Source organism: Lithobates pipiens, unplaced genomic scaffold (genome assembly GCF_037356315.1).
Source record: "Lithobates pipiens isolate NorthernLeopardFrog02 unplaced genomic scaffold, aLitPip1_a1.2 Scaffold_18, whole genome shotgun sequence".
Lineage (NCBI taxonomy): Eukaryota > Metazoa > Chordata > Amphibia > Anura > Ranidae > Lithobates > Lithobates pipiens.
This window is the reverse complement of record NW_027507758.1, coordinates 570,456,214-570,517,948: the sequence shown is the minus strand read 5'-3', so window position 1 is coordinate 570,517,948 and position 61,735 is coordinate 570,456,214. Positions and strand designations below refer to the sequence as shown.

Sequence of the window (61,735 nt, the reverse complement as noted above, 5' to 3'; positions counted from 1 at the left end):
TAAAACAATTTTTAAAACAATTAAATAAATAAAAAAGTTCCAACTCTTATCACTTTTTCCCACATCTTGTCCACACTATCCAACTTGTATCCACATACATTGATGGACACACACACAATAATCACATACAACCAGCCTGCAACACATGAGCAATCAACACCATGCTTTGGTCGGAACAGCTCCGCCCCATAAGGTGGAACCTAAACGACTAATTAGAACTGCCCCCTTTCCCTATTTAAACCACTCCAAACATAGTAACCCAGATGCCTGATGAAGGAGCACGCATGCTCCGAACGCGTGCAACGTAAACCACAACGAAACGTCATCGCAGTGCGCCCCTCAACATAACAACGAACGGACGAACGGACCTCCCTGACGCTGTTACACCAAGCCGTGCGACGCTGGGAACCACCGGCGCCACCGGACGAGAGATACAGCCGAACGAGTTACCGCTTCTCCTCGAGAGCCCTGCGATGCCCTCTAGATACATGATGTGCCTGAAACCTTCTGGTAGAGTGTGAGTGCATAACTTCACAAATTAAATGTCTTTGATTCAACAATACTGCACTTAGATTGGCGCTGTTTTTTCTTCTGTTTATGTCTTTTACAAGGTACCTTCTATCCTTGAACATGCTGCCTACCTGCCTGTGCTAAAGAAATCATCCCCTTTCTATGACTATTTCCACAACCAGTAACTGTGGACTATAATTTGTGATCCTGCCAGCTATCCATTACTTCTGCTGCATTTACTGACATACACAGCAAGGATTGCAAAACTCTGTGATAAGCAGACTTGACATCCCTAAATCCGCCACACCAATTTATCAACTTCAGCGGTTTTTTTCCCCCAAACCTTTTTCCCCTCCCCCATAAAAAAACCCCCTCTTTTTTCCTTCCTCACTCCCCCCATCCAGGACATATATAATCCAGCAGCGCAACGCACAAAAAAACAATTTTTTTAATAATGAGGCCCTAGTTACAACCTTTTTACATGGCCTCTCTGATAGAGTGAAGGATGAATTAGCAGGAAGATCCCTTCCTGCTGATCTGGACAGTGTCATCACCTTGTGTAACCAGATCGATATTCGCTTTCAGGAGAGGGCCCTGGAAAAAACACGCCAGCACTCCCCGTTCTTTAGGCAGCCTGAGCCTCCAGTCCCTTCTCTTCGATCCGAAGGAACACCCCCTGCCTACTGAGGAACCTATGCACTTAGGCTGGAAGTTATCTCCCGAAGAACGTGCTAGGCGCAGAACTCTGGGCCTATGCCTATATTGTGGGACCAAAGGTCATTTCCGTGACACTTGTTCTCTTCGTCCGGAAAAACGCTCAGGGCTAATACATCTGGAAGGTGGAGTATTAGACCCTGAAATATCACTTTCACCTTCTCGTCTTCTCTTTTCTGTGTTGCTTCATGTCGGTGCTTCCTCTCGTTCGGTCTCAGCACATCTGGATTCCGGAGCTGCTGCCAATTTCATGGATTGGGAAACTGCATCCTCCATGAGCCTTACCCTTTTGCCCCTTACAACGCCATTGGTGGTCTTGACGATTGATGGCACTGTTCTCCCAGGGGGCCCTATCCACTTCCAGACTCTTCCTGTTAAGATGTCAGTAGGGACACTCCACCAGGAGTGGATATCCTTCCTTGTCTTACCTAAGGCTTCATCTCCTATCATATTAGGTCTTCCTTGGTTACGGCTCCATTCTCCACACGTTGACTGGTCTGCTGGACAGATCCTGGCTTGGGGTTCCTCCTGTTCCTCTTCCTGCCTACTCAAGGGTACCCCAAAAGAGAAACTTCCTGTTGCCACCATCCCAGTATCTTCTGCTCTTCCCGCTGTATATAGCGATCTCTGGGATGTGTCCTGCAATAGTCAGACTGGTGCACTCTATGGCTCATGTGGTACTCTGGATGAGGGGCCCACCTGTGAACCTGAGTCGATCTTTCACTCCAGTTTGCATAACCATTTACCCTTGCCTGTCCCTGATCTCCCTTGGACGCACAGCCAGGCTAACTTGTCTGCAAGTTCCAGAGTTGCTATGCCCTGTGATGCGATTGAGATGGTCGCTACACCTGACAATATTATTCAGTTGGCCTCTGCACCAGTTATGCCAGTCCAGCCCATGCCCAATGAGCTTCCTGCTTCTTGTTCAGGACCTTCTGTAACCTGGCCTCTCCCTACTGCTACTATGTCCGTTCAAACCCGTTTAAGAGGCTCAATCCATCCTTTGGATAGACTGCCTCATTCAGCCAGGTGGGGTTTTCAATCTTTTTCTCAGGGTTCTCTGCATTCTGTTTGTGTTTCAGCTATCCAGCCTGACTCTTGTGACATGTTACCTTCTAAGCAACCTGACCTCGGGGATCCATTGACCCCTGCCCAGTCTGGTGGTCCTGTGCTGGATCTCCAGCTCCTCTTTAAGGGTGTGGGGGACCCTGCTCAGGCTCCTGATCTTCTCATGCCCTTACCCATTCATAAAAAGCCTTTAGTCCTCTCGTCCTCTCCCTACCTCGGTTTCGGTCTCTGAGGATAATCTAAAATACGAGGTTAGTCAAGTTTTGGATTCCCGGCTCCGTAAAGGCATTCTTCAGTACCTCGTACATTGGAAAGGGTTGGGCCCTGAGGAGAGGTCTTGGATCACTGCATCTGAGGTCTTTGCTCCTCGTCTGTTGAGGAGGTTCCATCTGCAGTTTCCCTTTAAGCCTGGACCCAGGCGGGGGAGGGGGAGGCCTCGTAAGAGGGAGGGTACTGTCATGGTTATGCAGTGATCTTCTGTTTGCTTACCTCCCCTCGTGTGTTCAGACTAAGAGGCCAGCCACTTCCACCTGGTGGTTTTTATAACCTCTCCTCTAAGCATGGCTCCACCCCAGGCCCTATCAGGGAACCTTATATTAACCTGTGCACTGCAAGCCAAGAGTGCTGATCAACCATTGTGTATTCCTTTGTGTGTTCAGCTTCCTGTTTCCTGCCGTGTGCTCTTCTGTTGTTCCGTTACCGACTTTGGCTAGTCTTTGACTATCCCTGTTTGCCTGTGATCCTGACCTTTTGGCGTATCCCTGTCTATTTCTGTCTGCTTGTGGCCCTGACCTTGGCTTTGTCCCTCACCATCCCTATCCTCCTGTTGCCTACTGTGGGTGTGAGCTGGGGGACCCTGGGGGTCGCGACCTGGAGCCAGTAGCAGCCAAGTCCATCCTCACCACTCGAGGCTCTGGTGAACACCTGCTGGCTCTTAGACTCCGCGCCCCAGGGAATCTTATGCTCTAACCCCGGTGGGACCTGTCTCCCGTCCGCAGCAGTCAGTCGTAGGGTCCACAACCTTGCGGTGCACTCCTGATCCCTACGGTGTGCATCTGTCACCTCGCCTCAAGGTGACCTGACAATGGACTTATGTTATCCCTGAGGTATTGGTTTAAGTCCCTGTCAATCCAGACGCCCAGATACTTTAATTTTCCCACTATTTTTAATTTGGGGATGTCTACACAGGTCTGGTTGCCAAGAGGATTAACCGGCAATAAGGTGGATTTTTCCCAATTGACAACCAGACCAGAAGCCCATTCAAACTCTCCGACCATTTGTATCACAGTTTTCAGTGAGGACCACTTTTAGTTCCTTGGTTTTACAGACCTGGAATAAGTATAGTGACCATCCAAGTCATATGTCCTTATCTGCATACCTTATCCAGGTCAGCAACTCTTAAGTACTGAAAAGTGTCAATGTGGCAGCCAAGGAACTAGTGATTTCAGGAGAATTGTTCCTTTAAACATACTGGTACTTGTATGATTGGTTTAGGCTGAGTGGATCAGGTTTCTTTAAAAAAAAAAAAAAGAGCAGTTGTAAAGGACAAAAAGATTTGGGCCTAAAGAGTGGCAGCTGTGGTCAAGACATTGAGAAATGTGACTGTGAATCTGGGTGAAATGGTTGTCTGTAGATAATCCACCACTGTAAAGAGGCTTACCAGACAGGTTGAACCCAGCTAGGCGTATGCCCGATGGGTCAACCAAGCTTTTGGTGCAACACACCCAAGGAAAGGTACAGCAACCACGACTTCCAATATGGGGCCACATAGTGTGATTCCGTTTTAAATGTAAAACATTTATTGAAATAATGATAAAATGGTCACTCACGTTTTGTCCTAATAAAGCATCCTCTGGGGTGCCTTATTAGGATGAAACGTCGCGACGGGCTCTGCTGATGCCACTGCGTTACTTGGTTCTATTCATATGCTTTTAATGTCTTCGCAAATGTGAGTGACCATTTTATCATTTTTTCAATAAATGTTTTACTTTTAAAACAGAATCACACTGTGGCCCCATTTTTCTCATTTTGCTATATGTCATATTGAGAGGAACCGCTTAAGAATTTCGGTCATCATACCTTTGGTGGATACCTATTGATGTCACTACTTTAACGGTTCCCTACCAGATTGGTCTATATTGGAAGTCGTGGTTGCTGTATCTTTCCTTGGGTGTGTTACACCAAAAGCTTGGTTGACCCATCAGGCATATGCCTAGCTGGGTTCAACCTGTCTGGTAAGCCTCTTTCCTTACGGTGGTGGATTATCTACAGGCAATCATTTCATCCAGATTCACAATCACATTATTCTTTGCCATATTATATGGACTATATGCACTTTATATGCACCAACACTGTTGGTTTGCTTACATTTTTCATCAGCGCTGCACTATATTACTTTATTTATTCATTTATCTACAGATTGTCTGATGTGCGGGCAGCTATCACTATTTGTATAAGTGTTTTTTTCCAGATATTTTTTTTAAAGACATTGAGAAATAACTGTTTGGTAAAGACCTTTATTTTAAAAGTTTAATAAATATACTTTACAAATATCAAAGCTTGCATTCTTACTTGTTTAGTAATACAGTTGAGAGTTGAGAGCAGAGGAGAGCGACAACCATGATTTAGACACCTACACACAAAACTGAAGATCTAAATGAATGCTGGTGAGGGAAGGGGCTTTATTATTTTTACAAGAGTAATTGAGCATCTACTAGTAAAAGTGGACCTTCATGCTTTGTGATCAGCTTGAGTATATTTGCAGGAAGGCATAAACTAGTATCCAAGACACTTGTTCAAAAATGAGGGCGGTGATTGTCAAAGTTCAAGAATTCTCAGATAGCAATATATAAGTTGTCTACAGTTCTAAACCTTCCTCCTTGTATTTAAATATGAATTCCAAGTAGGGATATTTTTACATAATTAATGTGTATGTATGTGCTATACCTGGCCATCAATAAAGCTGGATGTATGCGCTATACCTGGCCCATCAAGAAAGCTGGAAATCACTGTAAGTAGGCACTACTACATCGTTCTCCACTAGAGTATGGATCCTGCACTGAGAAGCTGCCCTGCTGCTTACTAAACACAGGTTTCTAGCTCAGCACCATTCAAAGAATTTTTTATTTTTTTTTGCATTTTCTCAATGAACTCAAAGCATTCTCTGGAAGAGGTGGAGCTTGTGATGGCATTGTCCCACTTCTCCAGCTTGTCCAATCAGAGAATGCTTTGCATTCATTAAGCCGATACAAAGTGATCTTGGAATGGTGCCCGATGCCCAGCAGGCAACCTCCTGTGTTCACAATGCAGCAAGCAACTGTTTAGCATGGTACACGTTATCCGGAAGCAAGTGGAGATCATTGGTGGTAGATGTGCCTACTACAGTGATTTCTAGCTTCTACGGGACCCCCCCTAATTCATGTATCCTGCCACCTAATCTACATGTAAAGCGCCGGACACATGAGTTTCAATGAGATTTAATTTTATTTTTTAAGAAGCACATGTTTAGAGCCTGAGGCTCTAATTGGCTTAAAAAAGGGTGGCTCTGGGAGCAGAGCACTGCACCCTGAGCCCACCCTGTTGTGTGACATTAGCAAATTAATATTTTCGAATGTCTTCCTGTTTCTTCTCCTGGGCCAATCAGGAAGCGGGTCCTGAGACCCCATTGGCTGGGAGTAGAAGTGATGGCCAGAACATGGAGGAGGGAAGCCGTAGCCGTGACCTGCACAGGGTAAGTGCAGGTTTGATGGGGGGGTCTGGTGGGCCAGAGGGCGGGGGGAGAACATGGTGCACTGTGGCGGGCTTGAACGCTGGTGGGGTGTGTTAGTGCGGGGTGATGGGCTGGAGCAACAGGGGATGTCTGCGGTCAGGTCTGTCTGCTGACCAATTGAGTGCCAAATGCCCACAGATATGGTATATCCATAGTTACAAGGGTCCAGAGCTGGGCCAATATAACTATGTAAAAATATCCATGCCTGGATTTCATCATTACAATGTCCTCACAGGTGAAATTTCCCACGTCCTAACAAGAAGTAAGGGGAAATCTTCCCAAATGGGGCAAACCAAGAACAATAAAGTACTATCAAAAACAAAATTAACTTTTTTGGCTGGAGTTTTAAAGGAGTAATTTGAGCTATTGAAGTTTACCATAGATACTTTAGAATACATTTTCATATTTAATAATGTTATTTATGTTATATTTCAGATACAGCTTTAGTAACATCATTTTATTCATTATATTTACAAAAGTGATGCATGTGCAAAATATATTATTTTCTAGGAAAATGGCAGTGTTTGCCAGTGACTGACACTTTCCAAGAAAGCCTAGTGACAGAGCTGTCTGTAGTCTTACACCAAGCTCAAGCCACAAGCATTCATTTGAGAACATACTTCTACCTTTATAGTCTTACAGCTACCTGCCAGTCATTCACAGTTGTTTCACCTACAAGAACCAATGTGGTAAACTTAGATTCTTATAACCTTCAGAGGCGTTTGAGGGCTAATTTTCCACTAGTATCATCCCAGTCCTCAGTTCATGTCTGTTTTGTGATTTCTGGGTAGACACATGTACAGCCGACTGTCACAGTTATCTCCTTCAAAACATAGATCTTATTTTCTTTCTTGAGATAATGAATTCTCCTTTTAATGGGGACGGCATTCATGTCCATCTCTTGGCCTCTGCATGTTTTGGAACATTTTACTTCCTGGATTTGGTTGGGAATTCCACCAGGGTTGGAGATGGTGCTGCAGAAACAGTGGGGAATGAAAAGAAGTTATAAAAGTTCTGGTGAGACTTGGAGATGGTGGAAGTCCAGCTATAGAAGACAATACAGTACATGTCCCAGGACAGTAAAGTATTGAAAAACGGTAGTCATAGTTGGCAGTGCCTTAGATGGATAACTGAATATAGTTTGTTGTGAAAACTTCTCTTCAGCAGGCCTGATGGCATACAAATAAATCACTAAGGTGTCCTTTTATGAAACTGAGATCAGTGGCGATCCCGAGTCTCGCTGATCTCAGGTCATTAACAGTTTATGAAACTGAGGTAATCAGCGGAGAACATGTTCTCCACTGATTATCGCAGTAGTGTGAGAATCTGTAACTGACTCTCACAGAAACGGCCAGTGTAAGAAGGTGCGATCTTGGCACCTCACTGGCGATCTGTGGCAGAATTCTCAATTTCTGATTCACCATCTCACAGGTGGAGAATCAGACAGAGAAGCGCGAAGCTGCCTCAGTATTCTGGAGAAAGCAGGAAGTCTTTTGACTTCCTTCCTTCACCCCGAGCAGCCATACAGTGAGAGCACATATTCCCTACCATTACACACCCCAAAATGAGCAGGTTAGCAATCTAAAGTGTATATATATATATATATATATATATATATATATATGTGTGTGTGTGTGTGTATATATATATATATATATATATATACAGTGGTGTGAAAAAGTGTTTGCCCCCTTCCTCATTTCCTGTTCCTTTGCATGTTTGTCACACTTAAGTGTTTCGGAACATCAAACCAATTTAAACAATAGTCAAGGACAACACAAGTAAACACAAAATGCAATTTGTAAATGAAGGTGTTTATTATTAAAGGTGAAAAAAAATCCAAACCATCATGGCCCTGTGTGAAAAAGTGATTGCCCCCTAAACCTAATAACTGGTTGGGCCACCCTTAGCAGCAACAACTGCAACCAAGCGTTTGCGATAATGTGCAATGAGGCTTTTACAGCGTCCTGGAGGAATTTTGGCCCACTCATCTTTGCAGAATTGTCCTAATTCAGTTACATTAGAGGGTTTTCGAGCATGAACGGCCTTTTTAAGGTCATACCACAACATCTCAATAGGATTCAGGTCAGGACTTTGGCTAGGTCACTCCAAAGTCTTCATTTTGTTTTTCTTCAGCCATTCGGTGGTGGACTTGCTGGTGTGTTTAGGATCATTGTCCTGCTGCAGAACCCAAGTTCGTTTCAGCTTGAGTACACGAAAAGATGGTCGGACATTCTCCTTCAGGATCTCTTGGTAGACAGCAGAATTCATAGTTCCTTTTATCACGGCAAGTCTTCCAGGTCCTGAAGCAGCAAAACAGCCCCAGACCATCACACTACCACCACCATATTTTACTGTTGGTATAATGTTCTTTTTATGAAATGCAGTGTTCCTTCTACGCCAGATATACTTGGACACACACCTTCCAAAGACTTCCACTTTTGTCTCATCGGTCCACAGAATGTTGTCCCAAAAGTCTTGGGGATCATCAAGATGTGTTGTGGAGAAATTGAGACGAGCTTTGATGTTCTTTTTGCTCAGCAGTGGTTTTCTCCTTGGAACTCTGCCATGCAGGCCATTTTTGCCCAGTCTTTACCTGATGGTGGAGGCATGAACGCTGACCTTAACTGAGGCAAGTGAGGCCTGCAGTTCCTTGGACGTTGTTGTGGGGTCTTTTGTGACCTCTTGGATGAGTCGTCGCTGCGCTCTTGGGGTAATTTTGGGCGGCCGGCCACTCCTGGGAAGGTTCACCACTGTTCCATGTCTTCGCCATTTGTGGATAATGGCTCTCACTGTGGTTCGCTGGATTCCCAAAGCTTTGAAAATGGCTTTATAACCCTTTCCAGACTGATAGATCTCAATTACTTTCTTTCTCAATTGTTCCTGAATTTCTTTGGGTCTCGGCATGATGTGTAGCTTTTAAGGATCTTCTGGTGGACCTTACTGTGTCAAGCAGCTCCTATTTAAGTGATGCCTTGATTGTTAACAGGTGTGGCAATAATCAGGCCTGGGTGTGGCTAGAGAAATTGAACTCAGGTGTGGACAACCACAGTTATAGTATGTTTTAACAAGGGGGGCAATCACTTTTTCACACAGGGCCATGATGGTTTGGATTTTTTTTCACCTTTAATAATAAACACCTTCATTTACAAATTGCATTTTGTGTTTACTTGTGTTGTCCTTGACTATTGTTTAAATTGGTTTGATGTTCCGAAACACTTAAGTGTGACAAACATGCAAAGGAACAGGAAATGAGGAAGGGGGCAAACACTTTTTCACACCACTGTACACAGGTGTTTATCAATTATGAAATATATTTTATTTTAATTTATTAATAAATATACTTGTATACTTTATTAAAATTATTTTTTAATGATTATAAATGTATTTTACATTTATATGAATGGTGTATAGCTACATTACATATGTGGATTACATTAATTTACTATACCCCATTCACATTTAAATAGGCACATGTATGATCTTTACATATTGATAAAAACAGTTTTTTAATAATTAGGTTAATGTATATCGTGTAGGGGGAATTTAACTATTATTTTATTAGTATGTTGGGGAATAATGTGTGGTGATTAGTGTTCCTTTGTATTTTACACTTCCTCATACTGTAATCCCGCTACATCACACGAGATTACAGTGAGAGGAGCCGTTCTCAGGAGTTTCCGGCGTTTGTAGATCGCTTCTCAACTCAACATGAGAAGCGATCTACAGACCATCATAAACGGGCACTCAGAGGAGAGCAATCTCCTCTGAGAATGCCTGAGAACTGAATAGCGGTATTTTGCAGCAGTTTAGAAAAAGGACACCTATGTTACATATAGGTTACTACAGGGGACATCACATATAATTAAAGCAGAGGTCTGTTTATTCAATATATTCAATAGTGGACCTTCCACCCAGGTAACATCCCTGTATTTGACCTGTAAAAAAAACCTGCATGAGATCCTGGAAATGTGAGTATTCCAAATTTAGTGAGAAGTAGCTCCGGCATGGTGTAGGAATATCTTCCCCACAAGATTTGGGAACCTCAGAGTTCCCAGGATCTCAATGGAAGGATTGGGATGTCACCCTTGCTTAGGTAATGTTTATGGAAGCCAAGTGAAAAGTTTGAATATTTTTTAACTTTTCTCCAGAGGTGTTTTTTTTTTCTCTAAAGGGGGAATGCTGAACGTTTATATTGGAGGAATGACCCACTATTTAAGCAAGTGACCCTGGTTGTTTAAATACTTTGGTTGTACCACTCTGTGTCTGTGAAGCACAGACAGTGGCCCATTGGGAATGAAGCCTTCAAACCTCAAGATGTTCCCTCCTAAATTCCAGTCTTCTATACCATTTGAAATGTCCACAATACTATACATAGAATGTAGGAAAGAAGACATTGGGGTTTATTTACGAAAAGGCAAATCCACTTTGCACTACAAGTGCAAAGTGCACTTGAAATTGCACTGAAAGTGCACTTGGAAGTGCAGTCACTGTAGATCCGAGGGGGACATGCAAGGAAAATAAAAAACAGAATTTTTCGCTTGCACATGATTGGATGATAAAATCAGCAGAGCTTCCCCTCATTTCAGATCTACCCCTCAGATTTACAGCGACTGAACTTCCAAGTGCACTTTGCACTTGTAGTGCAAAGTGGATTTGCCTTTGGTAAATAACCTCCACTATGCCACTGGGTATAATTTCTTACCTTGTTAAAAGATAGCTAAAGGCTCCTATACACTAATATAAACGTATCAAATTCAGTAACTATGTCAGGGGGCGGCCCGTCCATTAAGGGTGCATCGCACCACCCCCTTATATGACTGACTATGCATGAATCTATCCATGGCCGCCACTGCCACCCCCTATTCAGGCATCTGGCCCCTTTTCGGATGCCGGTCACCTGAATTACAGCGGGGGTTTTCTTTTGAAGCACCTGATTAGAGCCATAGGCTCTAATGGGCTTAAAAAAAAGGTGAACATGGAGCGCAGAGCATTGCTCTCAAAGTCCACCCAGATGTGTTAGAAAAGCAAATTAATATTCACTTTTCTAACACTGAACCGCTTCTCCACCAATCAGTAAGCACGGGTTTAATACCCGTCACTTGATTGGCTGAAGGCAGAGGCGCCCCTATTGGATACCTAGCAGGACGGAAGAAGAGAGAAGGGGAAAGCATGGAGGACACCAGAGCTGTCCTATAGCTCACCGCTGTCACCCGCTGCCTGAACCGCCACCTGACCCGCCACCAAGATAGGGTCAGTGCCAGGCAGACGGCGGTGCGGGGGTCACAGTAGCTGCATTTGATGGGGCACAAGTGGTTTCATATGATGGGCACAAGTGGCTGCATATAATGGGCAAAAGTGGCTGCATTTGATGGGGCACAAGTGGCGTCATATGATGGGGCACAAATGGCTGCATATGATGGGGATACATGTGACTGCATATGATGGGGATACACGTGGCTGCATATGATGGGGCACAAGAGGCTGCATATGATGGGGGCATAAGTGGCTGCATATGATGGGGCACAATGATCACATTTGATGGGCACAGTGAGGCTGCAATTGGTGGAGTTTTTTTGTAGTACTTTTCAGTTTGTTTGTGCCCCCCCCCAAAAAATTTTTGAGCACCAGCCGCCACTGAACTATGTGATGCATGAGTCTCATAAAATAAACAAAATTCTTCCTTTTCCCTAACTAATCCAAATCATCCTTCCTTTGTATCCCACATGATCCCCCTCCCAGACACTGCAGCTCTCATAGCGGGAGGGTATCCGCAAAAGAGAGAGTGCCCTCAATACAGAAAGCAGTGGCCATGTGCTGAATGACAAGTTACAGGCTGCAACATTATCTCAGTCTTCTGTGGTACAAGCATGCACATGAGGGGGATAACTCCAAATTTGGGAGCAGTGCAATATTGTTGCTACCATTTCACAGTACGCTGCATTAGGTGGACTTCACTGGCATGCTCAACATTTATTTGTGGGACTTTGCAGGGGGAACTAGAAGACTATGCACATTCTTTTTAATGAGAGGCCATAGGTCTGCTTTAAATTATTCTGTTGTTAGAAAGTTTGCACCTTTTAATACCCTGCTCATTGTGCTGGGCCTGGGCCCATAGGTACTCAAAGTATTGTGAGAACAAATGTGTATATGGCTACAATGGGGCTCTGTATATCCCAGACCAAAACTCAATGGACAGAAATGTGAAGACTGAGCAAATTCATATTTGGCATTATTTTCTAAGCAATGCAAGAACAGGACCTATAACTTAGCATACATTAAGAAAAAAAAATGTCATCTATGTATCTTAGGCATTTGCTATATGCTCTGCTCTGGTCTTTTCCCTCTACCACATTTGCCACTAAAATCAGCATCAGAATGACAGCCAATCAAATTTTACATTGATAAAGGCTGGCCTCTACAAAAGTTTGACTACTCCATATGGATCCTTCTTTTGCTTCTTGCTCTGTATTATTTAGAATAATAAGCCTTAAAAAACATAATTAGCCATCTCTCTTAGGGGGATAAACATTCAACACTTACTGGTAGTCAAAGGTGACGATGGCTCTTTCGTTTATACCTCTAGTGTCGAATACAGGTGTGTTGGGATATAGTGGATTATCTAACCGGACATTGATGCAATCTTTACATCTCTCCCCCCGTGATTTCTTCTGCTTTTGGTTGGAGGATGTAGCATTTTTCTTCTGATAGGTGAGCAGTACAAGGGTCATAATGAGCATCATCTGAAAACAGAGCCTTCAGTTAGAAAATTACATAAATCTGTCTCTCTAAGGGCTCATTTTCCCTAGGAGTGTTTGAAATTAATCATAGCATCGATGCATCGCGATTCAACCACCCACGATGTGGGATCGATGCTACAACTTGCATAATTGATTTTCTGATAATGTCATCCGTGCGCCCCTATATGCTCTGTTTCTGAGTCTAAACTGAACCGAAAGCAGCCGAAGGAGCCATGGGCATTAGCTGCGCCTCTTTTCCCAACCCCCGCTGACATCATCCCCAGCCATCTTGTGTCGCCGTGTTGAGATGGCTGCTGCGAAACACGTGGAGCGAGTGTCCCCCAACTCCCGATGAGTCATGACCCAGGCCCCAGAGCCTTCCTCCTTGGCTCATCTCACACTGTGCACAGGCTGCCTCCGTCCTCTTTACAACAGGCTGCTGTGGGAGACCCGAGATGCCAGATGGCTGTATTTGTCCTCTGTCCTCCAGTCCTCCTCATGGGCTGCTGCTGTGGGCAGCAGGACACTGACAGGAGTCAGAGACCAACAGTGAGTGCACTCATCATCATCATCATCATCATCATCATCATCATCATCATCATCATCAGGTACTTACTTTGGGAACCAACCACAATCTTATTGTAGTATAAAGAATGGGCTGTCTTCTGTGGACAGCACATCACCATCTTATCTCTTGTGGCTTAAAAAATGGACTGGGCATGTAAAGGAAAGCACCATCATTTGTGACCATGAAAAGTGGAATCATCATAGTGGTGAATCCAATCCTGTCCTTCTCTTTGTGGTATACAGGGTTGGCTGTGTGGGGCTGGGAACCTACCTACCCATGTATAGTATACTACATACATAGTCAGATGACCAGTAGTCTTTGTGCAAGGATCCAAATGTTGTGAGCTGTTATAGCTCACAACAGCTGTTATACACCCCTTTAAGTACACAACTGCCAGCAGTGGTAGTCTTTGTGCAAGGATTTGCAAGAGGAACCCACAGGAGGGTAGGTGCAGTGTCTTATGTAGATACAAAAGTTGCATACACCTAAGCCTTCCTATATAGATGTGTACTATTTAGCCCTTGTACACACAGTCGGAGATTCCGACGGAATGTGTCCGATCGGACCGTTTTGTTGGATATTCCAACTGTGTGTGGTCTACATCCGGCTGTTTCCGTCGGGGTATCTGACGGACCAAGTTTTCCAACTTGTTGGTAAAATTTTCTGACAAAATGCTCCGATCGGACATACTCCGATCATGTGTAGAGAATTCCGATCGGACAAAGTGCCACGCATGCTCAGATCAAATTCCTACACCAAAGCTATTGGCTACTAGCGTGAACGTAGTCCCGTCGTAACGAAATAACGTCATCACGTTGGATTTTCCGACAACTTTGTCCGATCGTGTGTATGCAACAGTTTCGGACAAAATCCGTCGGATCTGACGGATTTGGTTGTCGGAATCTCCAAACGTGTGTACAAGGGCTAAGACAGTAACACTGACAACAGTACTACTAGTAATAATATAACATATTATATATAATATATCTGATGCACCATTATGTGGACTGCAAATTTGCAAAATTATGAAAACATTAAAGTGACCAATGGGCATGACCATGCCATTTCAACATTAATTATGGTTTATGTATGTCATTGTTTATTGTCTTAGTGATGGATTCACATCACAGCTTGATTGATTTGAAATTGATACCCTCTTTGGTATGATTTATGGTTTTGCTCGTCACTGCCCCATACATGCAGCCATGCATTGCATGTGTGGGGCAGTAATGAGCAAAACCATAAATCATACAAAAAAAAAGTATCAATGAAGTTGTGGTGTGAATCAATCACTAAGACAATAAGAAATACATAAACCATAATTAATGAAATGGCATACATTGTCATTTGGGGGGACGTTATGGGGACATTGTCCGCAGTCTCTGTCCATCTCTTGTATCATGTCTGCAGTCTCTGACCATCTCTTATATCATGTCCGCAGTCTCTAACCCTCTCTTGTATCATGTCTGCAGTCTCTGACCCTCTTGTATCATGTCTACAGTCTCTGACCCTCTATTGTATTTTGGGGTCAGTCTGGAGCTCCTCTTTAAGTTGTCTGCTGTGTTTACACTTTGCTACAAGCAGGGAGTGTTGTCTTTTTTTTAAGAACAGATAAAATAAAAAAAAATAGAGTTCTACTGACTGCTTAAATTTTTATTTATTTTTTTCACAAGAAAAGACTGCTTGAATTTTTGGGATGAAAACCGTGTGCAGTAATCGTGATGCATCACGGATATTTGCCGAAAGACAGGCAGGCACTGCTGTCTACAGCGCATGCTGGAAAGGCTGGAATTAAAGCAAAAGATGGTCCAACAAAATACTGACATAAGGGGGTGAACCTTTTTCCAATTCAGTAATTCTGTTTTTGATTTTTTTTTTTTTCATGGTGTTATATCTTTCACTTGGCAGTTATAAATTGCACTAGTAATTACAGCTGGATTAAACAAAATGTGTGTCTTCATTTCAGGCTCCAAATCAATAAAATGTGATTATTTTAAAGAGGGTGATTCTTTTCTATGCCCTCTTTATTTCTGAAAAATGTGTGCATTTTTATATGAAACTTTTTAATATTTTGCACAAATGAAGTTTACATGAATGTTTTTGTTAAGCATTATATGCTAGCGATTGTATAGTTTATAGCACTGTATATAGCATTTTGCAATCTATATACAAATTCTTCGTGAATAAAAAAGATCCACTGGAATTACAAAGTATATGTACACTTTTTAATGGATGCATTTGCATCCAGTATGGAATGAAAATGTTTTATGTTTTCTTGTATAATATAGTGTTAGATAGGTGGCTAATTACTGTAATTTATTGAGCATTGTATTTCTGTTTTGTGCATGCTCATTGAACTCTCCGTCTCGGGGTCTTAGTAAATGTTGCTGTATTTATCAAAAGGCCAATGTTACTGGTCCTGGCTTCCTTTATAAATTCACTTGCGAACCATTCATTTTATTCACAATAATCCAATCTTTCCCTACAGAACCTGGTATATTTAAGGTTTCATGTACCGTGGCCATGGGAAAACACGTTTTGCATTTTTTCAGGGTTGGTGGTCAAAACTATGCTGAATGCGACTCTTCCGTGTTCAAGAGAAGGAGGTTGAACCTCACCTAACCCCAACAGCTCCTAAAACTCTGCTATAAGCTTCTGTGTACATGGACACATAGGCTTTTATGGAGTTGAGTTTAGGAGCTATGGCCAAAAAACGCCAAAAGTTCCTAAACTCACGTTTGGGAGCTGCCTAGTGTACAAGAAGCCTAATAGTGCTCCGTATTTGTTGAAAATACTGTAAATTGCAAATGAGCCCAGAATCCTGTTTTACGTTTGCCATCATTACGCTGCCTCCACATCCACAAATTCACATTATAACACGCGTGGCTCATGTCATAAAATCGTTGATGAATGCACAATGACAGATGTCAAATCTAGCAAACCAATGTGTTTAATTGTAAGCATTTTTTATTAACATGCCCTATTATAATGATGCATCTTTACGTTTTTTGTTTACTGGCTCTTTAAGCAAACAGCTTTGTTTTTCGAAAATGAAAAACAGACGTTGGCGTTTGTGGCTTTGACATGACAAGATAAACTACTGAAAAACTGACTCATTGTAAATTTTAATGTAAACCTGAGTAAAAACCATTTGGGGTTCTGGAGTTCTGAAATTAGCCCTGAAATGCAGTATAAAACATCAAAAGGCCAACACGGGCGGAACTATGAGTAGCAGGTACATGGTGGAGCTGTTGGGTGACTCAGATCTCCTGAACTGGAAGAGTGAGATTGAGTGTTCTATCTCTTAAAAAAAGACCCTGCTTCTGTAAATTTAAAGTGGCAGCCGAGAAGGGAGAATCTGTTCCAGGGGAACAAAATGGATTTAGGACTGAGTGCTAAGCAGGCATTATGTGGCACATGTTCCGATCAGTCTACTATGATCTGTAGGAAAAATAACAGACAACAATGGCATTGGAAATGCTGCATATCTAAAAAGAACTCAGGACCGACATATGGCATCTCTAACTGCTGACTTGTTTTTCAAGATGCTTGGTCCGGGGCTGCCATCCCTACCCTACCTGAACCAGAATACATGCTGTAAATTTATATCAGCCATCCCAATACTTGGTGAGTTGTATGCAGTGACTTTTAGCAGTGAAGTATTGATTAGGATGGCAACCCAGACGTTCAAGATACCCATGGCAGCTATCAGATTTGTTTCATGATAGACTCCCTCTAAATATTTTTTTTCTCCAAAGTATCAGGTATAGTGAAAAGCATCTTTTTGTCTTACCTGCAGTAATGGTGCCTTTCGCAGCTGCTTCATTTTCATGTATTGCAGGGACGATGTTAGAGAAGGTGTCTTCTAGAAGTGTGGCTTTATTAGTAATCCAGCTAAGCCACTCCTTTCATGTGGCTTAGTAAGACACCTCATACATGTCATTGGCCACATTCGAGGTTGGGTGCAGTTACACAGCAGCAACATGCATTCTACAAGTTTTTTCATTTTGACCTCAAAAGCTACCACATGAACAGAATAATCAGACTTGTGAACTTTCATTTCCACTACAACAGAAGGAGAAAAAAATCCAGGTGGTTAACATTTTCCTGTTGATGTACTTGCCCTATATTATGTGAGAATTTCACGAGTATTAGGTACCTGCCATGCAGTGAGCCAGGCTGAGTACCTGGCATCCTAGATTTTTTTAATGTCAACTTACACGTACTCTGGGCATGACTAGGGTATTATACATGGTGCACCATGTCTGCCCAAACCACATTTTAAATCCCAGCCTTCCCAAGAAAAAACAGACTTAAGGACCGCCGCATGGCAATGTACGTCGGTGCAATGGCACCGACAGGCACAAGCATGTACATGTACGTGCTCGCCTTCCAGCGGGTGGGGGGTTCGATCGGATCCCCTCCCGCTGGATGCGGCGGTCCGTTTCGCTGCAGGAGCGATCTGGGTTGAGGGGATGGCCGTTGGTTTCTGGCTATCACCTCTCGATCGCTCCTGGCGAATGAGAAGCTTCCTCCCACTGTGTATAGTAAACACAGGCAGGGAGGAAGTGATGTCATTCTCCTCTGGGCGGTCTTTTTGACCGGACTACGAGGAGAAGTGAAAGTAAGTGTGCACCAACACTACACTAACACGTAGGCACACACAGGCACACAAACCCTCCCGATCACCCCCCGATCCCCCCCAGTCACAGTGTCACTGATTGCAGTGATCATTTATTTACTGATCACTGCATTCAGTGTCAGTTGTGACAGTAAAAACTGTCAGGGCAGTTAGTGTTAGGTCCAGGGTAGCCCCCTACCACCCCCCAATAAAGGTTTAACCCCCTGATTGCCCCTAGAGTTAACCCTTTAACCCCCTTTTGCCAGTGTCACTAAGCGATCATTTTTCTGATCGCTGCATTAGTGTCGCTAGTGTCGCTAGGTAGCTAGTTATTTTTTAGGTTCACCGCCAGGTTTTTATAGCGCTAGGTACCCCGATATACTACCCAATAATGGTTTTAATCCCCTGATTGCCCCTAGTTAACCCTTTCACCCCCTTTTGCCAGTGTCACTAAGCGATCATTTTTCTGATCGCTGCATTAGTGTCGCTAGTGTCGCTTGGTAGCTAGTTATTTTTTTAGGTTCACCGCCAGGTTTTTATAGCGCTAGGTACCCCAATATACTAACCAATAATGGTTTTAACCCCCTGATTGCCCCTAGTTAACCCTTTCACCACCTTTTGCCAGCGTCACTAATCGATCATTTTTCTCATCGCTGCATTAGTGTCGCTATGTAGCTAGTTATTTTTTTAGGTTCACCGCCAGGTTTTTATAGCGCTAGGTACCCCGATATACTACCCAATAATGGTTTTAACCCCCTGATTGCCCCTAGTTAACCCTTTCACCCCCTTTTGCCAGTGTCACTAAGCGATCGTTTTTCTGATCGCTGCATTAGTGTCACTGGTGCCGCTAAGTAGCTAATTATTTTTTTAGGTTCACCGCCAGGTTTTTATAGCGCTAGGTACCCCCATATACTACCCAATAACGGTTTTAACCCCCTGATTGCCCCTAGTTAACCCTTTCACCCCCTTTTGCCAGTATCACTAAGCAATCATTTTTCTGATCGCTGCATTAGTGTCACTGATGCCGCTAGGCAGCTAGTTATTTTTTTAGGTTCACCGCCAGGTTTTTATAGCGCTAGGTACCCCGATATACTACCCAACAATGATTTTAACCCCCTGATTGCCCCTAGTTAACCCTTTCACCCCCTTTTGCCAGTGTCACTAAGCGATCATTTTTCTGATTGCTGCATTAGTGTCACTAGGTAGCTAGTTATTTTTGTAGGTTCACCGCCAGGTTTTTATAGCGCTAGGTACCCCCATATACTACCCAATAATGGTTTTAACCCCCTGATTGCCCCTAGTTAACCCTTTCACCACCTTTTGCCAGTGTCACTAAGCGATCATTTTTCTCATCGCTGCATTAGTGTCGCTATGTAGCTAGTTATTTTTTTAGGTTCACCGCCAGGTTTTTATAGCGCTAGGTACCCCGATATACTACCCAATAATGGTTTTAACCCCCTGATTGCCCCTAGTTAACCCTTTCACCCCCTTTTGCCAGTGTCACTAAGCGATCGTTTTTCTGATCGCTGCATTAGTGTCACTGGTGCCGCTAAGTAGCTAATTATTTTTTTAGGTTCACCGCCAGGTTTTTATAGCGCTAGGTACCCCCATATACTACCCAATAACGGTTTTAACCCCCTGATTGCCCCTAGTTAACCCTTTCACCCCCTTTTGCCAGTATCACTAAGCAATCATTTTTCTGATCGCTGCATTAGTGTCACTGATGCCGCTAGGCAGCTAGTTATTTGTTTAGGTTCACCGCCAGGTTTTTATAGCGCTAGGTACCCCGATATACTACCCAACAATGGTTTTAACCCCCTGATTGCCCCTAGTTAACCCTTTCACCCCCTTTTGCCAGTGTCACTAAGCGATCATTTTTCTGATTGCTGCATTAGTGTCACTAGGTAGCTAGTTATTTTTGTAGGTTCACCGCCAGGTTTTTATAGCGCTAGGTACCCCCATATACTACCCAATAATGGTTTTAACCCCCTGATTGCCCCTAGTTAACCCTTTCACCAGCGATCACAGTATAAGTGTCACTGGTGACGCTGGTTAGCCAGTTAGTTATTTAGGTTCCCCGTCAGGTTTATATATAGCGCCAGGGACCCCCATATACTACCTAATAAAAATTTGAACCCCTGATTGCCCCTAGTTAACCCTTTCACCAGTGATCACCGTATAAGTGTTACGGGTGACTCTGGTTAGTTTGCTTTTTATAGCATCAGGGCACCCACCATTTATTACCCAATAAAGGTTTAACCCCCTGATCACCCAGCGGGTGATATCAATTAGGTTTTAGGATCAGGGTCTGCGTCGCCCCAGGCAGCGCTAGGTTAGTGCCAGTACCGCTAACACCCACGCGCAAAGCATAAACCTCCCGTAGTGGTATAGAATCTGAACAGATCAATATCTGATCTGATCAGATCTATACTAGCGTCCCCAGCAGTTTAGGGTTCCAAAGAAACGCATTGTTAGCAGGATCAGCCCAGATACCTGCTAGCACCTGCGTTTTGCCCCTCCGCCCAGCCCACCCAAGTGCAGTATCGATCGATCACTGTCACTTACAAAACACTAAACACATAACTGCAGCAATCGCAGAGTCAGGCCTGATCCCTGTGATCGCTAACAGTTCTTTTTGGTAGCGTTTTATATTTAAATCCGGAATGCGGAGCTTGGTTTTCGGGGTCCCGTACGTGGCTAGGCTCCCAAAAAGTCCCCCACATGTGGTATCCCCGTACTCAGAAGAAGCAGCAGAATTTATTTTGGGGTGTAATTTGACTTATGCCCATAGCATGTGTGAGCAATATATCATTTAGTGGCAACTTTGTGCAAAAAAAATAAAAAATTTAATATTCCTGCAACTTGTGGCAAAATATAAAATATTTCATGGACTCAACATGCCTCTCAGTAAATAGCTTGGGGTGTCTACTTTCCAAAATGGGGTCATTTGGGGGGATTTGGTGCTATTTTGGCATTTTATGGCCTTCGAAACTGTGATAGGTAGTGAGGAGTGAAATCAAAAATGTGCACCCTTAGAAACCCTGAAGGCAGTGATTGGTTTCCGGGGTGCCATACGCAGCTAGACTCCCAAAAAGACCCACATATGTGGTATCCTCGTACTCAGGAGAAGCAGCAATATATATTTTGGGGTGCAATTCCACATATAACTATGGCATGTGTGAGCAATATATCATTTAGTGACAACTTTTTGTAAACTTTTTTTTTTTTGTGTCATTATTCAATCACTTGGGACAAAAAAAAATATTCAATTGGCTCAACATGCCCCTCAGCAATTTCCTTGGGGTGTCTTCTTTCCAAAATGGGGTAATTTGGGGGGGTTTTGTGTTATTTTGGCATTTTATGGCCTTCGAAACTGTGATAGGTAGTGAGGAGTGAAATCAAAAATTTGCACCCTTAGAAATCCTGAAGGCAGTGATTGGTTTTTGTGGTGCCGTACGCGGCTAGACTCCCAAAAATTCCCACATATGTGGTATCCCCGTACTCGGGAGAAGCAGCAGAATATATTTTGGGGTGCAATTCCACATATAACTCTGGCATGTGTGAGCAATATATCATTTAGTGACAACTTTTTGTAAACTTTTTTTTTTTTTTGTGTCATTATTCAATCACTTGGGACAAAAAATAAATAAATTCAATGGGCTCAACATGCCCCTCAGCAATTTCCTTGGGGTGTCTACTTTCCAAAATGGGGTCATTTGGGGGGGGGTTTGTACTGCCCTGCCATTTTAGCACCTCAAGAAATGAGATAGGCAGTCGTAAATTAAAAGCTGTGTAAATTCCAGAAAATGTACTCTAGTTTGTAGATGCTATAACTTTTGCGCAAACCAATAAATATACGCTTATTGACATTTTTTTTTACTAAAGACATGTGGCTGAATAAATTTTGCCCTAAATGTATGACTAAAATTGAGTTTATTCGATTTTTCTTATAACAAAATTAAAAAATATTTTTTTTTCTCAAAATTTTCTGTCTTTTTCCATTTATATCGCAAAAAATAAAAATCACAGAGGCAATCAGATACCATCAAAATAAAGCTCTATTTGTGGGAAGAAAAGGACGCAAATTTCGTTTGGGTACAACATTGCATGACCGCGCAATTACCAGTTAAAGCAGTGCAGTGCGAAATTGTAAAAAGACCTCTGGTCCTTAGGCTGAAAATTGGTCCGGGGCTGAAGTGGTTAAGGGGAACACCGCACCAAAATTAAAAAAAAAATTGCGTGGGGTCCCTCCAAAAATCCATACCAAATCCTTATCCGAGCACGCAACCTGACAGGCCACAGGAAAAGAGGGGTCATGAGAGTGGCCCCCCTCCTGAACCGTACCAGGCCACATGCCCTCAACATTGGGAGGGTGCTTTGGGGTAGGCCCCCAAAGCACCTTGTCACCGGAAGGCCCCGCCCTCCATTATATAAGAGCTGTCACCGGAACAGAAGCGTCACACAGCGGGAGACTCCCATTTAGGCAGTTCCCCTTAATATCCAAACCAGATCTAAAGAGCCTGGTATGGAATTTGGGGGGACCCCCACAATTTAAAAAAATTAAATAATTTTGGGGTTCCCTCTGTGGGGGAATCCCATGCCGTTTTTATCAATTAACTTTTATGTGTATTGCCAGGACCGACAATTCATTATAGCCGTGAGTAGTTTTAAATGACTTTTTTTCCTAGAAATTTAATTTTGCTCTCAGACTGTTCTAAACACGGGAAACATGCACCATTTTACAGGCACCCAGGTATGAAATTTAAAGGAATATTACACTTTTATGGTTTCACTTTAAGTATTATTAAAATCACTGCTCCCAAAAAAAACGGCTGTTTTTAAAACTTTTTTTGCATTGATACATGTCCCCTGGGGCAGGACCCAGGTCCCCAAACACATTTTATGACAATAACTTGCATATTAACCTTAAATAAAATTTGCATTTTGATTTCTCCCATAGACTTTTAAAGGGTATTCGGCGGCTTTCGGATTTGCTGCGAACACCCCAAATTGTTCGCTATTCGTCGAACAGGCGAACAGCCAATGTTCAAGTCAAACTCATGTTCGACCCGAACATAAAGCCCATTCCTAGTGACTATGTCTGTTTACTTGGGAAAATGCAGGCGACACGGGTTGTTTAACCACTTGCCGACCAGCGCACGGCGATGTACGTCGACAGAATGGCACGGGTAGGCAAATGGGCGTACATGTACGTCCCTTTAAATCTGCCGCCCTGCCATCGGGAGCGCGCCGCCGGCGGCGCGCTCCCGCGCTGGTCGGGACCCCCGTGAGTCCGGTCGCGGGGCCCGCGGACTCGAGCGCCACGGGCATCCCCGCGATCGTCTCACGGAGCGGCCGAATGGAGAAGTGCCATTGTAAACAACATTTCTCCATTCTGCCTAGCAACTAGTGACGCTGATCTCTGCTCCATGTGATTGGAGCAGAGATCAGTGTTCACTAAATGAAAGCCCAACCCCCCCACAGTTAGTAACACACCCCTAGGAACACTTAACCCCTACACTGCCACCCACTGGTTAACCCCTTAACTGCCAGTGTCATTTACACAGGAATCACTGCATTTATATAGCAGTGATTACTGTATAAATGACAATGGTCCCAAAAATGTGTCAAAAATGTCCGATGGGTCCCCCACAATGTCGCAGTCACAATAAAAATCGCTGATCGCCGTCATTAGTAGTAAAAAAAAAAAATAATAAAAAATTATTAATAAAAATGCTATAAAACTATCCCTATTTTGTAAACGCTATAACTTTTGCGCAAACCAATCAATAATCGCTTATTGCGATTTTTTTTACCAAAAATATGTAGAAGAATACGTATCAGCCTAAACTGAGGGAAAAAAATGTTTTTTTATATATTTTTGGGGGATATTTATTATAACAAAAAGTAAAAAATAATGCGTTTTTTTCAAAATTGTCGCTCTATTTTTGTTTATAGCGCAAAAAATAAAAACCGCAGGGGTGATCAAATACCACCAAAAGAAAGCTCTATTTGTGGGAAAAAAAGGACGTCAATTTTGTTTGGGAGCCACGTCGCACGACCGCACAATTGTCAGTTAAAGCGACGCAGTGCCGAATCGCAAAAAGTGGTCTGGTCTTTGACCAGCAAATTGGTCCGGTCTGAAAGTGGTTAAAGATACATTATACCAAAAGGCTGAAAGGGTGTGTATTAGTGCAGGTGAGAATGACTACGTATAGCGTATAGCAAAATCTCCACGTCAGAATGGTGAGACAGAATTTTATAGAGCGAGCAGAATCTCCTTCACACTGGCAAGGGGGGGGGAGAACGGATCCCAGTCCAGGACATCAGACTGTTTGAAATACTTTGTTGTATTGAGACAAAGGGCTATGTTTTCTTTGTCCGATGTGTTAGGTAGGTTCTGCTTTGCAAAAGAAATAATTTTTCATCTTTTGGTGTAATGGCATAATTTTAATTGTATGTTTGTCAGTAATGATAGGTCTATTGTTTGGAATACTTATCTCCTCTATAGGATACATTTAATACAACCTAAAATGTTTGTGTAAGTAACTGTATGTTGTGTAATAAGTATATGAGAAATAGAAATGTATGAATTGTGATTATTACCTGTGTAAGGGACAAGTAGATTGCATGAGTCTTGTAGATTGTTTAACTGACTCAAGACACAGATGTATTTGTATTAACGTAATTTTGAAATGATTTTGTAGAAAGCTTTTGGTTTGAAAATGGCTGCCGCTTATTCAGGTGGCCATGTGGCTGAGAGGGGAAAGGGCGGCCATGCATTGCTGGAAGCTAGGCAATAGCATGGAAGAGCTGTTTTGTTTTGAGATAAAAAGATCATGCATGCATTCATCGTTGTTTGTATTTCTCTTTTTTTCTGGTTCTTGTGGAAGCTGATGCCAAAGGTAGGTATATGACCTTTCCTTGGTAACAATAGTGTATGTTTGAGCTGTGTTATTTTGTGTTTTATGTAGCCTAAAGTGTGTGTCTACGGCTAAATGTTCATTCTCAATTGTGTAGTCAGTTTCTGTGGAGAAAGTTTTTGGTTTTCTAGTGAAGAAATATCGGTTTGTGCTGGTTTTGGTGGGATCAGCAACTGCATTTCAAATGTTTGTTTCACCATGTGGTCTGATTGTCCTTGGCCATTTTGCTATCTACCATGCAGCCCAGCTTTCATCTGCCATTTTCTTGTAGTCACTATGTGGCCGGGGCTTGATTTTCATTTGTGGCAACTGCCATTTCGTGTCTGCTGTGTTTTGAGTGGAATTGCTTTTGGGTCAGGTTTCTAAGTTTAGTGTGAGTAGTACAGTCTGTTCTGTGTTAAAAAGGTGATTTTGGTTTGTAGAGGCACAGTTTTGGTCTTGTTATACAGGAGAAACCGCATTTGAAGGATTTTATACTGTTTAGCCTGTAAATCATCCCAGAGTGGAAATTGCTCCAATTTCAGAGGTGAGACACCGGGTGAATTCAATCTTTTTAGGTTTAGCTATTTTTGTACTTTTTACATACTTTTCAGTAAAACTATTGCCTTTTTTGTGTTGAATTTTGGTTTTAGGTGAAATCTCTATTTTGCACTGAATTTCAATAGATAGTAAGACTAACTTTAATTGAGTTTTTGTTCTTTTAGCAGTGTGCGTTTTTTATTTTTTATTTTTAATTGTTTGGGCATTTTCTTAGGGTTTCTCAGAGGGCAATTCACCCCCCCCCCCACATTGTTTTGGGTTTTATTTCGGTCTCAAAACTGGGGGTCTTACTGCTCAGGGAAATATGGGAGTCGAGGGGGATTCCCTCCCATTTGCAATATGGGGGTTTATTCCAACCTTTCCTGGACAAAAGGTTTTTAAAATTTAAAAGTCTCCTATATGATGTTAGCCATAGATTTTTTAATGTCTTGATAGACATAATATGAAGCTATTACAGTCTTCCCCTCCCCTCCCTCTTCCTGTCCATTGATATGTCTTAGATTGTAATCTCTAACGAGCAGGGCTCTCTGATTCCCCCTTGTATTGAATTGTTTTGTAATTGTTCTGTCTGCCCCAATGTTGTAAAGCGCTGCATAAAGTGTCGGCACTATATAAATCCTGTATAATAATAATAATAATAATAATAATAATAATGTAAATAAACCAGTTAGATGGGTTTTTTAGAGCTGAACAGACAACAGGAAGTTGGTGGGAGAGGCTTGGGGTCTTTTGAAACAAGCATATGGACAAAGGGACTTGTGTTTGGAAGGACAAAATCACTTTTGGTTTTTAAATTTAATTCCAGTTTTTTTGTGAAGTTTTATACTGTAATTCAGTTTTGGGTAGAGAGTAAATGAGAGGCATCCATGTTATTGTAGTAACATCTAGGTACAGATAGAAGCCATAATATTGTTTTGAATAGTGGAGGATTTCATGGTGCTTTGTAGTTTTCTGCTTTCTGCCATCTTTGAAAGCCATGCAGCCATTTCTAGGACAGGCCATTGTACCACATAGGGGTATCCCCTTTCACTAGGTATACTCCCAACAGTTTCTTTGCAATGTCCCATACCTTTCTTTTCAAAAGTGAGATAAACTGAGGAGATTATGACTTCTTACCAATAAGTGTCTTGAGTAACACTAAGCCTCCTGCATTTTTAGAGTATTGCAATAACTCCAGTAAATTTTGACGATGAGGCTTGCTGCAATATCTGGTCAAAATAAGGATACAAGAATAACAGTATTCTCCTTCTTCTTGATAGTATAGTTTAAGATTGAATTGGTGGTACTGGGTCTAGTGGTAAACATTAAGCGGTGCTGGATAGATGACAGTTGGTCTGTTAATTAGCCATTAGAGGAATGAGGGGAAAGTCTTGGCTAATAAAATGTAAGATATAATTTAGGAGGTAAAAGATCAATTGGAGGGTCATTAGTTAATAGTCTGGTTTGATACCATTGAGTATATTGGAAACATTATACTATGGATTCGTGGGTGTCACTAGGCAGATATCAGAACATTTTTGGACCTGTGTTTAGCAATTTAAACATAAAATTCAAGATAAAATAATAAGCTGAGTGAGAATTTTTTTGGTTTCAAATTATTAAAAGGCTCCAGCTAGGATTGGAGAAAAAGTTAGGAAACCCCATGTAAAGTCTACAGGTGTTGCCAATGCAATACAAAAACTGATTACAAAAACTCTGAAAGCTATGCTCCAAAAAGACAAACAGAAGGCAAACGAGTAGCCATTGGAATTGCCTGCAGACTCCTTGAAGATGGCCCTTTTCCCATTATTGACTTACCATGCCTGGTTGGAGCTACAGTTCCTGACTAGTGATCGGATGACTAATGGGGCAAGATTTAAAAAAAAAAAAACAATTATACTCACCTAGGTGGATTCTGCATCTGTCCCTTGCCAGCTCTGCAGTGAGAACTGAGCAATCAGCATCGCTGATCGCTCAGTTCTCCTTTTTCACTCAGAGCAGAGAGCCGTGACTGTCAGTCAGTGGCTCTTTGATCACCCCTCCAGCGCTCACTGGAGTACTGAGCTGTGGAGGGGGCAGTAGGGTCAGTCGGCGGCTCTCTGCTCTTCCCTCCAGCGCTCACTGGAGTACTGAGCTGTGGAGGTGGTGGGAGGATCAATAGGTGGGAGGATCAGTGGGCGTCTCTCTGCTCTCGCCTCCAGCACTCACTGGAATACTGAGCTGTGGAGGGATGGGAGGGTCAGTGGGTGGCTCTCTGCTCTCCCCTCCAGTGCTGTCTGGAGTACTGAGCTGTGGAGGGGATGGGAGGATCAGTGGGTGGCTCTCTGCTCTCCCTTCCAGCGCTCACTGGAGTACTGAGCTGTGGAGGGGCGGAAGGGTCATTAGGCAGCTCTCCTGCTCTCCCCTCCAGCGCTCACTGTAGTACTGAGCTGTGGAGGGGGTGGGAGGATCAGTGGGTGGGAGGATCAGTGGGCAGCTCTCTACTCTCCCCTCCAGTGCTTACTGGAGTACTGAGCTGTGGAGGGGGCAGGTGGGTCAGTGGGTGGCTCTCTGCTCTTCCCTCCAGCTCTCACTGTAGTACTGAGCTGTGGAAGGGGTGGGAGGATCAGTGGGTGGCTCTCTGCTCTCCCCTCCAGCACTCTCTGGAGTACTGAGCTGTGGAGGGGGCGGGAGGATCAGTGGGTGGCTCTCTGCTTTCCCCTCCAGCGCTCACTGGAGTACTGAGCTGTGGAGTGGCGGGTGGGTCATTAGGCAGCTCTTCTGCTCTTCCCTCCAGTGCTCACTGTAGTACTGAGCTCTGGAGGGGGTGGGAGGATCAGTGGGTGAGAGGATAAGTGGGCAGCTCTCTTCTCTCCCTTAAAGCGCTCACCGGAGTACTGAGCTGTGGAGGGGGCAGGAGGGTGAGTGGGTGGCTCTCTGCTCTCCCCTCCAGCGCTCACTGTAGTACTGAGCTGTGGAGGGGGCAGATCGCTGAGAGCCTGAGCCAGGTGCCGATCCAAGCATCTGGGTAGATCCAGACTATATGGTCGTGATCTAGAGTTCACTGTCGGCTGAAAATGGGTCACAGGAGTGAAGCCTGTACACAGCAAAATTTTGTTTTAACTAAGTTAGTGTGAAAAAAGGGGGTGTACATATAAATAGGCTAAAAAGCACAATAAATATTGTTGCCCAGTGTGAATACAATGAATACATTTAAGAAATAGAACACAACAGGTTTATGGTCTAAATGAAAATGACCTGTAACCCATGAAGATATCCAAAATATCTAATGCCTGTGTGTACACAATAAATGAGTAAAACAACAAATGAACACAACGTGTATATGATCTGGAATCAAAATGACAGTCAAAAGGTCTCTCTCAGGTTCTAAAAAGTCAGTGTGAAAGCAAATCCAATTCAACAGAATGAATAGGCTGAATTGAGAACAGGAGTCCCAAATTGAACAGATGCCGATCCCAAGGTGTATGGGCACTTGAGTATGAAGACACCACCATGCTCAAAAGTAATAAAATTGGCTGGTTACCAGACCCACAAAGGTCATGGAGCATGTGTGCTGATCCACAGCTTAGGGATGCAATCCTCTGTCTACCAAATCACAGAGATTCGTGAAAGACAACAGCTCCCAGCAGACCCGGATGAATTGGTAAGTGTGAATGCTCACCGGCAGTTCATGGAATGGGTTTCTCTGTACTGTCTTACGATGGCTTGAGTGGGTCCTCGATTAACAGCTCATGATGGATAATTAAAAAATCCAGAGGAAGACTTATGCCGCGTACACAGGATCGGAACTCCAGCCAGAAAAAGACAGATGAGAGCTTTTCATCGGAAAATGCAACCGTGTGTATGCTCCATCGGAATTTAGCTGTCCGAATTTCCGCCAGCCAAAAATTGATAACATGTTCTCAATTTTCCCAACGGAAAAACTTACTATCAGAAATTCCGATCGTGTGTATGCAATTCCGAAATGGCAAAAATCACACATGCTCAGATTCAACTACGAGACAGAAGCTATTGGCTACTGGCTATTGAATTTCCTTTTTCTAGTCCCGTCGTACGTGTTGTTAGTCACCGCGTTATAAGCGATCGGAATTTGATGTGACCGTGTGTAGACAGCTTGAGCCAAATTCCATCAGAATTCCGTTGGGGAAACCATCAGAGCTTTTTCTGACGAGAATTCTGATCGTGTGTACGTGGCATAATAGTACATTATCTATTGATAAAATCTATTTATTTAAAATGCATTTGCAAAAAATGTTACAAAAAATGTGCTCCTTGATGTTATAACTGTCTCCTTCCAACGCGTTTCCTCTAAGGAGGTGTCAAATGGGATTGGAGATCTCTGACAAGGAGCACGGACCGCACTGCAGGCGGCCGTGCCATTATCATTTTTGTAACATTTTTGCAAGTGCATTTTAAATAAATTGATTTTATCAATAGATAATATACAATTGTTTTTAACTCATTTATTGTGTACATACAGGCATTAAATATTTTGTTTATCTTCATGGGTTACATGTCATTTTCATTAAGACCACACACCTGTTGATTTTAATTGCTTACATTTATTCATTGTGTTCACATTGGACAAAAATATTTATTGTGCTTTTTAGCCTATTTATATGCGCACCACCTTTTTTCACACCTACTTTTAATTTTTTTGTTCACTGTGGGAATTCCTACTTTTTACACAGAGTCAGCGCACTTTCACACAATCAATTACTCTTTATTCCTGGTATTCAGGGTATTTCAGGTGCAGCAGACAATCAATCATTTGATTTGTCAGCACTTACCTTCACCTTTATACACAGGAGTGCAGATTGAACGCATGCCTGTGATCCATAGGAGAAGTATAGCCAAAAAAACTTTGCCCATACTTCTCCTTTAATGAGGAGGAAGAGAGTAAGCATAAATGCACAGAATTAATGAAGTAGAAGCAGGGAGACTCTTGCACTGCAGGTCATTGGGTACAGCTTCCTCACCAGCAAGAAGAGCAATTTCAGAAAAATAGTGATATCACTATAAATGGCAAAAACAGCACAACAATTTTCCCTGTCATTGTTTCCTTTTAAGTAGATCCTCTAGCCTAAAGTGACTTTTCTTAGAGTGTGATCAGCTCAAATTGACATTTGCCAAAGTAGAATTACAGTGATATTTCTCAGTTGGAATGCCAAAAAGCGAAAAGTTTATTTGAAGATGGTGGTTGAACCCGCTGCCACTTCTCTAAAAGCAGAGCTCTGTGCTCTAATCATGATCTCAGGATCTCATTCATGCATGCGTCCCATGTTGTCCTATCTTACTCATATAGCGGTAAGTGCACAGTCGAGTTTACCATCCTGTCTCTCTCCCCAACAATCATATTTCTGTTAATTACCCACCCAACAAAACTCTATTGTTCAATGCCCAATTCAATATTTGGACTTGGGCTCCCTCTTCAATCCTGCATTCACCCCCCACTCCCCTTTCCCACTAACCAAGTGCAGGGAGTATGGAGAAGCAGCCTGTCCTGTGCTCTTTCTGCTCTTTACAGCACTAATCTGCTCTATCCTTTGCATAATATACAAAACATCTGTCACAATCCAACCAAACCCAACTGGGCACAGGCACCACTGCAACCACCTGTTAGATGACTGCAATACAAATATAGCTGTTAAAGTTTATCTTGCTTGGTCACCTTTCCTCCAACAACCTGCTGACTGGACAGTGAAGGAGTATCAGTACATTAGTGAAGTCTCTGCATTCTTTTGAGCCTATCCTCTGTATTAGATTGATAGCACTATGCAAAGCAATCAAGAATAAAGCTCATACTGCTGCCACTACCTCTTCTGGTCTAAATACTGCTGAACAAGGGGTTGCAGGAAGCTAATAGAATGACAGATTTCAGATACTCATACTGGTTGTACATAGCATTATTTCTCTTAACATTTCTCTGGAGTTCTTCTTTAAATTTCCTGAAATTATGAAAACCAGAAGTCATATCTTGTATATCATATCTATTTATCGCATCTGGCATTCTCCATTGCATGCAGTTTTTTTTAGCTAACGTTAGACTACTAGCCGCCTACTTTTTCTCAGAATGAATATTATATGTCTCATGTTTGATTGTGGTCTGCTGAAGAGGCTTCAAATAAAATATTATACTTAGATGTGGTGCTACTAATGCAGCTAATGGTACCATAACTAACCGTACCATAAAATAATATACAGCAAGGAAAGATGCAGGGAAGGTCATGGTGGACAACACTCAAACTACCTAACCTTTTGCCTGGATGCGAATATACAGAAAAACTCACTTTATTTTACCCTTATAAAGATAATAGAAGTTCTACTATAGCAGTGGGTAGGGGAATACGGATTTTTACCAGCTACCAGTACAAAGTACACTTCTCATTCAATGTAAGTACTGTCCCTTGGGCTGATTAAAAAGAAACAAAAAAAAAAAGACTAAACTTAAGCTGTAAAGCAAATCTAAACATAAGAGCAAAAATGATGTTAGATTACAGCCAAGATGCAATACTTAGGTGTGATGGCTGCATTTGTTGACTTCTTTTAGTTTTTTCTCCTTTATTCTCACCTGGTAATCCTGTCCTAGGGTGACAACACTTACCATACTATGGTGGAGCAGCGATGTTACCCTAGGAAGTGTATGGAAATACCTCCCCTCAGCTTCATAATATGGGGCAGAAGGAGATGTTCTGCAGTCCACAGAGATACCTGGGAACAATGTGTAGTACCCTCCTAGTTAGGTGTTAAGCTGTACGGTAAATTGAGTTCTTTGTGAACTGCTCTGTAATCAGTGGGCCAGTTGCTGATGGCTCTGGACTGATCAGGGCCCACAGGCTGCAGGTTTGACTGCTTCTCCCTGCCTTCTGGAAAGTTCCAGAACATAGGAGTTTAGCAGGCCAAAAAACTGGGGAGGCATGCCCAGTAGGTAACGGCAGAGCACATAAATAACCTGGGGCTGGAGTAGTCTGGGTCTTGTCCAGGAGGAGAAGTTTCCAGCCTGGAGGACTACTGCCCTCCCAGGCAGATCAGCTGACATCTACTAGGAGCTCATCGAGATCCCAACTATGCTAACTCTGGGGGGCCTACGCTAAGCTAAAGAAGGGGGATTTCACCTACTAGTTGGTCTGGAGAGTTCACTAAGGAAATGTCTACCTGATCACAGAGGAAGACATCCAAGTACCCAAGGTCCTGTGAGTGCAGACCTGAGCGCAGGATCTGGGTGACTGTTGTTGCTGTTAACCTCTAGTACACTAAGGTGTTAATACTAAGGCTTGTATGGCTTGGAATATTGCTCATGGTGTCCCAGTGCTGTCTATTCTCTTAGCTTTTTTTAAAAGTGATACTAAACACACACTGTTTAATTTATATTGGGGTTGATTTACTAAAGGCAAATAGACTGTGCACTTTGCAAAGTGTAGTTGCTCCTGAGCCTAGTAATGGAGGTAAAGCTTTACTTTGAAAAGAATACCCGATTACCAGTAAGGAATACAAAAACAAAAACTGCATGTTTGCTTGTACATGAGTGGATGATGGAAGTTAGCAGAGCTTCTGTTCATTTACTAAGCTTTTAAGCAACTACACTTACAGAGTGCAACTGCACTTTGCAATGGGCACAGTCAGAGTAAAAATAAATAATTAATATCAATACACTGTTTTAAATTGTATAAGTATAATAAAGTAATTCATTTGACAGCACCACACCCCGAGAAAAATTATACATCAAGAAACAACAAGATATTGGGACTTTAACCGATTCCTGTCTGCACTATAGCCAAATGACGGCTACAGCGCGGACCTTAATTGCCGGGAGGCCGTCAATAGACGTCCTCCCGTGCATGAGCTGCCTGCGTGCCCCCTGCGGGGTGTGCCTGGCACTCTCTGTGATCACTGAGTCAATGAGAATCAGCTGATCACAGATCGGAGTAAGGGGCCGATCCCGGCCCATCACCATGTGATCAGCTGTCAGCCAATGAAAGCTGATCACGTGATGTAAACAAAAGATCGGTAATCGGCTTTTATTCTGCTTGCTCGGACAGCGTGAGCAGAAAAAAAAAAAACACCAGCTTTTGTCAGAGGGACAGCGGTCCCGAATAGGCCGAGAATCACCCAAGTATCTGTGCCCACTAGTGCTGCCTGCCAGTGCCCACCAGTGCCACCTACCAGTGCCCACCTGTGCACCTATCAATCCCCATCAGTGCTGCCAATCAGTGCCCATCATCAGAGACACCTATCAGTGCCACCTATCAATGCCCTACAGTGCCACCTATCAGTGCCCACCAGTGCCACCCATCATTGCCCACCAGTGCTACCTATCAGTGTCCATCAGTGTCACCTTATCAGTGCCTATCAGTGCAGCCTATCATTACCCATCAATGTAGCTTATCAGTGCCCATCAGTGCAGCCTCATCAGCGTACATCAACGAAGGATAAAAATGACCTGTTTGCAAAATTTTATAACTAACTATAAAACTGTTTTGTTTTTTCAAAAATGGTTTTGTTTTGTTTTAAAGAAAAAAAGAAAAAACCCAGCAGTGATTAAATACCACCAAAAGAAAGCTCTATTTGTGGGAAAAAAATGATAAAAATTTAATATGGGTACAATGTTGCATGAATGACAGTTGCATGCAATTGTCATTCAAAGAGTGACAGAGCTGAAACCTGAAAATTAGTCTGGGCAGGAAGGGGGTTTAAGTGCCCAGCAATCAAATGGTTAAAGGTGCTGAAACCTCCTCCTGGAATAATAGGTCTCTAAAGCGTGATATTTAAAATGTAATTTTATTAAGATTACACATGGTTAAAATTGTGTCTATACAAGTAGAATAAAATTGTTTATGCAGAAAACTCTATATGAAACAAACTTCTCCCTAACCAAAGTACACCAATTCCTCTGTAATCATATATACACACAATTATGAATAACCATGGCATACACCGTTACACAACCCAATGCGTTTCACCTGTTGGCTTCTTCAGGGGTTCTCTTTGGAAGGGAATGAATGTAGTAGAGTTGCTGTAGAAGAAACAAAATACATGCAAGTAGTATATAATCACAGATACAAAATTGATACATATCACTATAGTTTTACATTACATTTACTATTATATAATAGTTCTAAAAACTTACATTTAATGAATATTGACTTTGGAAGGCACCCCTAAGGGCAACACACATTCCCGACAGTGCATCCTAAGATAGACCATGCGTGCGTTTATATCGGGTGAACCTGATGTGTCGGACAAAGAGGTTTGTCACAAAAGCCAAAAAAGGGGTCCAAAACAAAGGGATTGACAATTATGGCTGATTGGTCATATGTTTGGCCATAAGGTACTGAATCAGGAACAGATAATAGGTAATATACCACTACCAAGTGTCACCACTTCATTCATTAGCCAACCAGTACTATAAGACATACCTAGGAGAAATCTCCTTTGTTAAAGTCCATATATAAAAGAGGTATGCAGGTCCCAATGGCCCGGTTTATATATCAAAAATGTCAAATCTGGAAAAACATAGAAAAACATACTGCTTGTTTGTATAGCCAGAAAGCTATATAACTCATACCATCTAATTCAATTCCAAACAATTCAAAATACCTTGTTTGTAACGGGGAGAGTGTCAAAACCAGACCATTCACACTGTTTGTCTAATTTGCGCTGGATACCCCTGCCATCACAGAGAAAGTACCTCCAAATGAAGACTCGTAAGTGCTCACAATAATACCACCCTTAAATAGGGTGGAATTCATGCCAAACACCGCTATCACTATCACGTCAGGTGATCAGCTGTGAGCCTGACGTTGCCAAACATGCTGATGCGCATGCGCCATCAATTCGCGCATGCACAGTAATGGTGGGACGTGTGGCCATGGTCAAACTGCACCCACCAACCAGCCTGAACCCATACATCCACATAGATGAGGGAAAAGGCAGTCAGGGCACCGAGGCAAACAATACCGCCCCGTCCCACCACAAACTCACAAACCGGAACCATTTTGTATATATATATATATATTTATTCTATCTTGGGGTAATAAAGACATTTTGTGCAAATCCTTAATTGCTGCCATCTAGTGGCCACCATAATGACGTCATGCCAAAAAACCTCTACATCAGGGATCTGCAATTAACGGACCTCCAGCTGTTGCAAGTCCCATCATGCCTCTGCCTCTGGGTGTCATACTTGTGGCCGTCAGAGTCTTGCTATTTCTCATGGGACTTGTAGTTCTGCAACAGCTGGAGGTCCGCTAATTGTATATCCCTGCTCTACATGTATATATGGATGATCTACTCAGTATCACCATCTTGTGTATTAATTACAAATTGCAGGATTTGAAGATTATAAATAACTTTATAAATTGTTAGTAGACACAATAATTATGACTCAATACCATATCACCAACATAACTGGAAAAACTCCATAACTATTCATGTACAATATCTCACAAAAGTGAGTACACCCCTCACATTTTTCTAAATATTTTATTATATCTTTTCATATACACTGAAGAAATGACACTTTGCTACAATGTAAAGTAGTGAGTGTTCAGCTAGTATAACAGTGTAAATTTGCTGTCCCCTCAAAATAACTCAACACACAGCCATTAATGTCTAAACCGTTGGCAACAAAAGTGAGTATGCCCGTAAATGAAAATGTCCAAATTGGGCCCAAAGTGTCAATATTTTGTGTGGCCGCCATTATTTTCCAGCACTGCCTTAACCCTCTTGGGCATGGAGTTCACCAGAGCTTCACAGGTTGCCACTGGAGTCCTCTTCCACTCCTCCAGACATCACAGAGCTGATGGATGTTAGAGACCTTGCACTCCTCCACCTTCCATTTGAGGATGCCCCACAGATGCTCAATAGGGTTTAGGTCTGGGGAGACATGCTTGGTCAGTCTATCACCTTTACCCTAAGCTTTTTTAGCAAGGCAGTGGTCGTCTTAGAGGTGTGTTTAGGGTCGTTATCATGTTGGAATACTGCCCTGCAGCCCAGTTTCCGCAGGGAGGGGATCATGCTCAGCTTCAGTATGTCACAGTTCATGTTGGCATTCATGGTTGCCTCATTGAACTGTAGCTCCCCAGTGCCGGCAGAACTCATGCAGCCCCAGACCATGACACTCCCACCACAATGCTTGACTGTAGACAAGGCACACTTGTCTTTGTACTTCTCACCTGGTTGCCGCCACACACGCTTGACACCATCTGAACTAAATATGTTTATTTTGGTCTCATCAGACCACAGGAGATGGTTCCATTAATCCATGTCCTTAGTCTGCTTGTCTTCAGCAAACTGATTGTGGGCTTTCTTGTGCATCGTCTTTAGAAGAGGCTTCCTTCTGGGATGACAGCGATGCATACCAATTTGATGCAGTGTGCGGCATATGGTCTGAGCAAGGCAGGCTGACCCCCTCACCTCTTCAACCTCTGCAGCAGTGCTGGCAGCACTCATATATCTATTTCCCAAAGACAACCTCTGAATATGACGCTGAGCACATGCACTCAACTTCTTTGGTCGGCCATGGTGAGGCCTGTTCTGAGGGGAACCTGTCCTGTTAAACTGCTGTATGGTCTTGGCCACCGTGCTGCAGCTCAGTTTCAGGGTCTTGGCAATCTTCTTATAGCCTAAGCCATCTTTATGTAGAACAACAATTCTTTTTTTCAGATCTTCAGAGAGTTCTTTGCCATGAGGTGCCATGTTGAACTTACAGTGACCAGTAAGAGAGAGTGAGAGCAATAACAACAAATTTAACACACCTGCTCCCCATTCACACCTGAGACCTTGTAACACTAACGAGTCACATGATACCGGGAAGGGAAATGGCTAATTGGGCCCAATTTGGACAGTTTCACTTAGGGGTGTACTCACTTTTCTTGCCAGCTGTTTAGACATTAATTACTGTGTGTTGAGTTATTTTGAGGGGACAGCAAATGTACACTGTTATACAAGCGGTACATTCACTACTTTACATTGTAGCAAAGTGTCATTTCTTCAGTGTTGTCACATGGAAAGATATAGAATAAAATATTTACAAAAATTTGAGAGGTGTACTCACTTTTGTAAGATACTGTATATCAATACAATAATATTATTGTACAGTACAGATCTCAGGATGCTGCCTAACAGCTTATTAAAAACTGTGACTGTCCAAGGAAATATGGGACAGTTGCAAATATGATGCAATGCCAGATTATCATGGGGCCCCTGCATTAAGATGGGGGTGTCCATGCATTAAGATGGCCCTGCTCAACAGCCCATTCAGGGGTGAGTGCTACAAATGCTTACCGATAACAGTCAGCAGAAGAAGGGAACATAGCAAGATAGGAGTTTACTAGAGTTTTGGGAGAATCAACATATCAAACAGACCTCCATGACTGAAATCCAATGAATGAAAGGGATGGGAGAGTCAGATTAAGGTGGAAAGAGATAGATAATGCTTTTGGAAAATATCTCCCATGGGACTTTGTTGCAGCAATAGAAATCACACAATTAGAATATTAAAAAAAATAGAAAAATGTTCCTGCTGAACATACAGGAGCAGGAATACAAAGTGTGAAATTTAAAATAAATTACATATCCACCAAATCAATCTAAAGCGTTAAAGTTATACAAAGTCTTCATCAGGGGTTAAAGAAGTGGAAGCAATCCTACATACATAGGGAGGAAGCAAAAGAGAAGAAATTTCCATTCAAAGTGAAATTCATTTTAGTGTACCGAAATACAAAATAAGTCAATAACTTACATTAGATGTCACTATCAGAGTCCGCCTTTACATTACATGTCCCCATCAGAGTCCTCCTTTACATTAAATGTCCCCATCAGAGTCCCCCTTTACATTAGATGTCCCCACCCGAGTCCTCTTTTACATTAGATGTCCCCATCAGTGTCCTCCTTTACATCAGATGTCACCATCAAAGTCCCCCTTTACATTAGATGCCCGCATCAGAGTCCTCCTTTACATTAGATGTCACCATCAGAGTCCTCCTTTACACTAGATGTCCACATCAGAGTCCTCATATACATTAGATGTCTCCATCAGAGTCCTCCTTCACATCTGATGTCACCACCAGAGTCCTCCTTTACATTAGATGTTCCCATCAGAGTCCCCCTTTACCGGTACATTAAATGCCTCCATCAGAGTTCTCCTTTACATTAGATGTCCCCATCAGAGTCCGCCTTTACATTACATGTCCCCATCAGAGTCCTCCTTTACATTAAATGTCCCCATCAGAGTCCCCCTTTACATTAGATGTCCCCACCCGAGTCCTCTTTTACATTAGATGTCCCCATCAGTGTCCTCCTTTACATCAGATGTCACCATCAAAGTCCCCCTTTACATTAGATGCCTGCATCAGAGTCCTCCTTTACATTAGATGTCACCATCAGAGTCCTCCTTTACACTAGATGTCCACATCAGAGTCCTCATATACATTAGATGTCTCCATCAGAGTCCTCCTTCATATCTGATGTCACCATCAGAGTCCTTCTTCATATCTGATGTCACCATCAGAGTCCTCCTTCACATCTGATGTCACCACCAGAGTCCTCCTTTACATTATATGTTCCCATCAGAGTCCCCCTTTACCGGTACATTAAATGCCTCCATCAGAGTTCTCCTTTACATTAGATGTCCCCATCAGAGTCCTCCTTTACATCAGATGTCACCATCAGTGTCCTCCTTTACATTAGATGTCCCCATCAGAGTCCTCCTTTACATCAGATGTCACCATCAGTGTCCTCCTTTACATTAGATGTCCCCATCAGAGTCCCCCTTTACCGGTACACTAAATGCCCCCCATCAGAGTTCTCCTTTACATTAGATGTCACGTCAGAGTCTTTTAAACTAGATGTCCCCATTAGAGTCTTCCTTTACATTAGATGTCACCATCAGTGTCCTCCTTTACATTAGATGTCCCCATCAGAGTCCTCCTTTAAATCAGACGTCACCATCAGAGTCCTCCTTTACATTAGATGGCCTCATCAGAGATCCCTTTACATTAGATGTCCACCCTCTCCCCAGCCTTCCATCCACCTTCGGACCAGCCGGGATGAGTCAGAGAAACTGGAAGTGATAGCGCGGGACCCACCAATCACTAACCACAGCAGGGAACAATGTGTTGAAGGCACAGAGCTCAGCGCCCCGAGGACTTTCTAAAGGAAGCCAATAGAGCTTCTTGTTTGCAATCAAATGTTTTTTTTTTCCCTCACTGCAGCAAATTGGATCACGTGTTATTGTTTTTTTTTTTTTGCCTTCCTCAGGATCAACTCTGGGTATAGGATAGTGTATATGAAGGTTTTCTACTTGTTCTTTTTTTTCTATTAAGTGAAGTAGATGGATTTGTGCCTTTTTTCAACCAGACTAGCTTTGTAACTTTTAACTCTTCGCTGCTGAAAAAGCAGTAGGGGAGAAGATTAATGTGTGGTATGTGGAATTGCTGGGCAGATACTCACCACAAATATAAATGATAATGTACTGAATGATTATGAAGCTGGTGGAAGGGCTGTGAGTCCTATCTTTTCTGGTCAATGGTTGATATACACAGCGTTTGCTATAATAAAGCAGTTTACTACAACATAACCAAAAGCATTTCCTGCAGAAGCAGATAACTGCCACCGATGGGAAACCTTTACACCTCACAACAGATCTACTTGAAATCTTTACTGGGGGTTTTTTTTTCTCTAATGTTACAGTAACTTGCATACCTTTCTTAAAACTGGGAAAACCAACTTGCATTAAAATTTTAAGATAACACAAACAGCCAATGCGGTTTGTGGAATCCGCTAACACTTCTCAATTGCCAGTAAATGAAGATGAAGGGTTCTGTTGTGTACTATTGTTGATTATTGAAATCTTTCACATTCTTGCCCCTGACACACAAATCCTTTTGTTGTGTGTTTCCATGTAGTAAATCAACTAATATACTAAGTCACATTTGGAGTGTCAACTAATTCTTATGAAGAATGTTTCTTAATTTGATAATTTTCCTAAAAGCTAAATTCTGGGCTGACACAAAATATGAAATATAAGTACCCACTTCCCTTGCATATTCAGGATTTAATGCTCATTTTAGAGTTCTAGTAAAGAGGAATACCTTAAGGCTGGGTTCACACTGCTGCGGTGTAGAGATCGGATGTGATTCGCACCGGACTGCAGTGCAAATCACATCCGATCTCTGTGCGATGTGAGTTCAGCCATACAGACAGTATGGCTGAATTCGCATCACATCCGGCCCAAACTCGCACAGGACCCTTTTTTTGGTCCGCAGTAGAATCGGAATGGCATGGGTGTTCACACCATGTGATCCGATTCCTGTCCTGTCCTGTTCCTGTCCTGTTCCTGTTAGCAGATCGCACTGCGATATGCGAACTGATCTGGGGGTGTCATTAATTTTTCACTGACACTCACTGACAGTTCGCATAGGGCAGTGTGAACTGCCGCCAGGAGGCATGCGATGCGGGAACCCGCTGTAGATTTGCAGCGTTCCCGCATCGCTGCAGTGTGAACCCAGCCTAATTCTTATAGAATTACTACACCAAAAACAGAGAAGAAAAACTTTGTGGACTTTACTGGTAAACATGAGATGACAAATATAATTCCTACTTCAGTACGGTTTAAAATCAAACCCTTTATAACATGTTCTACGACAGTTCTACGAGTAGTGTACCTACTGCAGTGCCCATGCGAGTTGCAATATGTGGGCAGGACCAAGCGGGCCCTGCAAGTTAGGTTAATTGAACATATTAATAATATCAGAAAAGGGTTCAGACACTATTCTGTATCTAAACATTATGCCATTTATCATAATAGAGATCCTGCCAAAGCTATTTTGGGCATTTATAAATATATCCCACACAGGAGAGGTAGCTCATTAGTCAGAGAAATCTCAAAATTAGAGATTTAGTGGATACATAGGATTAAGTCCTATTTTCCCCATGGCTTAAACTAGGCAATGGGGGGAGGGCCCAGAGGTAGAGATAGTCAGCACGGAACATATTCCAGAGGGGAGTATTGGGGGCATTAGTGGTAGGTTGACTAAAGCACATAAGCCCAAGGTAAGTATAGTAGCAAGTCCTAGTTGCAATCTGGGAACACCCAATAAGAGGATAGTATGCAACCGGTCTAAACTACGTGGCATGTTCACCAATGCCAGGAGCCTGGCGGACAAGATGGGTGAACTAGAGATACTGTTGTACAAGAAGGATTTGGATTTTGTGGGAATATCAGAGACCTGGTTCAATGGCTCACATGATTGGCTGGCAATCATTCAAGGGTATACCCTTTATTGCAGAGATAGAGAGGGTAAAAAAGGTGAAGGGGTATGCCTATATATCAAGAATAATGTACAAGTGAATGTGAAAGATGACATCACTAAGGGGGCTAGGGAGGAGGTGGAATCCTTATGGGTAGAGCTCCAAAGGGATGAAGCTAAGGGGAAAATATTACTGGGAGTATGTTATAGGCCCCCTAACCTGAGGGAGGAGGGGGAGATAGATCTCCTATCACAAGTTGAATTAACAGCAAGGATGGGAAATGTTATCATAATGGGGGATTTTAATTATCCAGACATAGACTGGGCGGAGGGAACCATGCATTCGTCTAAGGCTTGCCAGTTCCTAAATGTCTTGCAGGACAATTTCAGATGGTAGACACATCAACTAGAAATAAAGAGTTACTGGATTTACTGATTACCAACAATACAGACCTGATCACGGATGTGGAAATATGGGGTAATTTAGGAAGCGTCGATCGCAGGTCAATATGTTTTAGCATAAATCACACAAATCACACAAATAGGAAACATAAGGGGAATACAAAGACACTGAATTTCAAAAGAGCCAACATCCCTAAACTACGAACCTTGTTAGAAGGCATGAATTGGGATAAAATCTTAGGAACAAATAGCACAGAGGAGAGATGGATTTGCTTTAAGAGCATATTAAATAAGGGTATTAGCCAATGCATACCATTGGGTAATAAATTTGAAAGAGCGAACAAAAGTCTTGGATGGCTTAACTCCAATGTAAAAATGCATATAAAAGCAGAGGAGAAGGCCTTCAAAAAATACGAGGTTGAGGGATTATCATCTGCACTCAGAATGCAACAAGAAATGTAAAAGTGCAATTAGGGTGGCTAAGATAGAACACTAAACACACATAGAGGAGAGAGAAAAAAATCCCAAGAAATTCTTTAAGTATGTACAGTAAAACAGTAAACAAGGGAGGACAAACTATATTGTATTGGCCCTATAAAGAATGAGGAAGGACATCTGGTTACAAATGATGGGGAGATGGCGAAGGTATTGAATTTATTTTTCTCCTCAGTCTTCACGAGGGTATCGCGGGGCTCCAGTAACCAAAACTGCAGTGTTAATGCTTATGACACATCACAGGAAGCACCTCCATGGTTAACAGAAGACAGAATTAATATTAGACTTAACATTAATAAGTCACCGGGACCAGTTGGCTTGCATCCAAGGGTACTTAGGGAACTCAGTCAAGTAATTGCTAGACCATTGTTCCTAATTTATACTGACAGTCTACTGACTGGAATGGTACCAGGTGATTGGAGAAAAGCCAATGTAGCACCAATATTTAAAAAGGGCCAAAAATACATCCATGTGAATTACAGACCAGTTAGCCTAACATCAATAGTATGCAAGCTCTTGGAGGGGATGATAAGGAACTATATACAAGATTTTAGTAATGAGAACGGTATCATTAGCAGTAATCAACATGGATTAATGTAGAATCGTTCTTGCCAAACCAATCTATTAACCTTCTATGAGCAGGTGAGTTGCCATCTATTAAAGGAAGGCCCATAGACGTGGTGTATCTGGATTTTGCAAAAGCATTTGATACAGTTCCCCATAAACGGTTACTGTACAAAATAAGGTCCATTGGCATGGACCATAGGGTGAGCATATGGATTAAAAACTGGCTAGAAGGGCAAGTTCATAGGGTGGTGATAAATGGGGAGTACTTCCGAATGGTCAGAGGTGGGTAGTGGGGTCCCCCAGGGTTCTGTGCTGGGACCAATCCTATTTATTTTGTTCATAAACGACCTGGAGGATGGGGTAAATAGTTCAATTTAATTATTTGCAGATAATACTAAGCTAAGCAGGGCAATAACTTCGCTGGATGTGGAAAGCTTACAAAAAGATCTGAACAAATTAATGGGGCTACATGGCAAATGAGGTTTAATATAGAAAAATTTAAAATAATGCATTTGGGTGGCAAAAATATGAATGCAATCTATACACTGGGGGGGGGGGGAGGAGAACCTCTGGGGGAATCTAGGATGGAAAAGGACCTGGGTGTCCTAGTAGATGATAGGCTCAGCAATGACATGCAATGCCAAGCTGCTGCTAACAAAGCAAAGAGATTGTTGGCATGCATTAAAAAGGGGAACAACTGTCCGAATATTATCGTCACCCCTCTACACTGTGGGACTCTATTTTGCCTTAATTCCGCTGGCGGACTCAGAGCTACCCTGCTGTTGATTTTTCTAGCTCTACTGCAGCACACAACTGGTGTACCACCGGTGTCTTGCTGCCTGCAGCGCCTTCCAGAGGATTTCCACCCCCCTGCTCCTAGAAGATTATTGGGGAAAGTGCCCACCCAAGTGATTTTGTTACCCATGTTTCTAAGCAAGCTGCCCCAGCAGGTGTCTTCCTGTAAATGGTCACCAAGCTGGAGTTCCATAAGATGCTATTGCAAGTTGGGTACTGTGTTTGGGATTCATTCTTGCAAAAGTTGGGGTGTGTGCAGAGCTGGGAGGGTTAGGGTTTTGTCACTACTGATACTACAGTTTTTGGTGTCTATTGTACATATTATTAGCATGAATATGACCATTGATATGCTGATACGTATAGGAGGGAGTTTGGGACTTTAAAATGAAGCACTTGGATAGTGGAGTTAAATTTTAACCATGTTTAAATGTTTATTGATTGTTAAGTAAAAAAAAACTAACGTAAAAAGTATCAAATTCATAATATGTAAAGGCATCAATACAGTAGAAACATGATATATAATATCTACATACAACAGCACATGATAATAATAAATAAATTGAGTAGTGTGGCATGATAGTGTCCATGACAGCAAGCCCGATATCGACAAATATACCCACATGGTAAGTATGCATCCACTAGATGTAAAACAAAAATTATTTTTAGTATATAATTAAAAAATCAATTCATGATGAAATGAATATGGTTCCGTATAAAATGTAGCTGGGGCATCAAATCAAAAGCTCGACGCGTTTCGTGGGTGTATCCCCACTCATCAGGAGCTGATGCGACCAAAAAGTTCCTATGGGATATAAATAAAAAGTATAATATACTAACCATATAGACAAAAATATGAATTAATAAAGATTTAATGCATATAAATGGTTATCCAGGATACACTCACCAATCCGGATGGCAAGTGCAGTGCGCGACGGTGGGCGTAGGGTGGGCCAGGAGCATAATTCCTCCATGGGAACTGAGGCGGCATAGAAATGGATGCGATATCGGGCAAAGTAAGGAAATGCAAAAGCATAGAAGAGTGTCACCAAAAATGGGATGTGTTGTAATTGTTGAAACCAACATATCTGGGAACAAAGTATTGAATAGGTGTATAATTAATACTAATAATATTTTACAAAAGTAATTAATGGTGACCCCAAAAGAATGCAGAGAAAGTGATGACAGGTGGCAGAATCGTACAAGGAAGTAGGTGTATGAAAATGGATACCATCGTGAATGATGTACAGATTAACGAAAATAAGGTGAAAGTGTCACTAGGAATAAAAGTGCACAGTTGCAAGTAAAAAAGGGAGAAGGAAATATAGTAATGTGGTGTGAATTGGCCGTAATGGACAAAAGAGAGTAGCAAAATTACCAATAGGGGAAAAGATGAGAGTGTGAAAAAAGAGGGAGAAGAAATTTCACCTAGATATCGCTCCTAGAACAACACCAGCAAGCCAAGCGGCTGGTGTGTACAGACCCCATGCAGAGACTGGCCGTGCACACAGCTAGCTCCGAGTGGGGTTTAAATATGCCGCCAACGCCACATGTGTGAGACACACGGCGTGGGTATATTTGTCGATAAAAGGCTTGCTGTCATGGGCACTATCATGCCACACTACTCAATTTATTTATTATTATCATGTGCTGTTGTATGTAGATATTATATATCATGTTTCTACTGTATTGATGCCTTTACATATTATGAATTTGATACTTTTTACGTTTTTTTTTTTTTTTTTTTTACTTAAAGGGGTTGTAAAGTAAAATTTTTTATTTTTTTAAAATAACAAACATGTCATACTTACCTCCACTGTGCAGCTCGTTTTGCACAGAGTGGCCCCGAACCTGCTCTTCTGGGGTCCCTCGGCGGCTGTCTCAGCTTCCTCCCGCAGGTGCTTCTCACGTTAATGCGAGCTCCCTCGCATTGGTGAGAAGCACTGCGGGCGCGCTCCCGTGATACAGCCGGCGGCTATAGCCGCTCTCTGTATCACAAGGCCCCCCCCCCCGGCGCGCTGCGTCATTGGATGTGATTGACAGCAGCGCGAGCCAATGGCTGCGCTGCTTTCAATCCATCCACTCCAGCCAATCAGCGGCCAGGCTGAGCGGCGAAGAGGACGGCGGGGGCGAGCGCGGGATTTTCGAGGGGTCAGGTAAGTAAAACGGGGGGACTGGGGGCGCCGGCAGTGTGAGATGTTTTTTCACCTTAATGCATAGAATGCATTAAGGTGAAAAAACATTTACCTTTACAACTCCTTTAACAATCAATAAACATTTAAACATGGTTAAAATTTACATTCACTATCCAAGTGCTTCATTTTAAAGTCCCAAACTCCCTCCTATACGTACCTATTAACGGGATAGAGGCACTTAACTGTGCTTCATTTAAAGTCCCAAATCCCCCCCTTTTCGCATTGATATGCCGATGTCCATAGGTGTATTGCTTAATAGATAGACTTGCACAGTTGCACTACAACGTCAATGCAAGATAAACACGTGTGAGCCTACCCAGCTCGACAATTACACCATACTGTGTTTATGGCCAGGTTAAAGTGTTTGTTATGGAATGTCCGTGGCCTGGGTGATAGACTGAAATGCACTGAAGTGTTTTCATTCCTCAAAAATCAGAGGGCAGATGTGATTGTACTAGTGGAGACCCATGTGCAGGGACACTTGCAGCGGGCGCTGCCGTGCCCCTGGATTGTCTGGGCTTACCACGCCACTCATACCTCATTTTCCAGGGGTGTCTCAGTGCTGGTGGCCAAGTCAGTACCCTTTGAGATACAGTCTGTGGTGTTAGATCCCCAGGGCAGATATTTGTTGTTGCATGCCAAAATAGCAGGAAACCCCATATTGCTATTTGCCTGGTATATTCTCCCGCCCTTTAACTCCACCATTCTTAGTGAAGAATTTGCTTTCATGGCTAAATACATGGGTGTGTCAGCAATATGTCTAGGAGACTTTAATATGTTGACTAATCCCTCCCTTGACCACCTGCTATTGGACTCACAACCACCTTTAGGAGTCCACGGTTCCAGGCAGATAGCTCCAAAGTGGATGGACAGCCAAAACCGATCCCTCAAAGGATGATCCAGGGGTAAATAAGGTTATTCTCTCCCTAATACACCCGACCAAACAGGCTTTATGCCTGTCAAAAACACTGCATTTAACACTAGACGCCTCTTCATGAATGTTCAGGCCTCTCACCAGCACATAGGATCTAGAGTAGTCATCTCCCTTGATGCAGCCAAGGCATTCGACTCGGTTGAATGGCAGTACCTATGGCATTGTCTACATAGATTTGGGCTTGGCCCTAACTTTGTTAAGTTGCTCACTATCCTGTACATGGACCTCTGCTGCTTTCCCACTTTCGTGGGGTACGTGGCAGGGATGCCCTATCTCACCCCTACTATATGCGCTGGCAGTGGAACCCCTGGCAGTGGCGCTTAGAGACCATCTGGACGGGCCTCAGGCATGGTGGTTTATGCCCGATGATATGATATATCTCTCAGACTCGGGTCCCTCCCACCAGACAGCCCTAAAGGTTATTGAGAACATTGCCAGGTTCTCTGGGCTCCGAAAAGAAGTGGGACAAGTCCCAAGTCCTTCCCACTGATATATTCCTTGCAACAAGAGAACAGGCTAGCTTACCTCTAGTAAGAGTGAGCTCTCTTAAACATTTGAGTATACAGATCTCCAGGTCATTGACAGACTTCATCCCTCAAAATGTGGAACCCCTAATCCCATTCATTAAATCTAAGATACAAATTTGGGCAAGATTACCGGTGGGTATGATGGGTTGGATAGGCCTAGTTAAAAATTATACTTTTGCCAAAAATCCTATATGTACTATGGCATTCTCCAATATATATTCCCCTTAAATACTTTAAAATTATGGACACACTCCTACAATCTTTTATATGGGGAACAAGTAGACACAAACTTCAACTCTCATGGAAGACAATACAATGTCTGACGACACTGGGGGGCCTTGCTGTCCCGGACGTTGGAACATACTATTTGGCCGCACAACGATCGCATTTCTATCACATAGATAAGTCAGATAGACATAGGTATTTGGCACTGGTGTCAGAATCAATGGACTCATGCTTCCCACACCCCTTTTGTGGCATACTGAGAGGACTAAAGGGCTCAATGATATATCCTCATCACTTCAAACTCTCATTTCAGCATAAGAGGATTTGGGACCTGGTGACCTCCAGGCTGGATTGCCCGATTTCATGACAACACTCCTCTTTGATAAAATAAACTCCTCCCGGAGCTGCTCAAGGTACCTGACCCTCCAATTTGGATATCCCGGGGAATATATCTACTGTCCCACTTACTTCATAATGGAGAAATTCTAACTTTTGACCAACTAAAAATTGAATTTAATCCTCTAAATCATATGCTATTCCACTTCTTTCAGATGCGCCATGTTCTCCACATCCAATTCATAGCCACACATCCTGATATATCTTCCCTGGACATACTCACAGTAATTCTTTGCGAAGTACCGAATCAGCTCATATCCTTCTTCTACAATATACTCACCTCACCTTCTACAACTAAACTAGCTTACTCTGTTAAGCAGAAATGGACAGATGGGACAGGCGAAATAGAAGATGAGGAAAATACTAGAGACTCCCAAACTAATATCTCCTAAGCTATCTGTCAGGCTTATACAAATTTTCATTACCCACAGAGCATACCTAACCCCACAACAACTGCCTACATTTTGTCCATCTCGCAGTGACAAGTGCCCTAGATTACAATTGGTACCTTTGACCACATGCGGTAATTTGGCAGTGCCCTCGGATCCAGGGTTACTGGTCTCAAATAGTCCAGTTCTTACGTGATCAAATGGGCTCGCCAGTGTCCCTGGACCCCAAACAATGCCTAATGGGCCTGTTCCTGGAAGATGAAATAGATAAATTTACACAACACTTCCTACACGAAACACTGTTCCTAGCAGGGAAAATGGTGGCCCGTAACTGGATTCAATCGACAGCCCCTACACTTTCAGCCTGGATTGCAGAAATTAATAACACACTGCCATATAAAAAAAATGGTTTCTATGAATAGAGGGAGCCCAGCCAAAAATAATAAAATTTTGGACAGATGGCTGAACTCCTCTGCAACTTGCATCTCGTAATTCTATTAAACATATGTTATGCCTGTGCAACTCATCTCTTGGGTTGTATACTGTCAATATGCAAATGTATGGTATACATGATCTTTAGTGTATGTGGAACACCGACACCAACAATACTGGTTGAGTTCAAATTTTTTTAATAATTGTTTGAATTTACTTTAAAGTTTATTGAGCAGAAAAGATTATATTTGTTATATGTAACACATTGTACAAACTCCTTGTATAATTTTCTTTGTACCACACAGAAAAAACTCAATAAACGTTTTTGTTTCTAACTAAAAAAAAGGGGGGAATCAACTCCAGAGATAAAATGATAATTCTCTTGCTCTACAAGACTCTGGTCCGACCGCACCTGGAGTATGCTGTCCAGTTGTGGGCACCAGTCCTCAGGAAGGATGTACTGGAAATGGAGCACAAACAAGGGCAACAAAGCTAATAAAGGGTCTGGAGGATATTAGTTATGAGAAAAGGTTGCGAGCACTGAACTTATTCTCTCTGGAGAAGAGACACTTGAGAGGGGATATGATTTAAATTTAGAAATACCGTACTGTTTACCCCACAATAGGGATAAAACTTTTTTTTTGCAGAAGGGAGTTTAACAAGACACGTGGCCCCTCGTTAAAATTAAAAGAAAAGAGGTTTAACCTTAAATTATGTAGAGGGTTCTTTACTGTAAGAGCAGCAATGATGTGGAATAATTAAAAAAATTATTAAATAAGCACCTGAACAACCACAACATACAGGGATATACAATGTAATATTGACATATAATCACAAACATAGGTTGGACTTGATGAACTTGTGTCTTTTTTCAACCTCACCTACTATGTACTATGTATGTTAACGTAAATGCGTTCGTAGATAATTCTTGATGTTAAAGCGGTTGTAAACCCGCTGAATTTTTTTTTTGTTTTTCCTCACCTGCAAAGGAAAAGGCATAATGAGCTAGTATGCACCGCATACTAGCTCATTATGAAATACTTACCTTAGAACGAGGCCCCGACATCTGTCTCGATCCCCGCCGAGGGAGCTGACATGTTTCTTCCGGGTACCGCGTTTCTTCCGGGTATCGCGGCTCCGGCGATGTGAGTGGCCGGAGCTGCGATATCGTCACTCCTGCGCATGTGCGCAGGAGATTTTGCTCCGGCAGGGTCCGGCATCTGCCGGACTTTCAGCCGAGAATCCCCTGTGCGCATGCGCCGCTGCAGTCAGCGGCGCATTGCGAGGGGAATATCTCCTAAACCGTACAGGTTTAGGAGATTTTTTTTTACCTACAGGTAAGACTTATTATAGGCTTTCCTGTAGGTAAAAGTCCCAAATTTGACTATACAACCACTTTAAAGAGGAAGTAAACCCTCATGAGTTTACTTCCTCTTTCATTCCCTGCAAAGGCAAAGCATAATGGACTACTATGCATCGCATAGTAGCCCATTATGTGTCACTTACCTGACACAGGAGCCAGCGAAGTCGCCGCTGTCCCCTGTAGTCCGCCGCATCCATCTTGTTGGTGGGGTCTCGCAGCTCCGCAGCTGTCATTCGGCGAAGCCGCGATGACGTCACTCCCGCGCATGTGCACGGGAGTCGACACGCGCGGCAGCTCCATTCTTGGAAATGCCGCGCTCAGTGCGCATGCGCCGTAGGCAGCGGTGCCTGTTTTCGGGCAAATATCTCCTAAACCATATAGGTTTAGGAGATATTGCTTGGACCTACAGGTAAGCCTTAATCTAGGCTTACCTGTAGGTCAAAGTGGTTTGTAAGGGTTTACAACCACTTTAAGAGTTAATTGGTATTTTGAAAAATATGTATAAAATGATTGTAAACTCTGTTTGAATCTCTCTCTGTTTGATAAGATCTGAAGTTTTTAATTCTTAATGGGCCTTTGGCCATTATGGTTGGATACTACTCATTGGGATGACCACTAGAGGTTGCTTCTTTTTTTCTCTAGATAAGGACTCTTTTGAGTCCTTAACCTTCTTTTTTTTTTGTATATTTATTATCAAATCTTTTTTATAAATCAATCCCATTAATTCGATTTGGTAGTGGTTGACATAATGTGTCAATACCGGTGTTCTGTATATATAGACCCTTTATATGAGACGTGTCAAGGTTTATATACACCAACATTAATTTTGCAGCCGGGAGGAATTTTCATGTTATACATGTAGTTACCATTAGTGGCCGCTTTCCACTTTCCATGTGATGTGTCCCCATTATAAGTAATCTTATACTTCCTGGATGGTATATTAAAAAAAATACTTTTTGTAACAAATTTTAAAAAATTATTTTTGCAACAATTTTTTATGTAATTTTACGAAACAAGTTTTATATATATGAAGGAGTTTTAAATGAAACAGATCATCATATTATAGAGTATGAGGACCTGACTCATTGATTCATCATTGGTATATTTATATATACATTTTTGATAATAAACTTTTTTCTAGGTTATAGATTTATTAGGGGTGTGTAATTTTCAACAGTACCACAGCTGCATCCTCGGTGTGACTGCTTTTGGTTTATATTGTTATAATTATATTAATCAAGCATGGGATGAGCACAGCTACTTAGATTAATCACAATTTGTATAAGTTGGCTTTAAGTGGGTCTTTATGGTGAGGTTTAACAGCCTACCTAAGTGGTTATATCAACTAATTGTAGTAATATGAAGAATTTCAGTTAAAGAAAGGGTATTCTTTCCTAAGATGCCTGATCCTAACCGATCAATATTTGAGGTTCAGACCAAGGCGTGGTTGTCTAGTGTTGTTTTTATATATAGTGGTGAGTCAGTACGCCGCCCGTGCCCCAGGACAACGATCTCTTGTGACGAAACGCGTCGGTTGCAGCAACGTGCTGACGTCACCGCACGTGGAAGTCCCAGAAGGACGGACTGATTTTACAAGCCGGACGGCTTTTTATTTTACAAGTGAGTTTTCTAGGATTTTGATGTAAGTGCATTCTTAGATATTACAATAAACTTATAAAAGTATTTTATGCCATGGCGAGCATTTATCAATCTTGCATGTGGAGCTTTTAACATTGAGTATTTCCAAAGTGGTAGATTCCCATCAGTTTCGGAGGGATCAAGGCCCTAGCTTGGCTATAAGCCACAGACTAAATGGACCTCCTGTAATAGGAGGTCAATGTGTTCTGGTAAGCAGACACTCTATACGGTGGAGGATTGCACTCAGGTTTTCAATCATTTCGGTGATAGGAGGTGCAACCAATAGTGGATGGACTTGATTTTTTCATGGATCTTTCTATTCAATATATTTTTTTAATTCATACTGTTTACACGATACATTTTTTATTTATTCCGCAGGGGCAGCTTTTTTTTTTCCATAAACATTTTATTGAAAATAAGGAGACATACACAAAGGGAGCAAACACAACCAGTGATTTTTCCATATGAACAAATAGGCAGTTATGCTAGATCGTGCCTAAGACTCATGTATACATCAACAAAAGTTAAACACATACAATATGTCTAAAGGGAAGGATATAGCGAATTCAGTTTCAAATATTTGAGCCTCAGGCCCGAGAACCTCTAGTAATCCAGTCCAAGTCAGATGCAGAGGTAAACACTAACCACTTCATGAACTGGGGTAGTTAAAGAGAAAGAAAAAGACATAGAAAAAAGAGGGGGGTGGGGGGGGGGGAAGGGTGCACTATGATGCGTAAAGAGACACGGGTGAAAGGACATCCGGGATGAGATTTGCAGAGAAGGGATGGAAGAAGACAGAGGGGGGGAGGGGGTGAGAACTTCACCAGCTGCCCTCCCCTAGGCTCACAGTTGACAACAGTTCCACTGTACAACGGTAAACTGGGGATCGCTTTCTTCCAGGAAGGCTCCTTACGGGGTCAACCTACTGCTGGAGGTGGACAATTCCATGGTATTTTGATACATCTGAGAGGCTTTAAAGGATAACCAATCGCCCCAAATTGCAGCATACAAGGCAGTCTTATCCAGTGAAGTATGTATCAGCTCCTCCATTTCCGCCACTCTGTTGATGCGATGAAACCATTCAGTTAAGGTCGGCACAGAAGCCGCTCGCCAATGGATCGGTATACACATTCTAGCCGCATTGATCATATGTAGCGCAAGCGATCTATGATATTTTTTTCGGGGAATCTCAGATAGGTGTAGAAGATATTGCGCGGGAGAGAAATTTAAGGGAAAGGTAGATACTCTCGTCACCACCTCATGAACGCCCTGCCAGAATGGTAACAGAGAAGGGCAGCTCCACCATATATGGAGGAACGTGCCCGTCTATGCACCACAACGCCAACACTCTTTTGGTACACCCGGGGCAAATCTATGGAGCACCTCCGGTGTTCTGTACCAGCGTGTTCTCACCTTGTACCCATTCTCTTGTACCGAGACGTTCAAGGACCCCTTGTGTAAAAACAAATTGATTCTTTCCCAGTCCCCATCTCCTATTTCGGCCCCAAGAGCTTTCTCCCAATATGCAGGGGCAGCTTTATGGGTTAAGTGATTTGGTGCTGTGTGTGTATCACAGGAAAGTTGCAGCTGTGTAGTTTGCCACAAAATTCAACTTAACAGCACAGTTTTATAATTTTATAAATATAATTCATAAAATTATATATCCAATTTTATTGTTTAACCCCTTAGAGCCGGCATCTGCTGGCCCTTTAAGCAGTTTAGTATGCCGGGAGGTGAGGCGGGGCTTATGGTTATGTGACCGCCGTAATCACATGATTGGAGAGCTCCCAAACGCAAGCCACGAACGTGGGCTTTCAGTTAGTCGCTCTCGACACAGCTCTGCCGGTGCTATTGCATGCAAATATACGGCCACTCGACGCAAAGGCCCAGTCACTGGGAGGCTACATATTTGCATGCGCTCAGTGCCAAGGAGTTAAAACCATATCTAAAAAGATTTCTCATTGCATGGTTCACAATTTCTTCACACGATTTTCAATGAGGTAATAACCGTACAATTGCAATGCAGTGGGGAAAATAATTATTTGATCCCCTGCAGATTTTGTAAATTTGCCCGCTTAAAAGAAATGAAGGGTCTGAAATTTTTATCGTAGGTGTATTTTAAATGATAGAGACAGAATATCAGCCACAAATACAGAAAAAAACACATGATACAAATGTTATAAATTGAATGCAGTTCAGTGAGTAAAATAAGTATTTGATCCCCTACCGATCCCCTTCCGACCAACAATAATTCGGGCTCCCACAGACTGGCTACCTGTCAATTTAAGCAGGTGCTCCTAACGACAACTCGTTACGTGTATAAGGCTTAGTTCACACATATGCCATGCAGGAACCAGCACAATTTCTGTGTGGGTTCCCGTATCGCATGTCTGTCACAGACAGTTCACACTGCCCAATGCGAACCGCTGCAGGTGTCAATAGAAAGTTAATGACACCCCAGAATGGTTCGCAGATCAGAGTGCGAACTGTAAAGTGGAAATGACAGCTGAGAATTGCTGCATAAACACAGGAGCTGTAAAAGCTGCTGCTGTCAAAAACATATCATTTGATACAGTGTTTCTAATGCCGCGTACACACGATCGGAATAAAGGTCTGATGGTTTTCCCGATGGAATTCCGCTCAAGCTGTCTTGCATACACACGGTCACACCAAATTCCGACCGCCAAGAACACGGTGACATACAACACATATGACGGGACTTCAAAAAGGAAGTTCAATACCTAGTAGCCAATAGCATCCATCTCGTAGTTGAATCTGAGCATGCGTGAGTTTTTGCGTGTCGCAATTGCATACACATGATCGGAATTTCCGATCGGGAAAACTGAGAATATGCTCTCAAATTTTCGCTGGCAGGAATTCGGCCAGCTAAATTCCGATGGAGCATACACACAGTCGCATTTTCCGATGAAAAGCTCTCATCGGTCTTTTGCTGGCCGAAATTCCGATCATGTGTACGCGGCATTAGGGGAGTTAGAGATACAAATTAGCATTGACAGGGATCATGCTGATTGTAGGATAAAGGAGAGCGACAGAGAGATTAGCTGATTAGTGTGCTGCTCCTCTTTCACTGTCCAATCACAAGCTGAAGGAGAGTTCATAATAGCCTAGGTTCAGATAAAGGGGGTTGAACAATGCTGGTTATCATTTAACCCAAAATACTAATGCTATTTAGTGGCAGAAAAAAAATGATTGTTGCGGACAGCTTTCAGACTGAAGGTGATTTATGACTGCAAAAGCTGCTCTTTTAATGAATGATTCATTTTTTTCCTATCTGACGAAATCTGTTTGAAAGTAACATTTTTAACTTAATAAGTTTATGATTGCATAACTGAAGTTTATGATTGCATAATTGATTCCTAGCAACACCAAATACCTTTTAGGCATGGTAAAGTTTGTTTTAACAATTAAAAAATCCTATAAAAAGAACATGAAGTTTAAACTGATTCTGTGACCAGTTTGAATGTTTCATAAATTACAGTGGGTATAGCATGAATCACCCCCTTTAAATGAATCACATTTTATTGCTTTGCAGTTTGAAATGAAGACAGACACAGTTTTTGTTTTATCCAGCTGTATTTACTGGCGTAACTTATAACATCCAAGTGAAAGACAGAACACCAACATGTCAGAGAAAAAAAAATCCAAAACAGAATTACTGAGTTGGAAAAAAGATCACCCTCTCTTATGTGAGTATTTTGTTGAACCACTATTTGCTTTAACCACTTGCTTACTGGGCACTTAAACCCCCCTCCTGCCCAGACCAATTTGCAGCTTTCAGCGCTGATGCATTTTGAATGACAATTGCGTGGGCATACAACACTGTACCCAAATGAAATTTTTATCATTTTTTTCCCACAAATAGAGCTTTCTTTTGGTGGTATTTAGTTACAGCTCAGAGTTTTATTTTTTGCTAAACAAACAAAAAAAGATGCAAAATAAAAAAAAATGAAAAATCATGTTTAATAGTTTGTTATAAAATTTTGCAAACAGGTCATTTTTCTCCTTCATTGAAGTGCGCTGATGAGGCGGCACTGATAGGCTGCACTGGTGGGCACTGATAGGCTGCACTGGTGGGCACTGATAGGCATAATTAAGGCAGCACTAATAGGCACAGATAAGGTGGCACCAATAGGCACAGATAAGGAAGTACTGATGGGCACAGATAATGCGGCACTGATGGACAAAGATGGGCACAGATAAGATGACACGGATGGGTGGCACGGATGGGTGGCACTAAGGGGCACTGATAGGTACCACTGATAGATGGGACTGATGGGCACTGATAGGTGGCACTGATAGGTGGCTCTGATAGGTGGCACTGCTGGGCACTGATGGGCGGCACTGATGGGCACTGATGAGCACTGGTAGATGACACTGATGGGCACGGATATGTGACACTGGGGTGCAGCACCGTTGTTGAGGCAGATTGTGGGCACTGATGGGTGGCACTGTGGGCACTGATGGGTGGCACTGTGGGCACTGATGTGTGGCACTATGGGCACTGATGAGTGGCACTGACGGGGGGCACTTATTTATTCCTGAGGTGGCACTGGCAGGGGGCAGGTGGGCACTGGTAAACTGGCCATGATCAGGACTGATGTCCCAATCACGGCCACCGGTAATTGGCTCTTTTTTTTTTCTCCTGTCAGCGCGAGGAGGAAAAATAGCCGATTACCGGCTCCGTTGTATCACATGATCAGCTGTCATTGGCTGACAGCTGATCACGTGGTAAGGGGTCGGGATCGATCCCTTGCTCGGATCTGTGATCAGGCGAGTCTCATAGACTCGCCGATCACAGGGGGCGCGCAGGCCGCTTGTGCACGGGACGACGTCAATAGACCTAGTCCCGGCAAAGGAGGTCCGCGCTGTAGCCGTCATTTGGCTATAGCGTGGATCTCTAGTGGTTAATGACAGCCTTTAGTCTGTTGGGATATGTCTCTACTTAAGCTGGCCATACACCTATAGATTATGTGCAGATTTTCTATGGTTAGATGGAAAAAGTGTAACAGATTTCTCCATGTTCGCTAAACTGTGTGGATGGAGGAATCTCCCACTTTTTCCGTCTAACCATCGAAAATCTGCACATAATCTATAGGTGTGTGGCCAGCTTTACTTTGCACATCTAGACTTTGCAATATTTGCCCAGTCTTTTTTGCAGAACTGCTCAAGTTCAGTTAAATTTGACAGTGCAAGTTTGTGGACTACAGTCTTCAAGTCATTCCACAGATTTTCAATAGGGTTTAATTCTGGGCTTTGACTAAGCCATGTAAGGACATTCACCTTTTTTTCTCTTTCAACCACTGTGTGGTAATTATTGCCGTGTGCTTTGGTTCATTGTCATGTTGGACAACATCCCATTCCCATCTTCCCATTGACAACTTTCTGGCAGGGGGCATCATATTTTCCTCAAGAATTTGAGGGTATTTTGTAAGTGCTCCAGTCCCCGCTGCAGAGAAACCCCCATAACAGGATATTACCACCTCCAAGCTTTACTTTAGGAATGGTGTTATTTGGATAGTGAGCTGTATTGGATTTGCATCAGATATATCCAAATCATTCAATTTAAGTCTCATCGGACCATAAGACCTTTTTCCATGAGGCTTCAGAAACTTCAAGGTGCATTTAACGGGGTCAGATGAGAATAAAATTGAATTATTTTTCCTCAACACCAAACAATATGTCATTTGGGGAAGGGGGGATTATGGTGGGGGGTTTCTTTTCAGGGGTTAGTCTTGGCTCCTTAGTTCCAATGAAGGGAACAGCGTCAGCATACCAAGACGTTTTGGACAACTTCATGCTTCCAAACGTCCAACTTCATGGATCCAAAACAGAGCTTCTTCTCCTCAATGCAAACAGAAATATTAAAACAAAGACCCTTTGGACACCACCAACCATCCTTGGACAGACCATCTCCCCTAGCACCAAAGCCAAAAGTCTCAGAGTCATCTTCGACTCAGAGATGTCAATGGATGCTCAAATAGGATCAGTAGTCAGCGGCTCGCACCATCTTCTCTGTCTGCTACGTAGACTCATTCCCTTCATTCCAGAAAAAGAGAAAGCGGTAGTAGTTGGAACAATCATCAATTCCCGACCTGACTATGCTAACTCCCTCTACATAGGACTACCCAAATACCAGATTGCACACCTACAAGTCGTTCAAAACACAGCAGCAAGACTAGTCACTGGAAAAAAAACCCAGAGAATCCATCTCCCCAGCCCTAAGGACCCTTCATTGGCTAACCGTTAAGGATTGGATCACTTTCAAGACCCTCTGCCTCACCCACAAATGCACACAAGGAAACCCTCCTCAATACCTATGTGAGAAAATAAATCACTACACACCCATCCGCAGACTTCGATCAATTAGTCAAAACCTCCTCCTCATCCCTAAATCCCGATACAAATCCAAGGGAGAACGAAGATTCGCAGTCCAAGGACCTCAGCTATGGAACGCTCTACCCATTGACATCCGCATGGAAGAAAAACATCGGGCCTTCAGGAAAAAACTCAAGACCCACCTCTTCTAACAATCAGGAAGCACAGGATGGATCAAAGCGCCTCGAGGCGATTCAGTTCGCAGTTGCAGCTCTATACAAGTCTTTCATTCATTCATTCATTTATTCATGCTCCCAACTTTGTGGGAACAGTTTGGGGATGGCCTCTTCCTTTTCCAACATGACTGCGCACCAGTGCACAAAGCAAGATCCATAAAGACATGGATGAGTTTGGGGTGGAGGAACTTGGCTTTCCCGACCTCAACTCTATAGAACACCTTTGGGATGAATTAGAGTGAAGACTGCGAGTTGGGCCTTCTCGTCCACATCAGTGCCTGACCTCACAAATGCGCTTCTGGAAGAATGGTCAAACATTCCCATAGACACACTTCTAAACCTTGTGGACAGCCTTCCCACAAGAGATAAAGCTGTTATAGCTGAATGGGTGGGCCAACTCAATATTGAACCCTATGGACTAAGACTGGGATGCCATTAAAGTTCATGTGCGTGTAAAGGCAGGCGTCCCAATACTCTTGGCATTATAGTGTTGCTGTAGTCCATAGGTTATAAAAGCTGGTGACTCAGCCAGGCTCCGATTATGCCCTTTCTTTGACCTGAACCTCTGTAGAGGCCCTGAGAGCATTGTCCCACACGCACACACATTTCCCCTGCACTTCTTTCTGTTATTGTTGAGGCCCCTCTAACACCAAAACCACAAAGGTTAGCTCTTTCTAGGTCCCTCTACTTTTTTTCGGCTTCCCTGACAACCAATCAGCATCCGCTCTATATGCAAATAATCAGCTGGGAGGAACAATGACGTCCCCAGATTCTGCCTCGTCCCCAGCCACGTCTGCTTCATCCTCTAACAAGCAAGGGACAGCTTTTCAGCAGAAGTTGATGATTCTGGCTATTTAGGTTAGAGATTGGCAGCTGAACTTGAACAGTTACTGGCAGCCCTAATTTCTGCTTTTTGTGGTCATACACCAAGCTAATAAGCACCATAGAAAGAGTTTGGGCTGTTTCTTGGATTTCCCCTTTGCTGAAATGCTGACTAATACCTGTAATGTCATACAATAGATATGTGGGTTAAATAACTGTTTTGGAGTATAAACAAACTACAAGTCATAATCATGCTGATATTACGGTAGTTGCTGCAAAATATATAATGTCCCCAAACTGTCTCCTTTTTTACTCCTTTTGTTTCTTCCTCCACAATTGGTTCTCTTTCAGGCTGTTGAGGCTGTATATGGAGTCTCGGGTAGTCACAAACCAGCCATTTATAAAACAAAAAAAAAAGCCTAACATTTGATTGTGCAGGATATCATTGTAATAAATATACATAAAAAGAGTAAAAATGCACTTTGAAATGTCAATGTGCAATGGGTTATGGCAGGGGTGTCAAACCCAATTTTCATTGTGGCCTGTATCAGCAGTATGATTGCGATCAAAGGGCCACTTGTATCTGGGGTGCACTACGTACAAAGTGCAGAATTACGCTACATACAGAGTGCAGAGTTCAGGAGTGCGCAAGCACTGCAGGGTTCAGGGGTACTCTATGCACAGAGTGCAGTTCTAGGGATGCCCTATACACAGAGTACAGAGCTCAGGGGTGCACTATGTATACAGTGCAGGGTTTAGGGGTGCACTATGTATACAGTGCAGGGTTTAGGGGTGCACTATGTATACAGTGCTGGGTTTAGGGTCTGTGCTATGTAAACTGTGCAGGGTTCAGGAGTGTGTTCTGCATTACACTACGTACAGAATGCAGAGTACAGGGGTGCACTGTGTACAGATTGCAGCATTCAGGGGTGCACTTTGTAGGGTGCGCTATGTAAACAGTGCAGGGTTCAGGAGTGTGTTATGTACAGAGTGCCGAGTTTTGGATTATGCCAAGTACAGAATGCAGTGTTCAGGGGTGCGCTGTGTACAGAGTGCAGGTTTCAATGGTGCACTATGTAGACAGTGCAGGGTTTGGGGAGCGCTATGTAAACAGTGCAGGGTTCAGGAGTACATTATGTACAGAGTGCAGAGTTCTGGATTACACTATGTACAGGATGCAGAGTTCTGGATTACACTATGTACAGGATGCAGAGTTCAGGGGTGCGCTGTGCACAGTGTGCAACTCCAATCTCTCCAAAGTGTCCTTACTGCTCTACTTTCTCCTACTTGGCCCAGCTCTAGCACCTCCCTGTGTAGGCGTCTACTACTCATGTATTCGGCCCGGTACATCCCTGTTTAGGCAGCTCTACCTTGCCTTGCAGGGAGATCATTCTCTCTCTCAGATTCTGGAGATCTGCCCCCACCGTGAGTATGTTCATGGATCTGGAGCCGCTGAGAGCAAAGCTGTCCCTTGTAAACACAGAAGGCGTGTGTGTTTACAAGTGACAGAGGGGAGTGGGAGTGCAGGGTGAGAGCCAGAGGTGGCAGAATGGAGTTCCGACATGTGCTAGCTGCAAAACTGGGTGTGAGGGCCACATGACAAGGCCTGGAGGGCTAGATTTGGCTCATGGGCCTTGTGTTTGACATATGTTGGTTACGGTGTCCTCTGGCAGGTAAAGAGAGCTCACCAAAAGAGCAGGATTTACCCAACAGCTGGCCTTCACCAGAGCTACTGGTGGTGGATATGGTCTGCAGACCCTAGTTTTCCCAGTTTACTTGGCTGCAAATTGTCCCCAGGTCACAGCCCTCAGGATCGCTCCATCAAGGGGATAGTAGGAACCAGTGGCGTAACTAGAACCTTCAGGGCCCCGATGCAAGAAACAATGAAGGGCCCCCCTGAACCCCAGCCAGGGCCCTTCCCTCGGAGTCCGGCGCTGGAACTCCAGGGCGTGGTCACAGGTATGACCTTTGTGCGCCCTGTAGTTCCACCACTGGCATCAGTAGTTTTTTATTTTTTTTTATTTTTAGGTGCCCCATTGGGGGACTGTCCCTAGGCAGGATGTGGTCCCCGTCCCCAGAAGAGATGAGGTCCTTTTCTCCAGGGCAGATGAAGTTACTGACCCCAGGTGAGAAGGGGTCCCTGTCCCAAGGATAGATAGGGGGTCCCTGTCTCCACGTGAGAAGGGGCCCCTGTCCCCAGGGGGAGATGGAGGGGGCATGTAATGGTGTGTGGGGGATGGGGTCCTCTCACTCACCATGACCAAGCTGCAGGCCACGCACTCATCCATGTTGGCCTGGGCTCCA

The 61,735-nt window shown here is 42.9% G+C and overlaps 1 protein-coding gene across 1 annotated transcript; it reads right to left on the bottom strand.

Annotated features, from left to right (window-relative positions):
• Nucleotides 1–4,855: 4,855 nt before the first annotated feature.
• On the bottom strand, nt 4,856–17,234 carry LOC143990290 (interleukin-17F-like). The gene is made up of 3 exons (XM_077490349.1): nt 17,163–17,234; nt 12,605–12,804; nt 4,856–7,035 (listed from the first exon to the last, which is right to left on the bottom strand). Exons 1-3 carry the CDS (start codon nt 17,199–17,201, stop codon nt 6,825–6,827), a joined length of 450 nt encoding a protein of 149 aa, XP_077346475.1. The 5' UTR covers nt 17,202–17,234; the 3' UTR covers nt 4,856–6,824.
• Nucleotides 17,235–61,735: the final 44,501 nt, after the last annotated feature.

Coding starts and splice junctions, on each gene's coding strand:
- LOC143990290 (XM_077490349.1), bottom strand. CDS start 17,201: ATGAAAATGAAGCAGCTGCGAAAGGCACCATTACTGCAG. Junction 12,805..17,162: donor GAAAGGCACCATTACTGCAG/GTAAGACAAAAA, acceptor CTCTGTTTTCAG/ATGATGCTCATTATGACCCT. Junction 7,036..12,604: donor ATCGTCACCTTTGACTACCA/GTAAGTGTTGAA, acceptor CTGTTTCTGCAG/CACCATCTCCAACCCTGGTG.